Here is a 72089-nt window from a genome sequence, read left to right on the forward strand (position 1 = left end):
TGAAGACATTCCTTGCTTTTGAAATGTGTTACATTCCATGAAGCAGTATCATTTAAATGCCATTTCCTTTCCTTGTTGATTATATTTCCTTTTAAATGACTTTTCTATGATGAGGTTCATATACTGAAGCGATTTTGTTTCCTTTTGTTGATAATTTGCATGAGAAAACCTATGCAGCACTGATGTTAATTGGCTAACTCTAGTGACTGTAACTGGCTCACTCCCATCCTGTAGTTTATTACACAGCAAGTACTTTCTCCTTTTATGACGCAATGTGGAGGTATTTGTCTGAAAATGAAAAATACAAACCTATAAGAAGGCTTAGATGGTTCTGTGGTTATATTTATATCAATGCTACCTATATGTGATGCTTTTGATTTCTTTTTTTTATAAAGAATTTTTAAAAAATATTTTTATTTATTTCTAGGAGAGAGAAAGAGTGTGAGCAGGTGAGGGTCAGAGAGAGAGTGAGTCACAGACTGAAACAGGCTCCAGGCTCTGAGCTGGCAGTCAGCATAGAGCCCGACGCGGGGCTCGAACCCACAAACCGAGAGATCATGACCTAAGCGAAAGTCGGACGCTTAACCGACTAAGCCACCCAGGCGCCCCTGATGCTTTTGATTTCATATAACGATCGAAAGTATTTCGTAGGAGCCAGTACTGGTCACATTCATTTGACAACTAAAAGTGAGTTACTCATTAGGTACTTCTAAAACTGCCGAGTTTATCATTTATTAATATCATGACCCAGTTTACATACCTCATTGAAATGCAACCTCAGGCCATGCAGTCAAGATTTTTTCTCCTGAAAACTATTGGTTAATATCTCAGCTGCCCAGTTGTTTCAGTCACATTGGAATTAATACGGGTTTAGTTCAGACTTGCTACATTGGTTGCCCATGTACATTAGTCAGGTTGGATTAAAATTCAATAAAATTCTTTGTTTGACTAGAGAGTAGCAACCTTGTTGAGGACAAAGCCATGAATTGACATGTATGGAACATTTGAAGTCATTCCATTAATGCTTTAGAATTTTCTATGTAAAGTTTATGGTTTCAGTTTCTTTCTTTTTTTGTTTTAAGTAAAGTTTCATTTTTTTTATGTTTACTTATGTATTTAGAAAGAGAGAGAGAGAGAGAGAGAGAGAATCCCAAGCAAGATCCCATGTCAGTACACAGAGCCCAGTTCAGGGCTTGATCTCACAAAGTGGGATCATGACCTGAGCTGAAAACAGGAGTTAGATACTCAACCAACTGAGCCACCCACATACTTCTCAACTTATTTCAAATAAAGTTTTCTGTTCAATATAATATGTTCTGAATTTGTAACATTAGCATATGGATTTCATTTATTACTGTCCCTAAAAGATATTAATTGCTGAAAAAAATCTCAAAAAAATTGAAATAGTGTTCCTTGAAGGTTCACTTGAAATTGTCTATAGCAGTTCTAGAAAGACTTTCCTGGGGGAAATAAATGATAGCGATCTGTCACAAATTTGTAATCAAAATGTTTCAGAAGTCAGTGTAATCAATAATCCTTTAGTGCTCCCTGGAACAAAATACACTGTTCAATACCCTCTGATTCCAGAAAGTCTCCTTCTATTATTTCTATAATACCACATCTCACATGGCTAAATAATGTTATTTTACTTCAAATTTATGACTTCTTTCCTGACCATGTGTGATTGCTATTGGCAACAGTTAGTGTTGAATATTGAAAAAAGAATGACAATTAGAATCGGATAACTCTAGAATGAAATCCTAGCTCCACTAATGTCTCTGAGTAAATTTCTATCGAGTTCTGTAGGTTTTGGATTATCTAATATGCATGGATTATTTAAAGCATTAAATAATCAAGGTATTAAGGCTCATAAAACAAACACAGTAAATATTTAAACTCAATCATTTATATTTATTTATTTATTTATTTATTTACTTATGTTTGCTTATTTTGAGAGAGAGAGAGAACTACTGGGGGAGAGACAGAGAGACAAAGAGAAGAGAGAATCCCAAGCAGGCTTCACACTGTCATCACAGAGTCCAATGCAGGACTCAAACCCACGAGCTGTGAGATGGTGACCTGAGCCAAAATCAGGAGTCAGACGCTTAACCAACTGAGCTATCCAGGTGTCCCAGAATTCAATACATATTTTTAAATCCCATCATAGTTCCCTTATTCTCCTGTAATTACTATGACTGCACCACCCCTAAAAATGTCATATGGTCTAATTCTTGAATTAGACCCTTTCAATATCCACTCTGAGATCTTGCTGCCTCTATTCTTACTGCGTGGGTCAATCTTTGTAACTAAGCGGCCAGATGATTATCATAGGCAAGTTGGCCTAAGTGGGTCAATACAAAAAGTAAACATTTTGTCAAGTCTTCGGAAAAAAAAAAAAAAAAAGAACAGCATTAAAATAAATACATTCCATAGAGGAACGGAGGGACTATCTCAAATCTCAAATATTGTAATCTCTCCAGAGACTATTTTACATTACAGAAAATAGCTAGCATACCTTAACATCATCAGTTTAACAATTACTGTCTAATTTGACCATCATCCCTGTTCCTGCAATTCTGATCCTTGGCCAGAGGGGCTAGGTGTTATTTTCTCTTAGGGGATTCATTTTTCAACATTGTCAAAAAGAGCTTGACACTAACCTTAGACTTCAGATACACTCACTTATATTTCTACTGACACAAAGTTAGCTTTCTCTTAGCATGCATATATAGCCCCTAGATAGGTATTTTCCATGTAAGTTCACATCCCACAGTAAGGTTTTGTCTATACTTAAATATTAGCGATGTTTATGACCACATCATTAAGTAAACAAAAATCTTGCACTCCATTCTTCAGATTAGTATAAAGTTTTGAAAATGTTCAATTGTGCAAGTTTTTGAAAATACATTTGGTAATAATCTTGTGAACTTCACTGGGTGGGAATCAGGCTGTAAAAACTGCCATTTTTTTCACCTATGAATCCAAATTAATTTCAGAGCAGGTGATGAACAGACATAAAGAGGAAAGTCCTTCTCCATCAGCAAATGTCTCTAGATAGTCAAACATAATGAGAAATCATGTAAGTACAGCAATTAAGGCAAGTGAGTGGTTTTAATGCTTAATGACTGGTTTTATTTCTAATTGAAGCCAAGACAGAGTTATTGCTGTCGTATATGCTCCTGGATGACTTTTGACAGCTAGATTGTGCTCTCTTATTTTTCTTACAAAATCTGTAGAACATCTTAAATATGTGTTAGATGTAAAGATAAGAGAAAAAATTTGGTTGCTGATATATATAAGAATAAGGCATTTGCTTTCAATTATTATTGTCATCATTCAACTATTCCATTAATTTTTTTTAATCCAGAAAATCACACAAGTATTTAGTGTCAAATATTTTAACTTTCCTTTGATTGTGGCAAATGTTCATTTCTATTTGTCTAGACTGCGTGTTTAAGAGAGAAAGCATGTGTTTCTGCATTGAGAGTGTCACAGTGGCCTAACATTAGAGTATTGGTCTTTGTGCTTTGCTAGAGTTCTCTCTGGTTCCTTCATTAGTATCTTTGTTTTGCCTGAAGCCATAGTACATGCTGTTTACTTTACGGCCTCTTTTATAGGATCACTTTTATCCTTACAATGGAAGTCATTTGGTGATACCTATCGACTCTCAAGATTCAGCTGCCACCTACATTTGCTGTCTGGGAACAAAGGCATTTTGAATTTTACCACACCATATGGTTGTTTATGGAAATATATTATCTCTGTATCTTTTTTTTCTCAGGCATAGGTTACTCAATCTTTTCACAAATATTATGGAATGCCTTCTATGGGTCAGCAGTTGTTACAGACATTTGGCCAATGAAATGAAGACTATGCTACAATATCTTTCACTGAAGCTCATGCTTCAAGTTTGACTGGAGCAGCACTGATGCTGGGGTTACTCATATAAAATATATATTTTTTTATACTACAGTTAATTTTGTGGTTCTTTGGTGCTGGAGGTATAGCAGTGAAATAATACAGACATAAGTTTTATTGTCATAGGGTCAACATTCCACTTTGGTTTTTTATTTTTTAATGAGGACTTGGTGGAAGATAATTGGCAAATAAAAATATAGTAAAAAAAGATAATATAAGCTAATTATAAATAATATGTTGAAGAAAAACAATGGAAAAATTATCAGTAAAACAGAGAAAGACTATGTACAAAAAAAAAATAATTGGCAGGACATTTTAGGCCTTTCTCGAGAAGTAAGAAAAAACTTCATTCATGAGAAAGAGATATTCAGGAAAATGACTTAGGCAGAGAATTAGAGCCCAAGAAATAGCCAGGGAGATGGTATGGCCTGTCCATATTAAATAAGATAAAAAGTGGTATACAAAAAACTGCAACACATTTATATATTTTTTAAACTTTTAAAATACCTATCCATTATTTTGTAGAGAGAGAGAAAGAGAGAGAAGGAGAGAGCGCATAGGGGAGGGGCAGAGAGAGAGAGGAGACACAGAAGCTGAAGCAGGCTCCAGGCTCTGAGCTGCCTGACACAGCACTCGAATTCACAAACCACGAGATCATGACTTGAGCCAAAGTTGGACATTAAAATGACTGAGCCACCCAGGCACCCCTGCAACACATTTTTAAAAGATCCCTTTGGCTTTTGTGTGAAGAACTGATTAGAGGAAGCCAAGTGTGAAAGCAGGGAGGCCAGTTCAGAGGCTCTTCCACTGGTCCAGAAGACAGGGTGGTCATGGGGATAAGTGTATAAGGGTGGAAATAAAGTAGAGAAGAGATTATGATCATTTTAATGGTGAAATTAGGACCTGTTGGTAGACTGGAAGGTGTATAAGGTGTTGGAGAAAGAAAGTAACTAAGGATAGTTCCTTTGAGTGTGTGTGTGTGTGTGTGTGTAAGTGTGTGTGTGTATGTGTGTGTGTGTATTGGTGGTAGTTTCTTGAAATGGGGAATATCAGTGATAAAATATTTTAGGAATAAAGCCAATGAGTTAGTTCTGAACATATGTATTTTAAGATCCCTCTTAGATTTCTGTGGAAGTCTACATGATATGTACCATGTCTATCCGTCTTTCAGGAAAAAAATATTGCAGTGATAATGTAAAATTCACAGTTATCCACAAATAGATAGTCACTATGTAATCATTGCCCCAGGATAGATCTTAGATGAGAAAAGGAAACAAAGAATTTTCCTGAGAACTTCTTGAGAACTCTAAAAGTGAGATGTTAAATATAGAAGGCAATGTTTGTCCATAATTTGCAAATGGCTTCTTCATTAACTGCCTAGTGAACTTCAAATATATAATTGTAAAATATAATATCCATGATAACACATCCCAATCAATGTTTCTAGGATTTTACACCATATTCCACTAAACTGGATAATGCCTTATAATGGTATTCCTTTTTAACATTGCATATCTTCTGTCCACGATACTACAATACCTGGGATTTACTCCTCAAAAACCCCTTACTGAAAAACTGCCTTCTTACCTTTCAAGATCCAGGTCAAATGCAATCTTCTCATGACATTTGCATGATCGTCACCAGTTATTATAATGTTATAGTTTTGTATATAAAGTTTTGTATATAACTCTCTCTCTCTCTCTCTCTATATATATATAAGAGAATTTATCAAATGTACTTATAGCTATCTGTTTTTATTTATTTCCCTACTAAATTACAACCTGCTAAAATAAAGTGATTCTATCTTATTCACCTTCAATTCACAGAATGTAGGTTAGTACTGCTACACTATAGGTACCTTGTGTAAGAAATTATTGCGTAGATAGCAGTACCATTTTAAGTGGTTTGTGTTCTTTACAATAATCATTAGCAATGAATATATATTCTTATTATACACCAAATGATTTTATGTGTGTCAAAACTTGACTTATCACAAGGCTATTACTGTCATGTGGTTTTTCATCTCTTAAATCATAGGATTCAATTGAAATTATTAAGCTTTGATGATTTTTTAAAAATTATAACATGGCTTTGTGAAAACAATTTTCCTTATTGAACAGAATTGAATTTAAATATAACTTGGATTGATAATATGCTTTAAAACAATGAGAATGAAGATGAAGGTCACTATATACTGTGTAAATAAAACATAAGAATTCTGGGGAAGACTGATCTGAGTTAATAAGCATTTCAAGTTATATTATACTTTATACCCTATAATTGTATTATCTTCTGGAATAAATATTTTTATTGATGTCAACTGCTTATGGATACTTGATGAGTAGATAAAAATTATCAGACCAACTGGTTTTATAAAAATATGGGTTTCCAATGTGCTTTAATATCTTTGAAATTTAATGGTTTGAAAATCACTTTCCCCATTTCCATACTTGGAAAAATACTTTTGGCATAAACCATTTGATATGATTCATCATTGTAATAAGCTTAAATTAAGGAAAGAAAAAAATATAATAGTTCACCAAGTCATTATAAAATCTACAATATGTAAATTCTGATTAATATTATTCAATTAAATGGCACATAAGAAACAACAGAAGCACTATACATCCCTTACAATTATTTTATTTGCTTATTTTGCATTCCAAAGTGTCAAATAAATACATCAGTCATGGACATCTTTATTCATTGAAAATAATTAATAGTTTCCTATAATAATGTGGGAAACATGGAAATAAACATCAAACAATCCTGATGTGGATGAGGACGGGGTGAGAATGAGGATGAGGAGGATGATGATGGCGACAATGATCATGACAATGTGGGTGATGACTACCATGATAATAAAATACAACTCTCTAGTTTGAGTCTACCAGAAGCTATACAAGTATTGGATACAGGTAGATTATTTAAGAAAAAGTAAGAGTAAGGATGCAGAAATAGGTTAGAAGGAGAGATGATGAGATAAAGAGGGAGGAAGGATGATAGCAGATGTTATACTGAACTGTGGTCAACTGAGGCTCAATCCCACTGTGACCCCTGCAAGGAACTGTGTAAGAAAGATGGAGTTGCACCATAGGCTAACCTCTCTACTCTTATACTCACCCCATACCTTTTCCTCAAATCTTCCTTGAGGGTGGCACATCTTAGTAAGCTTCCTTTCATAAGGAAAAGCACAGAGGCAGGAAAGTTGAAAGTCTCAGCATCCCCATGATGTGAAACACTAGTGGAAAGATTAGGAACTCTCAACCACAAGTGGAACTGAAATATGCCATAGGTCAAAGGTATACATATTATATGCTATACTTACCTATTAAGGATGATGATGATGATCATGATGACAATGACATAAGGATTGTGGAAACTAAATGCATGGAAAGCTTAGTAACTTCGTTAAGTTTACAAAACTAGAAAACAGTGGAACAAGGATTCAACCTCTGGTCTAAATTTCCAAAACCAGTGTTTCTAGCTACAACGCTATACTTTTGTTTTGTCTTGATTTGTTTTGTTTTATTGTCTAATGAGAACAAAGACAGATAAAAAATGGCAATAGTTGAATCAACATGGCACTAACTTCTGCAGTCTTAAGACTATGTAATTAATCACTTAAAACTAAATGGGATATATGTCAATAATTATTCACCACATTGTTGTCTATGTATTTTTCTGGATTCTAGTATTTCCCAAGTATAAAAAACTTGGTACGATCATCATTATCTCCCCCAGGACTGTTGCCTGTGGAGGATTTATTTGATGTCCTAAACTTAAGCACAAGCCATACTGAGATAATTGGTAAGATAGACTTTACAGAGAAGTATATTATAATTTCTCCATTGCAACTCATAATTGCAGTATGTGGGCTAATGAGCCATTCAGAGGTTAAGTATGTGTTGTTTAAATTGACAAAACTTTTTTTTTGCATTTACATGCCTTGATACTGCCTCATTAAATGCTGAAAATCTAATTCCTCCATGTATTCTAATTTTTGTTTATATAAAGCTAGTTTCAGTAAAATATGGTATTAATAAAGGTACAAATCACTATAAAAATTGAAATCAGATACAAAAGTATTTGCAGCAGTGGAAGAGAAATATGTTTTAAGAAGGCCTTATTACAGCTAAGCTGATTTATTAAACCTTTGAAATTAGGATGGTTAACCTAGAAGGAAGCATAAAATTTCCCTTTTGCACCTTCAAGTTAAAGCCAATGCAAATCCCTGGACAATTTTAACATTTGACTCTTTTCTTTCTCTGGAGGCAATAAGGTTCCTTCCTTCCTTCTTCCTTCCTTCCTTCTTTCCTTCCTTCCCCTCTCCCTCTCTACTTGCCTCTCTTCCTCTCTTTCTTCCTTTCTCTTTACTTTTTTTTTCCATCCTTAAACACATAGTATTAGAAGAGGGATATAGAAAGTCTGGCATGAAAAAAAAGTTAAAATAAATAAAGTGGATATACTCTTCACGACACCACCAAAATGCTCACTGGTTAAAACAAAACTAGAAATAGAAACAAAAACAGTTTACTGGCTCCAAAAGTTCTAAAACTTTATTTTCTATTCTCCCCATCACAGGCTCATGATTGCAAACTTGAGAAAAGAGTGGAAGAGGGAAGGGGATGTCTGTTTTTGTTTCTTTCTCTGGAAGGAATAATATTGTGCACCCCTAATCCTTTCCCCACTTCTTTGGGGCTATAGTATTCATTGTTAAATTTTACATATTTGTTTAATCAACTGTTTATTTCTTCTTTCATCTTTCTCCATTACTATTACTTATCCATTCATGTGTTCACATGAATGAGTAAAAGCGCCACTTTTATGGCGAGATGGTGCTTTCAGCAAACTGAACAAGATATGTCCGAATTTGTGATTAAGGTGGAAGCTGCTATACACTGAACAGGATACTGTTTATCTTTCTAATAAATTTTAAAAAATGAGTCAAATTTAAATACTATGATACATGGGAAGAGTGAGAATGTCTCTCTCTCTCTCTCTCTCTTACACACACACGCACACACACACACACACACACACACACAATCTAATATTTGTTTCATGTATGTATGTATGTTAGGCCAGCATAAAGAATGAATAACTGAGCAGAAGAAGACATTTATTTGATCTTAGCCATTAAGATGCTGCATGGAGCTTCATCAGAGGCAGTGATGACAATCTCAGCCAGTGTGGTGGAATTAAGGCAGGGGAATCAAATGTATCTTTTCTTGATCTTGTGATGTCCAATAAGGACAGACAGAGTGCTTTGCTCATGGTGAGTGCTGAGTACCTATTGGATTTTAATCTATTTCAGTCTCTCCATATTATATGATGTTCATTCACTGACCACTTGTCTCATGCCTTTACATGCCAGGGTAAAAGTATTCCAACAAATATTCAACAGGTTTTAGTAATATCCCCTTGCCATCAAATGGCATGGATAGGCTAAGAATTTTCTTCTGATAATTAATGAAAAAAAAATGTTACTATGCTCTTGGATCATATTAAAAGACAAATGGAAAAATACAGTTGCCTAGTAAATAATGTCATATTTGTTAGAAAGTTTTCTGTTTATAGCTTATTTCCAAATTTTTACCCTATTTTTATAAAATTCTGTTATCTCCATCTTACTTATTTTCTACATGCCAATCGCCATGACATACACAAAAGAGACAGTGCCTATATTCAATGAGCAGCAAGTCTTTGGGGGAGATATCCACAATATTGTGGCACAAAGCTTATGCAACAAACAGAATATTATGAAGACACAGGAGGGGGGATTGTGTTGTTTTGCCTCCTTATTGTTGTCACAAGAATCTCATCAGTCTTTCAGTAAACATTTACTGAAAGCCCACAGTATTTTCAGGCATTTCGCTAAATGTTATGTGTAAAGTTTGTATGAACACCTTTCATTACAGAAGAAAATAATATTGAAGATACTGAGAGAAAAATGGTATTCAATAGAAGGAGAAATAAGTGTCAGATTGAAGAAACATGAACTAAAACAAAGATTCTGATCAGCTTGATTGGAGAAGGATCCCAAAATAGTTTTTTTTATGGACTTTAACCACATAGGGATGAATTTACAACGTTTTTTTTGTTTTTTTCATTTTTCTCATGGAAATAAATCTAAACAGTTGATTTTTTTAAAAAAAATATTTATTTATTTTTGAGAGAGAGAGAGAATGTGGGCAGGATAGGGGCAAAGAGAGAGGGAGACACAGAATCTGAAGCAGGCTCTAGGCTCTGAGCTGTCAGCACAGAGCCTGATGTGGGGCTTGAACTCATGAGCCATGAGATCATGACCCGAGCCAAAGTCGGACTCTTAACTGATTGAGCTACCTAGGTGTCCTCTAATCAGTTAATTTTCATAGAAAAAAATGACCTGAGGAATGTACAAAGTTTGCTGAATGTGGGAGAGATGGAAGATCTAGAGCCCAATTAAGAATGAATTAGGATAACTGCTTTAATTTGGATGAAATACAGGACTTGAATCTTAGGTCAGTTTGTCACAAGAAATACTGACAATTCTTCATCCCAAACACTGACAAGCTGGAATCACAGCAACATCTCAAGTCGGAGCCCAGGGAGAATGTCGTGAGTGGGATCATGGACTGAGTCAAACAGAGAGGAGAAAGTCCTCAACAGGAACCACCAGGTTTTGGGCACTGGAATTGAGGATCTAGCAAAAATGTCTCCATTTTAAACATCAGAACCAGAATGAAGATGGCTCCAAGATAATGATTAAAAAACGTAAGAATTGAGGACTCTTTAGCAAATAGCTTTTTAAATAGTAAAAGCTTAATAAAACAAAAGGTTTCAGTAAATCATTTGTTAATAAAAGCCCAGCTGAACCAAAGACAATGGGTGTGCATCTAAATATAAAGACATATTTGTATGACGGCATAAGAACATAAATTGACATAGTGAATTTGTGAATAGCAGCCCCATGCATTTCTTTATACTTTATAGATTTAGATATAGATATATCACTATGGATAGAATATTTGTGTTTCCTCAAACTTCCTATGTTGAAGCCTTAATCTCCAACATGATGGTGCTGAGGGTAGGCCATTTGGAAGATTATTAAGTTCAGATGAGGTCATGAGGATGGGGCCCCTCTGTGGGATTAATATCCTTACAAGAAGAGAAAGAGACCAGAGCTTTCTATTTCTCTCACGCACTCCCTAAGGAAAAGTCAGATGAGGACAGAAGACAGATGACTTCTGTCCAAGAATCTACTTTGATCTTGGACTTTCTAGCCTTCAAAACTGTGAGAAATGAATGTTTGTTGTTTAGGCCACCCAGTCTATGGTATTTTGAAATAACAGCCCAAACTGACAAATATAGAAGTTGGCACTGAGAAGTGAGGTGTTACTGTAACAAATACCCAAAAATGTGAAAATGGCTTCCTAGCTGGATAAGGAGTAGAGGCTTGCAGAGTCTCATGGTACGTGCTAGAAAAAACTGAGGTTGCCATGAAGGGACTGCCAATTCCAGTGAGATCTCAGAAAGAAAAGAGGGGAGCTGTGGAGAAAACTCCCATCTTCTAGAGAGAACGTGTAAATAACCATGTACAGAATGTTGGTAGAAATAGGGACCTTATGGGTGATCTTGCTGAGATCTCAGATGGACCTGAGGAACATGTTATAAAACAATGGATAAAAGTCAATCCTAACCATAAAGTGGCAAAGAGTTTGGCTTAATTGTGTATTAGTGTTTTATGGAAGAGAGATTTTGCAAGTGATGGAAATGAATATTTTACTGAGAAGAATTCTAAGCAAAGTTTTGAAGGAGGTGCTTGGTCCCCTGATTGCTTAGTATAAAATGACAGAAGAGACAAATGAACTGAAGAAGGAATTTTTCAGGAAAAAGGAACCAGAACTTAAAGACTTGGAAAAATTTCAGCCTATCCTATCACACACACACACACACACACACACACACACACACACGCACGGGGGCGGGGAGAGAGAGAAAGAGAGAGAGAGACAGAGAGAGAGAGAGAGAGAGAGAGAGAAAGTGTGCTCTTAGGAGAACACTTGGATGTGGGCTAGTAACCATCTGATAAGGAGGTTAGTATGGGTGTGAACCAGGGACTGAGTCAGCCAGTTCGTCAGGAACCTGCCAGGTTTTGAATTGAAGGGGGCAGACATTTTACGGACTGAAGGAAGACTGTGGGAAGCAGACTCAGCAGGACCTGAAGATAAACTATTCTGTTCTGCTGTAACTTGTACCATTCTTCAAGAAAAGAGAGAGTGGACCCCCAAGGTGGTTCTGAGATGATCAGGGCCACTGCCTCCGTTAAAAGGCCAAGTGGACTCTGACCGAACACTTGAGGGCTGGGCTAGCCTCACTATGAATTTCCCAGATCTGGTTTAGATGATGTTCAGTTGAGATTTGGAATTGAGATTTGGAATTGAGTTCATGCTGGAACAAGTTAAGATGGGGAGAGGGGGAGTTGGGGCAGAATGAATGTATATTGCAGGCAAAAAGGATGTAACTTGTTGGGGGAGAGTCAGGGGTAGAATGCTATGGACTGAATGTGTTCCCCCAAATTTATATGCTGAAGCCTTAATCTCTATTGTGATGGTATTTGGAGGGAGAGCCTTTGAGAAATAATTTGTTTTAGATACCATCAGGAAATTGAGTCTCCCGATGAGATAGTGTCCTTCTAAGACAAGAAAGAGACAAGAGTCCTCCTTTCCTCTCTGCCACATGAGAATACTGCAAAAAGCCATCCATAACCTGGAAGAGGGTTTTCATCAGAATCTACTCATGCCTTGATCTTGGATTTCCAAGCCTTCAGAAGCAAGAAATAAATGTCTGTCATTTAAGCCACTAAGTTAATGGTATTTTGTTACAGCAGCCCAGCCTAAGCTAAGGAATATACCTAAAATATACAGTTTGATTTGCATATCTAAAATTTTATTTAAGTGGTATAGCACTGTTCAATAGAATTTTTGCGATAATAAAAATGTTCTATATTTTCACTGTCTCGTATAGTAGCCACTAGTCACATCTGTTCCCTGAAATTTTGAAATGTGGCTAGGGAAGCCGATGAGCTAAATTTTAAATTGTATTTTCTTCAGGTTAATTATATATATTTAAATAATGAAATGTGGCTAGTGGTCAATCACCGTGAACAATACAGTTTGTATACTCTTACGAAACTTTTTCTTTTACTTTTAATATTGGGAGAAGATATACATTTATTTGTCATAGTTACAATGCCTTCCAGCTTATTATTGGTTCATGCATTGAATAGCATCACTATGACTATATTTCTTAGTAGCATGCTTATTTCATATACAAATTTGGACCAACTTTTTCATATTTGGACAATATCTGTTTTTATCTTACTATGTCCTAGAGTCAGCCTAGTATTCTTATAGTCTATGCATAGTAGTTCATAGCCTCAAGCGAAGCAAACTGTCTGGAACACTATTTTAAGATCCTCATTGATTTCTGGCAATCTGCTTACTTAAATATATAAACTCCTGCTCAAGGCTTTCAGTGGAGTTGTTACTCTGGGCTTTCCTTTGACTGGCTTGCTGGGTTGTTTATACTGTTTCTAGATACTAGGTCATCTTCCTGGTTTATGCTCTTATTTATTTATTTATTTACTTCCTTACTTCCTTACTACATGTGTCTTACTCATTTACTCTCTTAGTAAGCTGTGGGTAAATTTTATGAATATGTCAAGTGAAATAAAAGTCTTTTTTCCTTCTCCATGTTTGGTTACTATTTTGACTAATTATGACTCATGTTCCTTCATACCTTGGAAGGTGTTGCTTCATTGTTTTCACCCATCAAGCATGTTTACTGTCTCTGATGTCAGTCTGATACATATTGATTTGTTGGTAAACTTGTTTACTTTCTAGAAGCCTTTTGGATTTCTATGTAAATTTCACCTGGGGATAACCTATCTATATTCTTTCTCATTGCGTCTAATCCTTACCGGGTCCTTTCCATTTGAAGCCTTGTGTTTTTCTTCAACTCAGGAAACTTTCTTCTAACATGTAACATGTGCTTTTTAAAAATTATTTATATGTACTCTTCTGTATATTGTTTCAAAGGCATTTCTCCCTTGTTTATCTTAGTATTTTATTTTAATTTTATATTTTGAAATTTCTCAAATATTCAGCAATTATCATAAACTCATTTACTTTTAAGAATGAAGAGAGATTGACTATATTCCATATATGTCATTAGATTTTGTCAACTTTCAGAGTTCCCTTTAGGATGACAGTCTAAGATGCTGACCACTATGCTTAGATACAGAATGACAACCAGGTTTTTTTTATAGATAAGCTCAAATTAGTTTTTCTAGTCTCTCACAGAAAATTATTTGAATTATTTTTTAAGATAAACAACCTGAACTTTCCTTCAGAGTCAAGTGTTAAATTGCCAAACTGTTCTATGTTTGGGACTCTCTATTGGAAGTAGGGACTGAGATGGTCACAACTCAGTATATAGTCTTTTTACTAAATCTCCTTATGTCTTACCATGTGTTTTTTCATCTTAGAGAAGCACCAAGAGAATGAGAACAGGCATGGGTTTTTAGGCTTCAGCAAAGGAACAGAGATACATTACTCTATATACTGAGAGATCCTTCTTTAATTGAAGAAGGTACCAACAGAATTCAAGTTCAACATCCAGAGAAATGCAATTTATGATAAACAAATGCAATTTATGATTAGGCAAAAGCTAATAAGATTATCCCATTTGAAGATCATCCCATTTCCAGAGTGGTAGAGTTTGTGGGGGTAATTATTTTTGAACAGTGAAGAGACGTTTCTTATTCACCACTCTGGTGAGAAATCAAGTAGAATGAGACCCGCAAAGGCAATATAAAACTAGAGTGAGGCATTGTAGAGTCCTGTGGATAGAGTCCAGATGACCAAGAGTTAAGTAGAGAATGTTACTCTAAGAAAAAATGGCAGAGTGAATACACACATTTTCTCTCCTCCCTTCCTTAAATGCAAAAACTTACTCAAAAGCAAGGCACTGAGGACAGGAAGGAGGTTCGATATTGGCAGAGAAAGATTTAGATGGATTACTGAAGGATGAATGGCAGATATAATGACAGATATAATAGCTGAGAGTTTACAGAAGAGAAAGTTGAAGTGGTTATGTGAGCTGTTCATTTTTCATACTGAAGCATTATCATGTTATATATCTCTCAATTCCTCCCTTCTTCAGATTGACTGAGTCAATATAAACTAAGAGCAAGTGTGAGAAAGTGTTACTACTCAGTTTCATAGACTAGATGATTAATCTTACAGCAGTTGCGTGGGTTGGAAAACTTTACCTAATTTTCCCACAAGTCTATGTGCAGTAGAGGATTTGCTCCAACATCAAATTTTTAAAAATGTATACTTAATTTGTCCAACTCTGGGTCCCCCAAAACATAAGTTATATTCCCTAGGTAAAACTGTCATAGGTAATGGAAGTGTGCTATATTTCTTTCCTTTCAGAGTAAGCCAATATATTTTCTGCAAATTTGCCATATTAAGAAATCAGGTTATAAGGAGATTATTTAGAACTATCTAGATAAATATATAATAGATTTTAAAATGTGGAAAATTTCCTCTAAAGGGAAGGAAGGTAGGAAGTTTAGATTTTGTCTATGATGCAGTGCTATATTATTTGAATAATATTTCTTTGTATATAGACATGTAAAATAATGACTTTTGCAAAATAAGCATTTTTAAAACAGAGATAGTGGGTGTACATCACATATTTACAAATATGAAATTCTATCACATATGGTAGAGAAGAAATAGACCCATGGCTTGAGGGGAAGCAAGGTCAGGGCAATGTCGTTTCCAGCTGAGAAAGCCTTTCTACCTCCCCAAATGGCATATTCATGAGATTACATATGTATTGTCTATCCCTACTCATTATATTTCACTTAAGTGTGCTACAAAACACTGGGCATTTTTATAGGTATTCATAAGGGGCATGTTGTGTCATTTTCCTTCTCATCGCTTTTGACATTCTATTCATGTATTCCTAGTATGGGACAAAAATGACATGAATGCTTTGTTCCCCACGTTGGAGAATTCCTATCATATTCAAAGGAGAATAAAGCAGCCAGCAACTGGGATAGAGTCTATTGGATTCTGAAATATAAAACCTTTTTCTTATCTTCTAACAGTCTTAGGTTTTACCTTTTTTGGAACACACCTTTGTGACTTTCTTATCTGATTGGAATTCCTGATATAAACATGGTAGGCTTGATTTAATAATGCCCTCTAACCATGTCTTTCTTATACTTTTCAAGTAATTGATTTTAATTTCTTAGATGTTTTGTACGTACTGTCTTCTTTAAAAGTCTGGGGACATTAGATGTATTGGGCATTGTATACCTTACTCTCTTATTAGATGTCTGAATTGTTTGAAAAAAAGTTTTAATAATGAAAACATCATATAACAAAACTAAGTCAAAGAGACAGTATAAAGTATCTAAAAATGTAACATCACACAAATCCCATTCTGTCTAATATACTACACCTGATTCATGATATCTGAATGGTAAAGATACACTTTCTTCTCCATTTATCACTTTCAGGATATTCTCCAAATTGTTATTTTAGCTTTTTATCTTTGGTCGTCATAATCCTGGAGACTTTCTACAGCTCACAGCCCAAAGCGTACAATTTTATGTTTATAGAAACTAGATATCTGGCTATAATGATTAACCAGATATCTCCTGCTTAAATATGGTAGCTCACTGTTATAGGCTGAACTATGTCCCTACAAAATTGATATATATTGAAGCCCTAATGCCCCACTACCTCTGCATGTGACTGCATTGGATATAGAGCCTTTAAAGAGATGATTAAGTTAAATTGAAATCTTTGGGGTGGACCCTAATCTAACGGACTGGTGTCCTTACAAGAGGAAATGTGGATGCCCAGATACAGGGGAGAGACCAGTGCACAGAGAAAAGACCATGTGAGACACAATGAGAATGTGGGCATCTGCAGGCAAAGGAGAGAGACCTCAACAAGGAATCAAACTTGTTGACACCTTGATCTTAACCTTCTCATCTTCAGAACAGTGAGAAGAAAACTTCTGTTGTTTAACATACGTCTTCTGTGGTATTTTGTTATGGCAGCCCTAGGAAATAATACACTTAACCAATGGGAAATCTACATGCTCCAATTTCCTTAAAGGCCCTGTGAAGGAATATGTACAGTCCAACCTGGCCAGCATACAGTTGCCTGGCTACTAGAGATTTTCTTAGCTAAAAATTAGAAGGAATGTGGAAAGAAAAATAATGCCAAGAACAATCTTTCTCGTTTGTGGAGGAAATAGGTGTTAAGAAAACAAAAACGAGCTTTGTTACTTTTTGTAACTTTATCTTAGCTTCTGAAATAAGAGTTTTTACTTGCATTTTTTTACCGACTCTAAATAAATTCCCACATCTCATCAGGAGTTTAAGAACTGAGTAATGATCAAATATTTATTTTAAGCTACATTTCATGAGAGGTTTATTTTTCTGTCTCCTAATATAGCTCTATGCTTCAATTATAATGTAAGCTGTGGATTTTTTTTGAATTTTTAACTTTAAAAAATGAAGCAATGAAAAAAGAACAATATTCATGATCACTGAACTATTTTATTTTGCTAAAAATATACCTGTGGTGCTTCAACCAAATATGTTGTCCTGGGGGTGCTAAAGATTTAGCAAAGATCCAAGCTCAAAATTCTATTGTGATGGTAACTGAATATTATGGAAAACTTCCTGCACTCAGCAACAGCTCAGCAGGAGGGACAGCTAAATTATTTGACGGTTTATGAAAGCAGGAAAGATATTACTACTAATAATCAGGATGTGTTACCACACATATGCACACATCATAAGAAGCACAATGCAGCCAAATAAAAATTAGCAAAGAATAAGTAATAAGGTCTATTCTGCTTTCAGATATTTGTTCTGTAATTCCGTGGGTCCACTGTTGGCTTGGTTTTGAGCTAAATTCCCTCCTTTCTTCATAATCTTTTTGAAATTTCCCTGATTGTTTTTCAGAGTAAATTAATTTTTGTAGCCAGCAGCTCTTTTCAGTACCTGGAGAATTAATAATGGTGTTGGCATAGGTCAGCCTAAATTTAACCAGCTGTATGACATGAAAAACTTTTACTATTCAAGTATGCAATGTTTGTAGGTCTGATTATCTGTCCTTATGTTTGTTAATAATATTGATATAACAAGTTATATCTGCTAAAGAGACACCACAGATTATGTATCAATTCAGTTCAATTCAAGGGACATTTCTTGAGCATTGATTAAAAGCCTGGGCGCTAAAAGTACAGAAAGAATAGAGATATGTTCCTGCTTTTAAAGATTCTCAACTAAAATGGAAAACTAAGCCTATGAATGCAATGCATAATTATGCAGTATTTGTATAGTTTTAGAGAAGGGCTGAACTGATTTTTATCTTTGCTTAGTGTATATTTCTTCAGAAAAATTATAAATCTCATATTAATTAAATTGATCATGTGAATTTTAAAATATATAGAGATAAACCACTACTTTCAAGCTTCAAGTTGGTTGCAAACATTTTTATATGTAACCTATTAATAAAATACATGAAAAGAATCCTTTATAGTCTACCATACACTCCCTGTACTTTTAGAACACAGTATTCAATGAATGATTAGATTAATTAGTTCCCTATGGCCATTTTCATGCAACATGTTAGCTTTCTTTGAGTCACTGTAAGTAGACAGAATAAGCAGAAATGAATCTTAAAGACCATTAGCTAAAACTCCAATCCACCACGAGTCTCTTCTAAATTTCCCTATCAAATTGTCATCCAGCCTTTGCTCGAGAATATCCCACATCAGGAACTCTTCAAGCAGATCATTAAATTAATGAACAACTCTAACATTGGAAAGTTCCTCCCTGATTGAGCTGCAAACTGCCTCTTCTTCATTTCCAACTCCTGTTCCCAGCTCTGCTTTATAAAGCAGTTGTTCCCTGCAAATGCTAGCCCTTCCATATTTAAAGCTATCATGCCCGTTTTCCTTCCTGTAATTCACATTAGACAATCCATGCATCCTTTTCATTTTCTTTTCTTTAGTCATTCTACTACACTCCTTCCTAGTCTGGATACAGTCTAGTTTGTACTTGACATACAAAAGGCAGGACAATATACCAGTAGCAATTGGATTTACTGTGAACATCTCAGGAGTAGGGAAACATTGAAAAGAACACCATTACCCAAGCTCTCAATGACCCACAAAAAGGAAAGCCTGGGTCAAGCACATAACAAAAAGCACTCCGACAGAGCAGTTTTATGTGGAAGTTGGCATTAATTCAGAGAATCACCATTAACTCTGGAAAAAGGGGTGTTTTCTGATCCAAGGGATTGCCTTTTTGATTGGAGACTAGCTAAAGAGCTTCACATTATCAGCATTGCTGGACTCAGCTGAGAGACTTTGCCACGTTCTAGGAGACTAGCTCAGTCTTATGACCCAGATTTCCACTAAATGCCACCTAGCCACCAGTGCCATCCAAGAGACTGAAGCTTGCAGTCCTTAGTTCCCCTAGACTTGAACAAATATTCCAAATTAAGTCCAAATAAAGAGATCAATCTCCTGTGATCTGGAAATCATTTTTTCCCACTAGTTCTGCACTGACTAATTTTTAGCATTTATGTCATTCTGCTCTCTCAAATTGAGGTTTGCATACCCTTAAGAACTCTTAAGTTTATACCACTTCCACTTTACATATATAATTTTAGTACAACTGAGATTACCTAATTTAAAGTTAAATATTTCTTAAATATTCATGACTTGGATTTTAGAAATTTACCAGTTTAACTGTTTCACCAGGTTAGTATATATTTGTAGGTTTTACTCTTCCCTATATCTGTTCCATTCCTTCCACCAGATTTTATCAGGAATCTGACATTCCCCTGGCATTGAGAAATATTGTAGCCCTTGAATTACAGTGAAGCTTCTATCTATACTACTATATAATATCAATTCTATTCTATTAGAAGCTGAATTATGTGCTCCCCCCACCCCCGCAATACTCATATGTTGAAGCTGAACCACCATGTGACTGTATTTAGAGATAAGGCCTTGCACAAGGTGATTACAGTTAAGTGAGGTCATAAGGGTAGGTCCCTAATGCAATAGCCCTAGTGTCTTTAAAAGAAGAGAAAAGGATATCAGAGCTCCCTCTTCCCCCACAGCTCCTCTGAGAGTACACAGAAACGAGGCTATGTGAAGATACTGTGAAAAGGAGTCTATTGCAAACCAGAAAGAGAGGCCTCATAAGAAATCAACCTGGCTGCTACTTGATCTTGGACTTCCAGTCTTCAGAACTGTGAGAGGATGTGGGGCGCCGGGGTGGCTGAGTCGGTTAAGTGTCCGACTTCAGCTCAGGTCGTGGCCTCATAGCTCATGGGTTCAAGCCGCCTCTTGGGCTCTGTGCCTCCATCGCTGTGTCTCTTAAAAATAAATAAACATTAAAAAAAACTATGAGAAGGTAAATTTATATCATTTAAGCTGCCCATCCAATCAGTGCTATTCTGTTATGTCAGCCTGAACAGACTAACATACCTATCAAACCCACACATAGTATTTCTTATGGAACTTCTTGGAGAAGTAACCTTACAAGGTACTGTAAACAATGAAATAAATAAAGAAAAATGCAGGGGAGATATTTCATGCCCTAAGAAAACAGCAGATTTTCATAAGTATAACAAATAATGCACCAAACTTAGCAAACTGATTGCATTTCACTGACATCCCAAGTGCGCTCAAGTGACTCTCTTAAAGAGAGCTCACTATCAGATAGCATTCCTTGTGTTGCTTAGATATTATATTTGCTTAATTTAGGAGGAATATGGAACTTAAATAAAATCAGAATTAACAAAAACACTTAAATACACTTAAATAATTTTTTGCTGCAAACTGAAGAGATAATCCATATCAAACTTCCTTTTTCTCACCCTATTCAACTAGAATCACTGAAGTTTTCTACCTGCAAGCTTATGTACCTGGACCTGGCCTGGACCTAAATTATACTTAAATTCTTAGACTGGGCTAACTCCACTTACCAAAGACTTGGATACAATATGCCTGAAATCATGAACCTGGATGAGCTTTTTCCCATGAATTTTTGCCCCAGGAATATGAGAGAGAGAGAGAGAGAGAGAGAGAGAGAGAAGAGAGAGAGAGAGAGAAGGAAGGAAGGAAGGAAGGAAGGAAGGAAGGAAGGAAGGAAGGAAAAAAGAAGGGGAAGTTTGTTTTCTTTTCAGTCACAGGGCCCGAATAGACATTTTTCCAAAGACTTACACATGGCTGACAAAAGAAAAAGATGCTTAAACTCATGAAGCATCAGGGAAATACAAATCAAAAGCACAATGAAATGTCACCTTACACCTGTCAGAATGGCTAAACAACTAAAAACAAAGAATACAGAAGTGTTGATGATAATGTGAAAAAGGAACACTTGTACATTATTAGTGGGAATGCAAATTAATACGGTCACTGTGGAAAACAGTTTGGAGGTTACTCAAAAAATTAAAAATAGAAATACCAGGGTGGCTCAGTTGGTTAAGCATCTGACTCGATGTCAGCTCAGCTCTTGTTCTCAGGGTTTGTGAGTTTGAGTCCGTGTCCAACTCTGTGAGGAGTCTTGGGATTCAATCTCTCTCCTTCTCTCTCTGTCCCTCCCCCCACCACCCCTTTCTCAAAATAAACAAGTAAACTTAAAAAAACCAGAAATATCATATGATACAATAATTTCACTACTAAGCATTTACTCAAAGAAAACAAAAACACTAATTCAAAAAGATGTATGCACTCCTGGTGCACCTGGTTGGCTCATTGGTTGAGCATCTAACTCTTGATTTCAGCTCAGATCATGATCCCAGCATGCTGGGACTGAGCCCTGGAGTGGACGCTGCACTGAGTGTGGAGCCTGCTTGGAATTCTCATTCGTGCTCTCTCTCTCTCCCTCTCTCTCTTGCTCGTTGGCTCTACTCCTTTCCCCACCCACTCTCTTTAAAATAAACAAAAATTAAAATTTTTTTAAAATGAAAAAGATATATGCACTCCTATATTTATTTGTGTGGCAGTATGCAATAGCCAAGATATGGAAGCAATCTAAGTGTCCATCAATAGAGGACTAGATAAAGAATACACACACACACACACACACACACACACACACACACACACACACTGGAATATCACATAGCTATAAAAAGGATGCAATCTGCAAGAACACAGGTAGACTTAGTAAGTGCTAGGCTAAGTGAAAAAAGTCAGACTGAAACACATATATGTCATATGATTTCGCTCATATGTGGAATCTAAAAATAAATGAATAAACAGAAAGCAGAATCAGACATATAAAGAAGAGAATGGGAATCAAGGGATGGACAAACTGGGTAAAGAGTGGGAGATACAGGCTTCCAGTTATGAATGAATAAGTCACAGGAATGAAAGTCACAACATAAAGAATATAATCTATGATATTATAATAGCATTGCATGGGGACAAATGGTAACTACACTTGGGATGTGCATATCATAATGTATAAACTTGTCAAATCACTCTGTTGTACACCTAAAACTAATATAACATTGTTTGTCAGCTATTCTCAAAAAATTTAAGAAAAAAAGAAATAGATCAGCCTTCAAAGTCTAATGCAACTTCCCATGAAGAATTCTGAGCCCTCCCTTCCCCCATACCAAAAGCCTTGTTAATTTTAGTTATATTAGTTTAGAGTCAAACCATAAGGAAATGGCTAGAAAACTCCAGGGAATCCAGGAGCCTGGGCTCAATACATTACAAGTATAAAGTAAAGTAAGAAGGTTATGGATTTGTAGTTATTGGTGGTCTAGAATGAATTTCTTCTGGGTGATGGATTACCATAACAATGCATACCAGCATTTACTATTTTGATAGAGAATATCATGCTCTTATAGTTAAATTTTAAAGTAATGGCACACAATTATCCAGGGGTTACTGATATTTAGTAAACAAGGTCCAGAACATCCAATATTATCCCCAATTCATATGAATACACCAAATTGTTACACAAAAAGACTTAAGGAAATCGATATTAAAATCACCTTGTTACCTCATAAAAAGTGATCCACTTCCTGCTAAAGGCCAATAGATCTGTTTCCTGTTAGTCAAGAAAGTCTACTCCTTTCTATTAGGTTTTGAAAGATTAACTCCATTTGGTTCCCTATTATATGATCCTGACACATTCCACATAGAAATAGAAATCTTTGGCCAGTGGGCCCCTCTTTTATCATGAATCCAATGACTAAGCTTCCCACTCTAGTCAAATCAGGTGATGGGATTTTCCAGTGGTTCCACCATTCAGTTGTTAAACATGTTTCACAGGCAAACAAAGTCTCCAGGAAAACCATTCAACTGACCTGCTTCTCTAGTCACAAGAATAACTATATCTCCAGTAATGACATCATATCACCCTTCCCAGCAAACACAGATTAGTATCATCATAAATCATGATTATATCTGAGGTTCATAGAACTCTCATCTGGAAAGTCTTTCAAATGACCAGTAACGTTTTTTCTTCCTTTCATGATATCTTTTTCTGGAATTTAATTCAACTATTGTTCTTACTTCTGTCCCTTCTGTGTTTAGAAGAAAAACCTTTTGATTTTGGTCTTTGTTGCCCCGTATACAATGGCCTAACACAGTTTTCTCAAGCACTCATAAAAAATTCTCCAGGAAAGTGATAAAACAAGCCTTTATAAATTCATGTAGAGTACTCTGGCCATAATGGAATGCAATTAGAAGTAACAACAAGGAGGAATTTGAAGATTTCACAAATATGTGGAAGTTAAACAATGCACTTCTAAAAAACAATGACTCAAAAAGGAAATCATAAGAGAAATCAGAAAATAGTTTGAGATGGGTTAGAATGAAAACACAAAATATCAAAACTAAGAGAATGCAGGTAAAGTACCATTTAAAGAGAAATTAATAGTTGTAACCATTTATACTAAAGAACAAGTCTTAAATCAATTCCCCAAACTTCCACTTTACACAACTAAGAAAAAAAGGAACAAACTCTTTTAAGATTACCATGCCACTATAATGTGCAACACCATGCATGCAAAAGCAACGCACTTATTAAGAATAGATGAGAAATTAGTGAAATAGAGAATAAGAAAACAGTAGAGAAAATAAATTAAGACCAAAAATTGGTGTTTTCAAAGGTTCGACAAAGTTTATAAATCTTTAGATAGAATGAAATGAGGGACATTACCACTGACAATATTTAAATAAAAATCATAATAGCAGAATCAGACAACTGTATGCCAATCATATGCCAACAAATTAGATAACTTAAATGACATAAACTCATTTACATATATATACACACTACTGAAACTGATTCAAGAAGAATTGGAAAATCTGAGCAGAACATAAAAAATATGAACAGGCCTCAAACACATAAACAGATTGAGTTAGTAATTATTTTTAGAAAGACCATAAAAGACCGTCCAAGCCCAGATGGTTTCTTTGGTGAATTTTACCAAATCTTTGAACAAGAATTAATATTATTTCCCAAAATCTGTAAAAAATATATATGAAGGGATCATGCTTCTAACTCATTCTATATACCCAGTATGACCCATTCCAAACCAGACAAATGAACATGAAACAGATGTACAGACTGTCTGTTATGAATATGGACACAAAAACACTCAACAAAATGCTTGCAAATGAAATGGATTATATACCAAATGGGATTTATCTGAAGAATTAAAGGTTGCTTTAATATCTGAAAATCAATAATGTAATATACAATCTCAATAAAATAAAGGGAGAAGGGGTGAAGGAAAAGCATCCGACAAAATATCACAGCTCTTTATGATTGAAACACAATTGGAAATAGAAGAAAATTTCCTCAACTTACCAAAGGAAATTTATGAAAAACATACTAATACTACATTCAATAGGAAATCTTAGATGTTTTCCCTCTAAATACAGCAATAAGGACAAAGATGGCCACTCTCACCACTTCTAATCAACACTGTATTGAGGGTCATAACCAGGGCAACCAGGCAAGACAAAGTAGTAAAGGAATCCAAATTGGAAAGGAGGATGCAAATTTATCTCTGTTTTCAGATGACATGATCTTGCATATAGAAAATCCTAAGGAATCCACTATAAAACTATTTCAACTAATAAATGAATTCAATCAGATTGCATGGTACAAGCTCAATATATTAAAATCATTCTTTTGTTTTATACCATAGCAATGAATAGTCCAAAAATGAAACTAAGGAAACAATTTGATTTAAAACAGCATCAAAAAGAATTCTATAGCTAGAAGAAATTTACCCCAAAACCAGACAAAACTTGTATTCTGAACATGATTTAAATCATTGTTGAAATAAATTCAAAAATTCCTAAATTAATGGAAAGGTGTGCCATGTTCATGGATTTATTGTTAAGGTAGTAATACTCTTCCAACTGATCTACAGATGAAATGCACAGCCCATCAAAATTATTGCTGGCATTTTTTTTTTTTTTGTAGAATTCAACAAATAGGTCCTAATAATGCTAGGGACATGCAGGATGTCCTGAATAGCCAAAACAGTTTAGAAAAAGAACAAAGTTGTAAAACATGCACTTTGCTGACTTCAAACTTCATGGCAACACAACAGTATTTAAAACAGTTTGGTGCTGATATGAAAATAGAGATCAAAAGGTAGAATTGAGAGTCTAGAAATAAACCTTATATGTACTTTAAATTAATTTTTGACAAGGATATGCCACAATTCAATGGAATAAGAATAGACTTCAATGAGTGATACTGGGATATGTGGATATCCATATGCAAAAGAAGGTTGATGGACATACAAAAATTATCTCACAACATATACAAAAATAAACTTAAAATAGATACATACCCCAAGTAAAGCACAAAACAGTAAAGCTCTTAGAAGAAAACACTGGATTGATTTTTTTGTGATCTTGGGTCAGGAAAAGGCTTATTAGAGATGACACCAAAATTACCTGTAAAATAAGGGCGAAAAAGAAGTATCAAAATTAAAATTTTTGTACTTGAAAGGATACCACCAAGAAAGTCAAAGGACAACTCATGGAATGTGAAAAAAGATTTCTCCAAGGTTGAAAACAAAATAGCCAATAAAAATATGAAAAATAGTCCAACATCATTAGCCATCAGGAAAATGCAAGCCAAAGCCCAGTGAAATAATGTTTTACACCCACTAGGAGAGCTGTAATCAAAAGACATATAACAAATAAGGGTGACAATGGAGAGAACTTTCACACTTCATACATAAACGGTGGGAATGTAAGGTGGTTCAGCTGCTTTGTAACACAATTTGATAGTTCCTTGGATATCTTTAATAAAGTTCCCATATGACCCAGAAATGCTCAAGGGAAATGAAAGCACACACCATCAGAAAATGCATCATCACATAAATATCCATAGCAGCATCAATGATACTAACCAAAAAGTTAAAACAACCCCATTTCTATCAACTTATGATTAGATAAGCAAAATGTAGTATATTCTTACAATGGAATATTATGTAGCATTACAAAGGAGTGGAGTACTTCTGCATCTGAACCATAAAAACATTATACTAAAGGAAAGAAGCCAATTACAAAAGATACCACATTGTATGATACAGTTTACATGAGATGTGCAAAATAGGTAAATTTGTGAAAACAGAAAGTAGATTTGTAATTGCTGGTTGTCTAGGCATTGGGAGACTGGGGAAACAATGGGTAAAGGCTGCTAACTGGCATGGGAATCTTTTGAGGGTGATGAAATATTTAAAAATGACTGTGGCAATGGTTCATAATACTATAAATATATTAAAATCCACTGAATTCTACAGTTTAAATGGGTCAGAGGTATATATGTAAATTATATTTCTCAATAAAAGTGTTTTAGAAAATAACACAAAAGAAAATTTGTCAAATAACAGATAATATTTATGACTTTAATTGACTCAGTGAAATGTATGGTTATAACTCAACACAAGTATTAATACGTAGAGTTACCAAAGAGCAATGAAAAATATTATCAGGATAGTAGCAAGTGAGTAATTTTGAATTCTAGATATTAAAGATAATCACTTATATGGTTTTGAAGATGACAACTGTCTGGGTTTTTACGATAAAGAGTAAAACTTCCGTAATAGTGACTGGATACATGGTACTATTGGTATTGATTTGGTTTTTTGGAGAATGCTGTCCTAATATTCAAATTATACATGGTTTGGGGTGCCTGAGTGGCTGAGTCGGTAAAGCGTTTGACTTTGGGTCAGGTCACCATCTCACAGTTCGTGAGTTCGAGCCCTGCGTCGGGCTCTGTGCTGATGGATCAGAGCCTGGAGCCTGCTTCAGACTCTGTCTCCCTGCCTCTCTGCTCCTCCCCTGCTCATGCTCTGTCTCTCTCTGTCTCTCAAAAATAAACATTAAAATTTTAAAATATATATACATGATTTATTACATATATGAAACGACATTGGAATTTCTTTTAAAATTAATGGCTTAGAATAAACTTTCTGAAGTATATATTTGATTTATTGTACAGAAAAGATTTAACATAGCTGGTTTGATTGTTCTTCTTTGATTGACCTACTTATACGTTTGGTCCTTGGCTGGCTTCTGGGGACTTGAATTTCTGAGGGTTCTATCATTCCCATTCCTATAGTGTCTCACTATGGCTAAACTGTTTATACAAACATTGTGGATGATACTAAATATTTGCTTTCCTGCTGGGAGTTTGGAATGTTGGCACATACCTGGTACATGTGAGCAACCATGAGTGAAAACCCTGAGCACTGAGCCTTGGTGCGTGTCCCTGTTAATGACATTTTACACCTATTGTCACTGCTCCTTTTCATTGTCCTTGCTGGGGAAATTAAGATCGTCTTGTGTGACTTGACTGGGAGATGATCTTTGGAAGCTTATGACTGATTTCTTCTGGACCTCACCCCATGTGATTTTCTGCTTTGCTCTTTTTACTTTTTATTTTTTATTGTATTTATCATAGCCATGAGTTCAACAATACTCAACTGAGTACTGAGTCTTCTTATCAAATCATCAAATCTAGGGGTGGTCTTGATGACCCCTCAGTACAACTATACAACAGTTAAGAAACTTTGATACCTTGATTTGTACCAAGTTTAAATGATATTTTTGTTGAGCATAAACGTACTGCATGAAAATATGGCAAAAAACATATTTTTTCTCATACCACAAACATGATATAGTAGTTATTTACTAGTGCATGTGTTGTATTGTTTCTGGCTTTATACCAGTCATTTACTGATCTGATGTTTATTTTTAGAATTTTTGTTTTGACAGAGATAGCGCATTATGGCTGTACATTGATAACTTATAATTACAAACTGAGTCTGGTCTATAATGTAGTATATCTACATGAAAGTAGTTTATTTTAGGGAAAAAAAAGCAAAGTTGAATTGTGTTCATTTCCATCCCCCCCCAAAATTCTGGAAAAATAGAAAAATACCATAGTGCACTTGTTTATCTTATGTAAAATATAATATAGCCAATATTCTTTTCTTTTTTTCACTTTCTATTTATATAGAAAAAGTTTCTAGCTGATTATTAAAACTCAGAACTAATGAGATACTAATGGTATCTTTGCTCTCATTGGAGGTCAAGATAAACCAAGTGTTACACTGTTTTTGTATTTTTGTTTTTTTTTTTTCTTTTGTATTTATCTCACTATTCAGTGTGTCCGAAAAGAAAATTACTCAGCCAGACCCAACTAAGTTAACAGATGCTGCTTCTCATAGCAGAAGGTATGGGTGAAATTTTATCCAGGAAACATTATCAAGATTTTCTGTTAGTGATCATAAGCTCAGAAAATAGCTTGGGTATTTTGGTCTCCCGGAAAGTTTTCTCTTTACTACTAGGAAATGCTTTGCGATAAGTACTGGTGAAAGATAACTAAAACTAAGGGTTAAAATACAAATTAGGTATGGGGCACTTGGGAGGGCTCAGTCCATTGAGCATCAGACTGGGATCCTGGGATCTAGCCCTGCATAGACTTTGCACTGAGGATGGAACTTGCTTAAGATTCTCTCTCTTCCTCAGCCCCTCCCCCCCACTTGCACAGGCACTCTCTCTCTCTCTCAAGAAACACACACACACACACACACACACACACACACAAAATAAATTTGCTATGAAGGATGACAACATGGTTAGAATCTCCAAGACAGGCTTCTGCTAGCTTCTTTTCTACTCATGACCTTGTGGGAACTAAAGGTATGAGGTTAACATTTAATTTATTAATACATCCTGAGTTTCCTGGAAATTATATACGATGATAATTTAATACTTGTTACCTGTTCCTAACTGCCTTCTGTTCATTATCCATTTCTCTGCCCTTGGAGTTTCTTTCTTCAGAGCAATAATCCTGGAACTAGAACGATTTAAAAAGCAAGTATGTTTGTTCTGGATTAAAAAGACTGCATCCCAACATAAAGCTTGTGTTTAAATCCTCTCTCAAATTGATACGTCATTTAGTCATGTCTTCTAAGGCACACACACAATCACGTTATTCAGTACAACAGACCCTACATCATTTTCTAATATAAATTAGAGAAAATGTGAAAACATTCTACAGCTTCCCTTGGGTGAATCTGATTTGTCTGTTGCTTCTGTTCTATAGTGAGTTATTTGTGAAAATAAAATGCTATCAAGCAATCAAGGAATTTCAATAAATAAAACTAACTTAGAAAGCACACACAAAAAAGCGATGAATGCAAAATTAGCTCTTCAAACAACTTAATTGTGTGTAATAAGCACTGAAAGACTCTCATTCTTATATCCTATCTTACCTCATTTATAATCCCTACAAATATATTCTTGACACATTAATGATATAACTTATTTTTGTTTTAAACTGTTATTTTGCATATCATGATTTAATATCTGATTCAGGTGACTACTTGCAAAACATATTTTTCTTATTCATATGTGCAATGTTGTGATTTATAATAAATATATATGTGTATATATATACATATATATATTTGATCATAAATGTGCATATATGCAAATATACATTTGGTCTTCCTCCAAGGTTCCTGGCTTACAACTCCCAAACAACCTTAGAATTTCTTAAGGGAAGAGAGTGTTACAAATATCCTTTTATTATATTAATGAGGTGAGCTTTGGAAAGCACCTAAAGGTGGGGACTGGATACAAGTGGAACAAACCATGGGATCAAGGGTTCCACTCCTGTCGGAGGCCGTGCCGGCTCCAGCAGGTCCAAGGGTCCCTGAAGGGTGGACGGTGTAGGCAAGAGAGAGTGAGAGAGCCCCGAGATCCTTTCTGATCACCAGGCAGGCATCTCTGTCCTGTCAGTTTTGGTGTCTTTATTTATAGGTCAAAAGTTAACATGGCATCAGGAAATGGAATTTTTACAATGGATAGCTCTTTGTGATAAGGTGTTTTAAAATGTACAGAAACAGGTTTTACAGAAGTCTTCTTGCAGAACTGCCCCAATTATGGTGAGGTTGAGTAACTAAGAAAATAGCAAGGTGTTCACATTTTAATAACGCTAAGATTAAGTCATAGGTTTGTAGATACTCTTATCCATCCTCATCACAGCTGCCAGGGTAAGGGAAGGTGTTTGTGGAAAGTAGGCCTTAGGGAAGGGGCTGCTGTACATCACCAGTTAGCAAAGGTATATGTAGTAACTTATCTTCTGCCCTTATCTGTTCTTTCTTGCTGAGTTAGGCTCTTTGTCTCCGGGCAAGACTTGGTTTTCCAGTTATATGCTTTATTGCATTGGAGAGCCAACCATACCTTTAAAGAGTTTAGCTCATTTCCAATACATAGAATAGCCTCTTCAAGGGCATTTACCTTTGTGTCTACTTTTATGATTTCTTGAATAGCTAGGGCATGAGAGACATTTTTGGTTAGTTGATTTGCATGTTGAACTGTATGAACATCTTGGACTAACACAACAGTAGAAACAGAATTGCACATGTAAAAGTCAATCTTTTATAACTAGGGATCATTAGCCTTTTCATAGCTCAAGGGAAAGTATGGAGGGAAACAGGACCTTCTGGAGACACGATGTCTGTTCCCATAATCAAAAGAAGTTCCCACAATAAGTTCCTTCACAAGGTGCAATCATCATACCAGGGCCAGAATAAGGGGACACGTCACTCCCTATATTGATCAACAAGGTACCCTAGGGGTCAGTGCTCAAGCAGAAATAATTGATATCGGTCATCATCTGATTGGCAAGAGAGCGTGCAAACTTGCTTTAACCTCACCAGGAGTTTTCTCGACTAGCGGGCTCAGAATGGCTCCCAACGCACTCCTTGTTCTCTCTCTGGTGGGTGGGAGAAAGACTGGAGGTCGAATCAATCACCAAAGGCCAATGATTTAATCAACTAAGCCTAATGAATGAAGCCTCCACACAATCCAAAAGGACCAGGTGTGGAGAGAGAGCTTTTGTGAGGAACATGGGGAGATCTGGGGGACATTGGCACACCTGGAGGGGACAGGAAGCTTCGGACCCTTTCTCCATACTTCACCATATGCGTGTCTTCCATCTGACTGCTCCTGAGTTATATCCTTGTATATCACACTGGTAATCTAGTAAACTAAACCGGTCTCTGAGTTCCCAGAGCTGCTGTAGCAAATGAATTGAATCCAAGGAAGAGGTAGGGGGAACCTCAGATTTATAACCAGTCATTCCAGAGTCAGGGAAAAATCTGGGCTTCTGACTGGCAAATGAAGGTTGGGTGGGCCAGTTTGTAAGAAAGAAACCTTCACCTGGGGGGGGGGGTGTCTATGCTATCTTCAGGTAGATAATGTCAAAACTGATACCCTACTGGTACCCGATAATTGATTGGTTTTGTGTGGAAACACTGGGAGGTGTCAGGAATCCAAAAGAATATTATATAAAGTTGTCATACCTATGCTAAAGATCGCCGTGATCTTTCATCCTCAGACAACTATGTTTTTATATAAAGTTCATTTTGTTTCAGTTTCTAACTAAAGACTCTAGCGTTGGGAATGCTTATAATAGCAAAGTACTGAAAATGTATGTAATGGGCTTCAATTAGTAAAAGGTTATTTCTGTCACTGTAAAAGAAACCTAGAGATCATGGCTGCTTTTCACAGTATAGCTGCTGAGATTGTCGTCAGGGCACAAACAATTTTCTTTTCCAGCTACTGATTCTTCCACATGTGTTTTGATCTAATTCATGTGACCTCATAGTCAAAATATCAGCCCTGCAGCTCCAAGCATCATGATCAGGCCCCAGACAGAAAAAAAGAGGAGAAGGAATATCACCAATTATCATCTCCCCTTTTCAACTAGAAAAATAGTTTTTTCTAAAATGTCCCCAACAGGATTCCCCCTGATCTCATACACCATAGCTGGGTTCCCGTCCAAGCTACAGAGGAGTTGGGTAAATTAAAGAACAGGCAGGTGATTGAGAGTTCTGTCATTTTGGTTGGAGACACATGATACCATATTTACCATACGTGGCTCAGGCCGTGGCTTAGGCACTCAGTGAGCTCAGACAAAATTAGGGATCTGTGAGCAAGAACAGTGGGGAATAACTATCAGGCAGCAATCATACTTCCAATATGATATCCATTATTACAATCAAATTAAATTTCAATCCACACTTTGACGGAGGCAAGGTGGATACTGTACAGCAAATAGCAGGGAACCGAATCGGTGTCTACTTCCCTTACACAGAGTAAAACATTCTGTCATATGCCTGATTGTTTATCTGACCCCACTTTTAAATCCTTTGGGAAAATTTACGAAGGAAATTAATGACAAAACACAACTATTTGAGGCTATCCATCATAACATGGGAGGGAAGAGTGTTCAGAGAACAAATGGTATTCTTTTTTTTTTAACATGGATTCTTTCCTAGGACTCTTGGAATAAGAAGAAATCTTTGACTTTGAAATGTAATCAGAGTATGATATTAAAATGCCTAATTAAAAACTGATGATGGTCTTCAGCCACATTCTAAGTGTGTGTTGTTTTTCTTTTTAACAGAATAATCCCTTTTGGACAATTCCTGGCATATTGTTACAATAAGATGTGTGCCTTTTAAGATCCATATTTTAATATTCACTGGATACAATGCTTATGTTTCACTGTGGGAAAATGGATATATATGATTTTTATAGATGATTTAAAAAGACAGGACCACAAAGATGATAGAATTATTGCCACTGGAGTTTAGAGAATCTATTTGATTTTAATTTATAAACATAAGTAGAACTTTGATTATTCTTCAAGGGCAAAAATGTATCTTAGAGGCAATATTTCATTTGCATCTTTGATGCCTGCTAACATCCCAAAATATTTAAGTTGAAAGATCTGATAGTCTACAGAGGAGGATTGCCTTGCTGCCATTCTTAATGAAGTTCGGTATCTTTACATGTTACCTGCAGCAATCAGTGTACACAAAGCCTGATAAGTTGCCATGCTCTTGGCAATATTTGCACAGATTTGAGGAGAAGATATTTATATGATCTGTGCTATATTCTGTCCAGATCTTCTCCACCTCCCCTGAAAAATTTAATGTGCCCCTCAACAGTTGATCACATTGAATGAGACTCTGTCCGATGACTAAAACAACTTAATCATTTTAAAGTGATACATGACGTTCTTAACCTTCTCTTCAAAGCACAGTCAACATCATCAGTGGGATATTTAAAAGTATGTATGGGTCCCCAACAATCTTTAATGCATAGTTCTTATATATACATCTCCCCTTGCCTGTGCTGGAGCTGATCATTTGTTTTATTTGTCTCAGAGATTTGCTTGATTTAGAAGTTGGAAATATCCATCTGTAGTATCGAAAAGAGCCTATTCATAAAACGTGGAGATTTTGCCATACATTCCAGAGGAAAGTCAATGTGGCAAAGCGAAGTGCAAAATTATTTCCGTCTTGGTGTTATTTTTGAGTCATATATCTCTGCCTTTTTATGAACAGCAGGCATATTTGGAAGAATTATGCTTGAGTCATAAATCCCAATTTGCCTGGGACATGACTAATAGGTGTCTTTAACGTAGTAAGATGGTATTACTGTCTTATCTTGCAAAAAATTTTTTAACTCTCAATCACAAACAGGGCAGGTCAAGATTTAAATGACAAACATTAATGCTTGCCTCATCAGGAAATAAGTTACCATTGCATATCGTAGACCATTTTGTGTAAACACACATACAAACCCCAGCACACACACAGACACACAGACAAACACACACACACACACACACACACACACACTCTCATCTTACTGTTTTTTAGTAAGCGAAACTGCCTGTTTGATCTAAGTAAATAGATGTTATCAGAAGGAAATGCAAGGAACATATTTAGCAGATGAGTTAAAAAACAAAGATGATTGGTTGTTTTTCTGTTTCAAACATGCAGAAATATAAATTCTATTTAATTGAATAATGGTAAAAAATGCTTCCATTTCACCATAAATTTTCAGTGATATGAAGTATTTGTTTAAAATTCTTCCTCCCTATCAGCTGGTTTTCTGGAATAGGTTATAAATAATAGTACAATATAGAGGAGAAACCCGAAAATATTGAAAAGACATGAGATCACTGGGAAGGATTTATGTTAATGAATGAAACAAATGATAGCCTTATAACTACAGTCTGTTGAATATAAAACCTAAGCATGTAGTCACAGAATTGGGATTATGAATGCGGGGTCCATCAAGGCCTTGAAATTCAGTCATATTGTAGAAAAACGTTTGGAACCAGAGTGTGAATTCATAGAATATTCTGAGTGGAATGTCTTTGACTAGAGACCACTAAGGAAAAAGAAATTAAAAAAAAAACTGCAGAGATTTTGCTGGCGGAGTAAAACTCTACTGAAATGGAGCACAGAAGGAGAGAAAATTCTGAGACTTATTTTGGGTTCTCATGCCTGAGGAACAGAATTTGGAGTTTTACTTTTAAACATACATTTTTCTATTAAAGAAAGTTACCAGGTGGTTTTTTTAATTTTTATTTTGTTTGTTTGTTTGTTTGGTTTTTGTTGTTGTTATTTAGAGTCAATAAAAATTTGTTTTCCAATGTGTGTTGTTCAGTAGATACCTGGTGTGAGTTTCAGTGAAGGAGAACATGTCAATCTTAAAGTCACTCGGAATATCTACGGAGTAAAATTAAAGCGACAGATATAAATGCTGAGATTATGCTACTAGGATCTGAAAAATCATTTATTTTCTCCATTGTCTTTAGAATTTTTTCCTACTTCTCTCTTCATCCCCAAGTATCCTCCCCAACCCCAGCCACACATACACCTCTTTTGGAAGCAACAATAAGGACGAGGATATTTATTCCTGAATAAAAGCCATTAATTCAGAGGCACCTGGGTGGCTCAGTCAGTTAAGTGTCCTACTTTAGCTCAGGTCATGATCTTACAGTTCATGAGATTGAGCCCCACATCGGGCTCTGGGCTGACAGCTCAGAGTCTGGAGAGTGCTTGGGATTCTACATCTCTCTCTATCTCTTTCTGCCCCTTCCCTGCTCATGCTCTGTCTCTCCCTCTCTCCCAACAATAAACATTAATAAAAAATAAAACCACTAATTAAAATATGTTATACATCTGGCAAGTTGGAAGAATGTTTTTGTCCAGAAAAGCTTGCTAAGAATCAGGTCATTTCTTTAAATAATTGAAACAGAAAAGATTTAGAAAACAATTTTAGGGTAATTGGCCACTCATAAGCCAATTGCTTTCTTTTGAAATAAAGTCATTTAGTAAACATCAATTTTGACATAATCTAAACAACTCTGCTTCATATGCTCACTGTCCACTGTCCCTTGTTTTCCACATAGTCTTCTGTTATTTCTGTCTTTTGAAATATTTTAAAAATCTTGTCAATTCCTTTATTTGCCAGTTCAGACATGGAGCCATACCAAACTTAAACCTTCTTTTTTTTTTTTTTTTAATTTTTTTTAATGTTTTTTTTTATTTATTTCTAGGAGAGAGAGAGAGACAGCGTGAGCAGGGGAGGGTCAGAGAGAGAGGGAGTCATAGACTGAAACAGGCTCCAGGCTCTGAGCTGGCAGTCAGCACAGAGCCCGACGTGGGGCTCGAACCCACGAACCGCGAGATCATGACCTAAGCGAAAGTCGGACACTTAACCGACTAAGCCACCCAGGCGCCCCTAAACCTTCTTCATAAGAAAAAAAAATGTTAAAATTGCACTTACTCTCTATGCCTTGGCATTATTTCTCATGACCTATGCAACTACTCTGCCATGAAAATAGCTGTGAATGTACTACTACTGTTCCAATTGAATACATGCAAATAAGGAATAAACAAGATGTGTCTCAATTACATTGGATTGATTTTAACCCGAAACTTCTCTTTGGAGATTCAATAGTAATCAGTCTTTATCTTTCCATGGTAGAGTTGATTTTTGAAATTGGACAAATTTATTCTAGCCAATTTTGGATAATGAGATGTGTCATTAAGTTGGGTAATAGTATTTTCTGCCCCAAATGTAGCTTTACTATAAAGGAATGAAATGAATTTTCTTGAGTGGTTCACAAATTGATTCGATTTTCAATTCCAAATTAGGAGTCCCAAATTTGGTCTGAGCTATGGCTATCGTGAAAATAGACATGTATCCTACTCAAATGACTAATGTCAAAAACACCAAAATGCTACATTCTAATTGCCTTTGATATATTCATTATTTTATATTCTTGCCTTGCATTTTCATACAAATCCTTTAGTAGAGGGATTGATTAGTTGATCGTTCATTGCAAACGAGGACTGATTTTTCAGGCATCTGTTTTTATAAATAAAGTTTTATTGGGAAATGGTTATTTCCTTTCATTCATATATTGTGTATGGGGGCTTTTGTCCTCAATAGCAGGGCTGAGTAGTTGAGACATATGTAGTCTGTGGAACGAATTCTAAAATATTTACTATCTAAAGTTTTACAGAAAAAAGTTTGCTGATCCTTGCTTTAAAAAATACTAGGTTGTAATAATATCTTTTAGAATGATACATAAGCCAAATATTATTTTGTTATACAGTAATGCTTTTCTGAGAAAAGATTAAGATTCACGGGCTTCACTAGTGAGTTAGAGCTAGATGGCTCCTATGGGAATTCTAGCAAAGGCTCTTCCATTGGATGTACTTAGTCAATAAAGTTAAAAAAAAGAAAAGTAGCTGTCCTAGAAGGGGGAGGAGGGGTGTAAGTCTCAAGTTTCATTCATCTCCATTTATTGTCAACAAATTGATGACCTGATTAAAAGAAAATATATTTACTTGTTTTTTTTTTTTTTTTTTTGCTTGTTTTATTTTTGTTTTGTTTTCTTTTGTCATTCAAGCCATGGACTATTTGGGGTACTGCTCAACACTGGAGCACAGATTTACCTTTAGTCTAATTAATTGGAATATTTCTATGGACTTATTTGATTTATATCTTTGAACAATTAGATTATTTGAAATATGGTAAAAAAATTTGGAGGAGAGAGGAAGTCTCTCTCTCTCTCTCTCTCTCTCTCTCTCTCTCTATACATATACATATATATATATATAATCAATGTTTGTTTTTCAATTGCCTCTTCCTGAGAGCTTTAAAGAAAGCTTTAATAAAAACATATAATATAAAAAAGTCAATGTGAAGATAATCGAAGAATAAGAAAAGGCTTATGGTGAAATTAGCACATAGAAATGTATTATTTAAAATGCCAGCACAATTGTAAAAGCTAAGTGATGGACTTGGGTATGAGCTTCATAGCTATCAGTGCTATCAGCTATCAGCTATCAGCTGCAAAGAAACACAGTGATGATTTATATGATTTATACTGTCTTCATTGTGGCATGCCTATCCCTTGCACTTTAGCAATTAGAAACAATGTTTCTAAATTAATTCTAATTTAGCAATTAGAAACAATTTTCCAAAGAAACAATGTCTTTGGAAAATAAAAGAAAGAAACAATGTTTTTGAGTTGGAATTTACACCCATGAAGATTGACGAAACAATTTGTGAGGCACAATGCAAAATAAAAATTCAGGGTCAAAATTATGTGTAGAAATTATTTATTTCAAGACAGTGATAACAGTACATTATATCAGTGATGACCATTCTAAGGGCAGCGCTCTGCATGATTCAGTAAATGACACATCCATGAAGCAGACCCTGATGCCTACAACTTACTTTGAGAGAAGTTACCAGAACTCGTTATATTCATCCTAAAAATATCATCATCATTATCGTCCATCATCATCATCATCATTGATGCATATTTATTGAATGTTCATTTTGTGCAGTTACTATCCAACTCAATTCAAAGTAAATGATCATTTTATTCTCCCTCTGAGTCAATAAAGTAGGTAATATTAGTTCAATGTTATGAGGAAAGAAATCATTGCAGAACATGTCTATAGTACCATATAAGATCATATAGCATTTTTTAAATAAATGAAGCTTTCAGAAAAATTTCTCTTGGAAATAAAGAAAAGATGTTCTAGAGAATTAAACATGTTCTAGAGTTAGGACTCAACACGTTCCAGATATAAAGTTCTATGATCTTATCAACATCATGGACTGCCTGCAATGTTCTGATATATTTCCTAGGAACTGTATTGTAGATACGATGTTAGTCAGTACTCCATTAGGTATTGGCTAACAAGTGATGAATAAGACAGAGTTCCTTGGCACTTAGGATCTAAAGGAGGCTGGAGAAGTAGAATAGAAACAAATAAACAATTAACTAAGTTACATTTATGGTAACTGCTTTGAAGAAAATGAATAGAAGGCCGTGACTGTGGTTAATCTGAAGAATTTTATATAGACTGGTCAGGAAATGAATCTATGAAGAACTCCTTTTTGAAACTGAGCTCCAAAGGATGTTAATAAGCCAGCAGTGTTAACTTTCGGATAAGGGTTTCAAAGTCTGTAGAAGAGCTTGTGCAAATGCCCTGAAGTGTTCCAGAAACTGAAAGAATCCCAATGTGGCTGGATGATATAGTAAGCTACCAAATGGGACTGAATGAGATCAGAATTGTGTGCAGGGTGAAATTATGTAGTGCTGGAGGCCAAGCCGGCTCCAGCAGGTCCAGGGGTCCCTGAAGGATGGACGGTGTCGGGGAGAAAGAGTGAGAGAGCCCCGAGATTCTTTCTGATCACCAGGCAGGCATCTCTGTCCTGTCTGTTTTGGTGTCTCTATTTATAGGTTAAATGATAACATGACATCAGAAAAAGGAATTTTTACAATGGATAACTCTTTGTGATAAGATGTTTTGGAAAGTGTACAGAAGCAGGTTTTACAGAAATATTCTTGCAGAACTATTCCAATTATAGTGAGGTTAAGTAAATCTTATAACTAAAGATTTAGCAGGGTATTCTTAGTAAAAGACAGGATACATATTTGTTCTAAGTTAATAACACTAAGGTTAGGTCATAGGTTAAGTGTATAGATGGGCTAAGAGTCATTCTGTCTGGCTCTCAAATGAATGTTTTTGAGTTGGTTAATAAGTTGTTTGTGGAAACCTATTTGATGCTGAATGTGTGAACACCATGGAGGCCCTAAATGTGTCAGCCTTTTTGTTTGTGGGTAATGTTTTAGCTACTCTTATCTGTCCTCATCCCAGCCACCTGTAAGGGAGGGTGTTTGCAGAAAGTAGGCCTTGGGGAAGGGACTGCCACATATCACCAATTAGGAGAAGGTGTAAGTATTAACTTAAATTCTGCCCTTATCTGTACCTTAACTCTAAATTAGGCTCTTTGTCTTGGGGTCAGGCTCAATTGTAATTCTTGTGTTCTTAACCCCCTAAGTCTTGGATCTGCAAGGCCCATAGGAAGAGCCTTTTGACAATTATCCATTGAGCTTTCATCTAAAATCTGTCTTGCAAAGGCAGGAATATGCTTTTCCTTATGAGGTATCTGTGTTCAGAATATTGGTCTGATATGGAATATTGTGAGGCCTGGTCAATACCAGCACAACATGAGCCAGTAGTAGCAGGAGATACCAGTTTTCATTTCTCATGGCAGGAGCTGTGCAAACACTGCCATTTCCTTGCTGTGACTGCCATCCATAGAGGCCAGTGTGGCTCCTGGCATATGTAGGACCATATATGTCATGACAGGAGAGTTTTATTTCATTTCAAATGCAAAATAAAGCCATGAAAACATTTTATTTAGTGGACTGACATAATGGGAGTGCCTGGGTGGCTCAGTTGGTTGAGCTTCTGACTCCTGATACCTGATGAGGCTGTGATCTCATGGTCTATGGGTTCGAGCCCAATATTGGACTCTGTGCTGGTGGCATGGAGACTGTTTGGAATTGTCTACTCCTCCCTCCCTGACCCTCCTCTGCTCACACATGTGTGTTCTCCCTCTCTCTTTCTCTTTATCTCTCAAAAATAAACATTTTTAAATGTTGTTATACTAGGCTGACATAGTGAGATATATTTACTACATATGATTCAAGTTACTATATATTAATGAGTTTGAGTGAAGGAAAGAGTACTAAAATTAGGTAGATGTATTAGTGCATCAGGCAAGAGAGGACATTGACACAGGGGACTAGATGAGAGATGTTTAGGATATATTTGAGGAAGTTTAGGATATAAATCATGGATTTTGTGACTCAGGAGGATAGGAGAGATGGAAAGCAGCAAATGTTTCCCTCTGAGAAGAGGAAACCAGAAAGATCATTGGTTTGAAATGGAGAAGTGAAGAGGTTGACTCAGGGATCAAATATTTTTTCTTAGAACATACTCATTTGGATATTAATATGGTACTTTCAAGCATATATTAAGAAAGCAGTTGGATATGCATGTTTCATGTTCAGAGAGAAGGTTTACCCTCAGAAATACAAATTGGCTTCCTTGTGATATCCAGGACATTTAAATCCATTCAAGTGAATGGGCCCTCTGGGAAATGAAATCTAGACAGAAAAGATTCCAGCCTTTGACCAAGCCCTGAAAATATTCACTTTTCAGAATCTGATACGATGGGACATTCCGGCACACTGGATACACTAGATATGCTAGGATATGCCAACCAAATAAACGAAGAGCAAATAACCAATAAAGGAGAAAGAAGATTAAATAGAGTATGGAGTCAGAATCCAATAGGAAACATGACACTTAACTGTGGCAACTGTATTATAGAAAAAAAAAATCAGTGTTCTCTCAGCCTGCTTGTTTGTCACTGAGTCGTGTGCTCCATTGTTACGGTGCCTCAACTGCACTCCGATCTACTTCTCACAATTAATAGGCTTCACCTATCTTATGATTTATTATTTTACTTATGACTTAAATATTGATTACTTACTTCCTTAAGAACTTACCTGATTGCCATATTTTATGTGTTTTTCTGTCTCTATAATGATACCTAATCCTAAGTTTCTCTGTATATATACCCCATTTCAGAAGATCTGAGACATATAATGTGAATCTTTCAGTTTAGATTATTTAGTATACAGCAATCACAACTTTTCAAATTTCTCATACCAAGCTACCTCATTTGAAATAGGTGAAAAGCTTTTTTACTTTTTAAAAAATTTTTGAAATTTAATTTTTAAATAAAATTAAATTTTAATTTTTTAATTTAATTTTATTTATTTCTGAGAGAGAGAGAGACACCATGAGTAAGGGAGGGTCAGAGAGAAAGGAGGACACAGAATCTGAAATAGGCTCCAGGCTCTGAGCTGGCTGTCAGCACAGAGCCTGATGCGGGGCTCGAAACCACAAACCGTGAGATCGTGACCTGAGCTGAAGTTGGATGCTTTACCGACTGAGCCACACAGGCACCCTGGTGAAAAGATTTTTGATGCAAAAGGAAATATTTAAAAAACAAAAACAAAAAAACTCTTCTGAAAATGCTTCAGAAAATGGAATATGAACTATGGCTTCAGTTGTGTAAAATTTGGTTACGGGAAGATAGAGTGGTGAGGGAAGATATTCTGAACAGAGTAGTTAACGTGAATTGTGGAACAAAACAAGACAATTCCAGGGGTTTTTACTGATGATCTTTTTAAGGAGAACCTTGAGTAAGAGGAAACTGAACTTCATTTTGGCAATGAGTTCTAGATTGTGTGTCATGTGGCAATCTGAAGGTGTCCATAATTAGTCCCTTCGATTCCTTCTGGAGTCATAAAATCTTCTAAGATGCCCTCATCGGATTCAGTTCTAAGTATGAGTGCTCTCTAGTGTTCATTTTCATTATGTCTCATAAAAATTGGACATTTTAAATTTGGCCCTTGATCTCCTCCACACATTATTAACTGATCTTAACAGAGAGTGTGTAAAACCAGTATTTATATGGTAAATGTATATTGAATTTGATTTAAATTCAAACTGAATTTCATTTTAATAGAAAAACAGCTTCATTTTTTTTTCATTGAGTAAAAATGACAACAAAAAACTCATGTAGGAAATAGTCCAATTGGTCATTAGTCGATTTCCATGCCCTTTTTTTCACCCAACTTGATCTCTGTACAGGATAAAATGGAAGCACATACACTCTTTCATGCACACACATTAATATGGGAAATACAGAAATCACAACTGTCTTCATTAAATCTTAAAATTCAGAAGTCTCACTCACTCTTCATGCTGGCTTAGTCCCAAGTGTTTAGAAGAATTATCTAAGTGGTACATTGATTTGATATTTTTGGTCAAAAATGCAATCAGTGGTAAACTGGATTAGTCCAGTAGGGTAATTTAATTAAACAAATATTTGTAGTTTCTATTAACCTCATTATAGAGGCCCTGGATTCCTAGCTTTGCAGAGTTTGCCAAACCCAGGTTCTCTGACCACATATATGCAAAAGCTAATGTAGTGCTCTAGAAAAACAGAAGACACAAAGAAAGACAAGAATCTTCACACTAATAAGGCACCAACTCTATAGTAATATCTTCCCACTATTTTGACCTCACAAAATATGAAAAATCTAATTATCCTTACTACACAGATGGGAAAATTAAGGCAGAGAATGGTTAAATAGCCTGTCTTTCATAGTACTAGTGGGTAAAAGAGCTTGGATTCAGTTTCCTCACTGGTAACTACCATACTGAAACAGCAAAACACAACAGCAATTATCTAGAACCAGGTAACAGTGCAGAAGATTTTTGCTTTTTTAGAAGACAACTGTATATAACCAATAAAATGTGCAATATTAATGTTCTAAATAAAGGATTGACTTGAAATAATCATTCTGAACAAAACTAGAGATCCTAAACAAGAGAGGATTAGAATAACAAAAAAGTTATCCACAGATAAACAACTTTGATAAAATTTTGCACTGACTCATCAAAGAGGACTTACACCTACTTTTATTTCCATCGCCTTTCTCTCTCACATGCAGAATTAAATAAATGGGAGGGGGGCGGGTTCTCAGTGGTGGCTAGGAAAGCTCAGGTGAATTTTTACTGTGTGGATCATATGGCACTGTGAAGAATGGACACCGGGAATATTTACCATGTCCACTGGGAAATTTGAGTCTAGACAGCTGAAGCATGGTGATTCTATCTTAGCCTCACACTAAAATAGAAAAGGCAGTAGAGGGGTGCCTGGGTGGCTCAGTTGGTTAAACATCTGACGTTGGCTCAGGTCGTGATCTCATGCATGGTTCATGAACTCGAGCCTCACATTAGGCTCTCTGCTGTCAGTGCAGAGCCTGCTTTGGATCCTTTCTCTCTCTCCTGCCCCTCCCATCAAAAAAAAAAAAAAAAAAAGAACAGGAAAAGAAAAGAAAAGAAAAAAAAAAGAAAAGAAAAGAAAAGAGAAAAAAGGCAGTAGATTTCAGGATGTATGAGATTAGCTCTGTGTGCTGAGGTGTTCGGGATCACTTTTCACTATTCTACCCTGAAAGTACCTTCATATTTATTAGTATTCCTCAAGAGCAAAGCATCTCTGTATTTTAAAAGGCATTTAGTATCTTTAGGAAGCATTTCAGATGGATAGATGTTAGAGCCGTTTTAAATTATATCATTTTGTTTCTTTATAAATATACACTTAAGATTCTCTGTTAATGAAATGCAGCTTGATATACATAGTTTTCTTGCAAGTGTCTCTGCAAAGAACGAGGTGCATTATTATTATCTTTATACATGTCCTCTTGAATTAGGGGCCCAATGTAAGTGACATTCAAAGATGTTTTAGGAAATGCTTAAGGTGTATAGTTTATGGTTCACATAAAAATTCTAGTGATCTATTTTCTAAAAATGTTTCAAAACTATCTTCATTTTAAAAAGAGATTATCAGGGTGCCTGGTAGCTCAGTCACTTAAGCATCAGACTTCAGCTCAGGTCATGATCTTGTGGTTCATGAGTTCGAGCCCCACATCAGGCTCTGTGCTGACAGTTCAGAGCATGGAACCTACTTCAGATTCTGTGTATGTGTCTCTCTCTCTGCCCCCCACCCCCATACTCTATCTCTCCCTCAAAAATAAATAAATATTTTAAAAACTTTTAAAGATTATCAACACTTTTTCTGAATAATCCTAATGAAGAAAAAAATTTTCATAAACATGAGAACCCTGAAAATAAATACATTGGCAGGTAGTGATCCTGAGTATAAAGACAATCATAATCAACAGAGAAATGAAATATGAGAAATGATTTTTTGTTTTGTTAATTCCTTTGACTATCTTGTTTTTTCACCAGTGGCTTGTATTACTCACCTCATAAGGGAGCACAGCTGTATTGTTCCTTCTGTAAATTGTAGTATATTTCAGGGTTTATTTTAGGGTATTTTAGATCATGAAGTTTTTAACACTATAACTAAGGAACACGGAGCTGAAGCCTCCGTCTCACTCAGAGGAACACATGTTCTGTGGGTGGAATGGAGAGTGTCTCTGATTCCAGTTTTTTTCTAACAGAGAAATGAGAAACAGTACCCTCCTCTAAAGAACCCGTGTCCTGCTAGCACATCTCTGGGTGTCTCTTTCTCAATGTCACAAGAGTCAAGATCCAGAATCTACAAATTAATCGTTCTACCCCCAAATGTTCCTCAGGGTACAAGCTGCTCTTATCTTCCCTTTCCCGATTTTCTACCTCTCTGTTAAGTGCTGCTAAGGTAAGGGGTAGAGTCAATGTCCTGTCGCTCAGGGAGTGCTCACAGACCAGCGAGCGGGACAGGCGTCTCCTGGGACTGTTTTAGGAATTCACAATCTCAGTGCCCAACTCTTACCTACAGAATCAGTATCTGAATTTTAATGTGATTCCCAAGTGATTCATACTCAAATTAAAACCTGAGAAGCACTGGTGATATACCCACGGAACAAATACATACAGATGTGAACTGCGGTGCTCAAAAACCCCACTGGTGGAACCCCTGCCTGCACTTTACACCCTGACCTGATGCCCAACCTCTAATCTGCCTCTACCCTCTTCCTCAAAGTTAGCTCTCGTCCTGGCTTCAAACAATCTCTTGATATATAGTTCCTCGTGGCATATGAATCCCTTAAGCTGTGCCATTCATTGGATCCTAAATTTTTACTTAATTAGTTCCTGTTTAAGTTATTTTCCCCTTGGTAATCCTCTCTTGCTGGGTTCATCTTTGGTACCTGCCTTTCACCTCCGGATTTTTCCTGTATGTGATTGTCTCCTTTCCCCAGTGATTATAATTTGTGTTTTAATTCCCTTTACCAGCAATGATTCTGTACTATTGGACTGATCCACTTCAGAGACAAAACTTTCCACCTCTGTCCTGCCAATGTTTCACAATTTACCAGCCGTTAAGCGCCAGCTCCAATCCAGAGTTTGATACCTGACGGCAGCTGCTTCCATCAGTTAGGCCAGAGGGGCCAAAGGATATGCTGTTCTGATGTGCCAAATACAGTTTTGCAACAGCCTTTAGCAATCCTGTGACAGGAACAGAAAAAATAATTAAGAATACATAATGTTTATATTTTGCTTGGACTAGAATATGTGTATTTAGACACCAAACAAGGTATGAAACATTAACTTAAAGACTCATCAAAAACATTCATATAATTTGGCCATGCTCTAGGCTGATATTAAATCTTAAAAAATAAAAAAAATCAATCAAGCATTTCCTCATGGTTTGTATTGACTGATCATTGTAATGAAATCAGGTATTAATAGAAAGTTATATTTTCTAAAAAATCTGGGTGTCAGAAAACATCTACTAAGAAATGAATATCTTAAACCAAGGTTGGGCACCTGGGGGGGCTCAGTTGGTTGAGTGTCAGACTCTGGATTTTGGCTCAGGTCAAGATCTCACGGTTCATAAGTTTGAGTCCCACATTGGGGTGTGCTGGTAGTGTGTAGTATGTTTGGAATTCTCTCTCTCTCTCTCTCTCTGTAATTAAGTAAGTAACTCAACTTTAAATAAATAAATAAATAAATACATAAATAAATAAATAAACATTCCTAAAATATAGGAATTCAAAGTAGAATATATTTAGGGTGAAAATGTATAGAGTTTCTACCTGCCACAATACAAAAGGGAAATTCTTCAATGGTATTCTAAGAAAGCATATCTCCAAGTAAATTAACTAAAAAGCAAGGATGAGCTATGCTAATAAGTTAAGCTCTCAGTTAAAATAGGAAAAAACAACAATAAATTTGAAAGTAGAAGCAAAAAAAATGAGTTAAAGGATAAAACAGAAATCAATGCAATAAACGAACAAGCGAGAGAAGAACACTAAAATTGTTGATTGATACAATCAATTATAGTTCTTTAAATATTAATGAATGACAAAATATTAAAGAATGATGATGAGAAAAAGTCTGATAAGGGACAAAAATAAACACATATTATTACTAATATGAGCAACGATAATAATAGTGCAGAGAACAGAATGGGGCATAGTAATGATGCCGAGGGGGTTAAAAAAATAAAATTGATTTGATTTATAATTTGATTTCAATAAATATACATCAAACTAAGCAAGGAAGATAATGCCCCAAAATTGCAAAATTGAATAAAAGCAAAGGTCCCAACTTCCCCAAAGGAAGTTATTACCAGAATTACGGGAATATTCTTTATGAGATTGAAGAATAATCCTAATCTCTATTAGTCAGCTGGAACTGTCATAATGTAGTACATAATGCAGTAGAGCAGACGAGGTGTTTTAAACAATAGACATTTACTCTCTCACAGTTCTGAAGTCTGGAGGTCTGAGATCAAGGTACAAGAAGGTATGTTTCTGGTGAGCGCTCTTTCCCCAGCTTGCCTTCTTACTGGAACTTCACATGGCATTTGACAGCCGCATTTGCGTGGAGGAAAGCAAACAAGCTCTCTGGTGTCTCTTTTTATAAAGCCACCCTTATGACCCCATGTAACCTTTATTACTTCCTTAAAGATCCTATCTCCAAATACAGTCACATTGGGAAGTTAGCCCTTCAACATGTGGACTTGGGGAGGACACAATCCAGTCCATAGCACTCTTTCCCACCCCCTAAATTCATACCCTCACATGTAAAATACTTCATTCATCCCCACAGCCCCAAAGTCTTAACTCATGCTACCATCAACTCTAAAGTCTGGAGTCTAAATACCTTTTAAATCACACATGGATGACATTTGAGGTTTGATACCTTCTGAGGCAAAATTCCTCTCCAGTTGTGAACCTCTGAAACTAGACAAGTTATGTGTTTACAAAAAAAAAAATAACAATGATGAACAGGCATAGGATAGACATTCCCCTTACAAAAGGGAGAAACTGGAAGGAAAGAAGGGATAATGGATCCCAAACAAGTCCAAGACCTAGCAAAGCAAATTCCATTAGATCTTAGGGTTAGAGAAGAATCCTGTGTGGTTCAGTGTTCTGCCTTCCAGATTCAATATGGTGTCGCTGGATTGCTGTCTTCTGCCCTTGAGTTGTGCAGTATGGTCCTGCCTCTGGGGTTCACTGCACGGGCCACTTGGCTCACTGAATCTGAGGATGTGGCAGTCTAGTCCCCAGAGCCTGTGGTGGGTGTGGCAGTCTTGATGGTCTCTGAATCACCTTTGGAGTCGTTCTCCCCCTTTTTTGAAGGGTGAAGCATATTTGCTGCCAAATATCTCTACCATTTCATTCTGTTCCCTTTGATCCAAATTGGCAGAGTCTCTGTTGCTAAGGTTGAGAGTAGCAATGTTTCTGCTGGTATAAACCCATCTCTATTCCTGGCTTTTGGTGAAGTAACTAATTAAATTCCTAATTAAATTCATAGTTCATACTCACACTAATCTCCTTACCAAATGGTTGTCCAGCAACACCTTTAGTTCACACACCTGTGTAGAACAATTTTTTTTTTAGTAATTTGCAATATGAATAAGCTGTGGCTTTCTAGATCTTCAAGATCTTGTTACTGTTTGCTTAATAATTCCTTTCAATTCATCTTTCTCCTCTCATATTTTACTAATAGCAGTCAGGAAGATCCAGGCTAAACCTTCAACATCTTGCTTCATAATCTTTTCTGGTAAATATACCATCTCCTTGTTCATAAGTTCTATCATCCACAAAACACAATAACACAAATTAGCTGAGGTTTTTTGCCACATTATGAGATGGATCACCTTTTCTCCATTTTCCAATATGCTGTCCTTATTTTCATCTGAGACTTCACCACAACAGCCTATATGTAACTTCCATATTTCTACGAATATTATGTTCATAATCATTTGTGAATTCTTTAAGAAAATGGAGGCTTTCTCAACATGTCCATCCCCCAATCCCCCTTTATTTTCTGAGCTCTCATTAGAACACTGACCTTTGACATCTATATTCTACCTGCAATCATTTTACAACAAACCAGAGTTTTTATGGGCATGTACCTCAAAGCTCCTCCACCCTCTATGCCTTACTCAGTTGCAAAGCCACTTCTACATTGTTAGGCATTTGTGACAGAACGTCTATGTTCCAAAATCTGTATTAGTCAGCTCAAATTCCATAACACAATTCCAAAGACTATGTGGCTTAAACAATAGAAATTTATTTTCTCACAGTTCTGGAGGCTGAAGTTCTGAGAACCGGGTGCCAGCCAGTTACCAGTGAGAGCCCCTTTTCTGGCGTGCAGATGGCCACCTTCTTATTCCATTCTCACATGGCCTTTCCTCAGTGTGCACACATGCATGCACACACACACACACACACACACCCCTACACACACACACACCTACACACAACTCTCTGGTGTCTCTTCTTATAATAATCCTGTTGAACCAGGGCCCCACCCTAATGACCTCATTTAACTTTCGTTACTTCCTCATAGGCTCTATCTCCAAACATTAGCATACTGAGGGTTAGACCTTCAACATACAGATACTGAAGAGACACAATTCAACCTATGTTATTAACTTACACAGACTTTTTTTAAGTATAGGAAAAAAAGAGAAACTACCCACTTCATTTCATAAGGATACAATATTCATATTTTTAAAAAAACTGGAGACGGTGATTAGAAGTATATATGTTTTTTAAGGGTGTGAGAATGTTGATAATTTTGATACTAGGTAATGGGAATATGATGGTCCATTACTCTATTTAGTTTTTTTGTATATGCTTCACATTTTCTGCAATAAAACTATTAAATATGCAGAAAAGAAAAGGAGCTGAACAACAAAGGAAAATAAATATAGATCATTATCTTTGTTGTTAATTGGATTCTCCAGGAGGTGACTCTGAAGTGGTGTTTGGCCAGGAGGAGTTTTATTAGAGAATACAATCTTGGGATCAATATCTATGGGAGGGGGATTTAGCAGAGAAAGAAGATGAGCTATGATGTACATGTGAACTACACAACCAGGTGAATTGATGGGGAGCTCTGGAACTAAATATTCTATCTCAGCTATCTCGGACTGCAATGTCCTGATCTTTGGATGCCTGCTTTTACTAGTCATTGCATTTGGATTGTCCAGGAAAGCCATGACTGGACATGGCTGAAGTGGATTTGTAGTTGAGGCCATCCCGGAAGGGCCTAACAGCCAAAGGTAATCTGCTAGCATCACTCCCATCATACATTTTTTCTTGAAGGAGAATTGGGTGGTACATCTTCATTCCTACCACAGTCCTCCCCTCCGATTCTTTATTTTATAATATTTATTTATTTTTGAGAGAGACAGAGAATGAGAGGGGGACAGAGGATCTGAAGCAAGCTCTTTGCTGACAGCAGGGAGCCTGATGTGGGACTCTAACTCATAAACTGTGAGATCATGATCTGATTCAAAGTCAGATGCTTAACTAACTGAGCCACCCAGGAGCCCTCTCCCCTTTGATTCTTGAATCCACTTTTCTACATACTTTGGAGGAGCAGCTCCTACAGGATTCAAGCCTCCTTTTCCAGGGCAAGGTTGTAGATGGAAGACATTCCCCCTGCTACAGCTGATCTTGGCAGTGCAGCAAGTGCTCAGCATCTCCTTCCTCCACTCTCTAATGTAGATGGCTCTTGGTCTCAGAGGACACATCTTGTTTCTGTGTCCTACCTTCCAGACTGATGCAGACCTTAGTTCTGAAGGATTTAGCCTCATGTCATTCCCATGTCCTTCTCAAGGTGAAGTTGCTGTACAAGCCTGTTTAGCACCATGATAAAACAAGGAAGGAGTAAAAAATCCCAAGTGGATTGTCTGTTTCAAATATATTATCCCCACCACCATTTTTGAACAGCAGCTCATCCTCTTTGTGATGATCAGGATCAATGCAAGATAGGAAGACAATATTTCTTATCCTTAAATATAAGGTGCCCAAAACACCCATGAAGCAGTTGAAAGTTGAGTTTCTTATGTCTCCTGGTGGAAGTGTTTTCCCTTCTGTGGCCCACAAGCTTTAAACCCGTAGCAACCAGAATTGTGAGACAGAGAACACGCATTCTCCAAGTGGATGATGGACAGGGACACTTAAGCAGGCACACTTCTTCCATTTCTTGGTTCACGGAATAATATATTCTTTCTATGGAAGACACTGTACCTTATGAAGGATTTTATTTGATGTGTATACTGAATTCTGGAGGATGGCTCCTTGTTGTGTTAACACTTCTGATACTTTTGAGATACTGTGTCAAATGTGCTTTCAGTCTGATGTGTCAGTCACCTATTGACTGGCACCTTCTTAGCAGTTGCTATGAGTTACAGCTAATGGATCCAGTGGTGTTGGACATACTCTTATGTCTTCCTTTTCTGAAAAATGTGTTCTCTGATGTTATGTAATATAAGATCTTGTTCCAGTAGAATAAACATTAGCAAACCCACAAAGAGTATGATCCTGAAAAGAAAATCCATACATGGAAAAGCTGTTAATTCCTATCAGAGTAAACCTCTGGCCCTTACAAGGTGCAAAGTACTCAACTTGCCCACCCTATGGCCAATTAGATCTCACAAGGAATATTATCATTTCAAGATTCAGTATTTGTCTCTGCTGTTGTAAATTGATTTGTCAGGGACTCAGCACTGATATATCCATCTCACACAAAAGGTTGTTGAGGTTGGCATAATCAACTTGCCTTGGCCTTTTATTGTTTAACTCAAAAATAAGTCTTGAACCTAGTCCTCAATTTGCCTGTCTTCTCACTAGAGAAGAGATTAGAGACCATTTATACCTAGAGACTTCTTGACTTTCATATTTGCTGTTAAGTTGCTTGTTAATTATTGTAGCCTTTCATATTTTGTTTCTAGTATTGGTTCAGTGTATTCGTGTCCATCCAATACCATTGTCTTTATTGTTTTCTTTTTTGTGTGTGTGTGTGTGTGTGAGAGAGAGAGAGAGAGAGAAGGTGAGTGGGAGAAGAGAAGAGAAAGAGAAAGGGGGAGACAGAGAATCTTAAGTGGACTGCATGCCCAGTACAGAGTGTAAATCCCAGAGGCAGTGTATATTTATAAGCCACATTGGAGGGCTCTTTGACTGCATTTATTCATACATAAATTGTACTTGATTAAAAGACTGCTTTCTAGTTTATACCTTAGAGAAATATTTATACAGATAGTCTACTGGTACTGTCAAGTTGAGACCCAAAATATATTGTGAGTGACCAAGTACATTGCAGAATAATATGTATATTATGACACCATTTAAGAGAAACTAATGAAGTCAGAAGTGTATTTTTTATAAGAGCATATTGAAAAAAGATCAGCAGTAAAATGACCAGAAAAATGATAGTTTCTGAGGAATGGCATGGTTGGGATTTGGGTATTGGAATAAACAGAATTGGTTATAATTTTTAAGTCTCTGGATTCATGTTTTATTTGTATAATTAAGAGAAATAAGACAATGTCTACAACAAGGAAGAAAGATACAAGAAAACAGATCTCTTGGGATTTAAATACATGATAAATTTTAGGTCAATAATGAAAGCAATAAAATATGGAGTAAGAAATAATTTCTTTAAAAGTATAGGATAGGCTAAAGAAATTTATGCTTAAAGAGAGGGACGCAGAATTTCTAATAGGACATAAATTAGGCACGGGATCAGGAAAGGATATTTAATTGTCAAGTGTCTGAATTTAGGGATATCTCCCAAAATATATTAAGGGGAAAAAAACTTATGTAATACTCTGAGTCTATTTGGTGTCACTTAAATTAACCTATAGATAAAATGATTTTGATCTATGTATTGAAGTCTCCTACATGTATCTAAAACATTGAACATGAGTGTATGCACTGTGTTGCAAAGCTCTCTGTTGTTTCTTATTTGAACACAGAGGGGCCTACCTTCCTCGAAATGCTACAATACACATTTAAGATAAAACAAAGTCCTGTACTTCTGACATATGGGAATAAAAGACCTTTGGACAACGTGACAGAATTAAACAGAAATAAACACACAACTATATATGTAAGGGGGCTTTAGCCATTAAATTTACATGAAAAAATGAGTTATATCCTTATCTCTTTTTTTTTAATTTAAACATTTTTTTAATGTTTATTTTTGAGAGAGAGAGACAGAGCACAAGTGGGGGAGGGGTAGCGAGAGAGGGAGGCACAGGATCCAAAGCAGGCTCCAGGCTCTGAGCTGTCAGCATAGAATCAGGCAAAGGGCTGGAACTCACGAACGGCAAGATCATGACCCAAGCCGAAGTTAGACGCTTAACTGATTGAGCCACCCAGGTGCCCCTATCCTCATTTCTCTTTGGTGAACATGTATTAGTACCCTAATTTAATTTATCAATACTATATAGATTTTGTGCTAAGTGTTGACAAAAAAAAAAATTGAAGCATCCTTTCCATCATACATACTATAAATAATGATACACTCAAAATATGTGCACCAATCAATGGCTTTTCAATCGCTTCCATATCCCTTTCCTTATATCATGGCAATAAGAACTGCAATAGGAAAACAGTTTACAATGACTGATGTCACACATCACAGAAAAAAATGAGGAACTCATTACTTTAGTCCTATTGAGCAGTATGCTATCCTAACAAGTTTTTAGAATAAAAGGTAATAACCTTGTTCTTCAAATACAGGAATTGAATTTATCTTTTCTTTTATCGGAGACTGCAAGGGGCAGGATTCTCAAGAAAGGGCACTTCATTAAGCAGAAATATCAATAGGGTTGTTTGGCTGTGATGTATTAAAATTCCAGGTATGCTACCAACGGTAGAGACACCTTCCTGCCAGCCAAGGGAGTACTGTTCAAACATTAGCCATTCTTATTTTATCTTCCTAAGATGAATGCGGAGAATTTTTGTCATTGTGATTTATTCTTTTATTCTATCCCACATGGATCTTTCCTTCTCTGGACACAAAAGACGTATATAGATAGTCAGTTCCATTCCACACAATTTAACACGTATTATTCATTATCTTGTACACTGATTTTTGTTTTTGCCTAACCGTGCTCTAACTCTTTAGGGTCAGAGATTATAAATCTTTGTATCCATGTAGAAACTATGATTCTATGCTCAGTTAGTGCACAGAATAAGTATGAAGGACCACAAATTTCTTGACCTGGAAAATTTTACAAAATAAACTGTCCAACCTCCCTCATCTTCCCCATGAAAAATCTGAGACCAGTAATTTTAGGTATTTACTAAAGACTAATGAGGGTTTTTTTTTCTGACTGATTATGCTCTTATCAAAATAAAATTCAAATGAATTGTCTTTTCCTTAATAGCTGACCCAGATACTTTAAAAGATAATGTCTAAAATCATGATGTGTCAATGAAACAATGCATGAATGATACAATGAAATGATCATCTATGTCATGAAATATTTACTGAAATATCCAGAATTTTCAAGAATTAGTGATTTGAAACAAAATCCTCCAAGTAGTCCTCATTAAACAACTGTTGCTGGGATGCCTGGGTGACTCAGTCAGTTAAACGTCCGACTTTTGATTTCTGCTCAGGTCATGATTTCATGGTTTGTGAGTTTAAGACCTATGCTGATAATGTGGAGACTGCTGGGAGTCTCTCTCCCTCTCTCTCTACCCCTCTCCCACTCATGCTGTCTCTCTCTTTCAAAATAAATAAACTAAAAAAAAATTAAAAGGAAACAAAACAAAACAACTATAGCTCAAAAACATTTTTAGGATTCATCTGTATATTACTATTATTATAGAAGAATACAGTAAAACCTTGGTTTGTGAGCATAATTTGTTCTGGAAACATGCATATAATCCAAAGCATTTGTATATCAAAGTACATTTCCTCATAAGAAGTAATGGAAACTCAGATGATTTGTTCCACAACCCCAAAATATTCATATAAAATGATTACAATAACATAATATAATACAAACTAATAAAGAAAATACAAAATATAAAGAAAAATTTAAAAAAATCAACCTGAGCTTACCTTTGGAAAGCCTTTGTGGCTAGTATGAGGGACACAAGAGAGGAGGCCTACTTTGTGTATAGGACAACTTTCACTATCACTAACCCAATCACTGAATCACTGCTATCTATTGGCCCAATGGACTTTTTTCTTTTGGTCCAACTTTAACAAGGAACCTATCCAATAACCTAGAAGAAAGCAAAGCATTCCTAAGTTTACTCTTGTATAGAAAAGCACCAAAGGTGCTTTGAAGTGACAAAAAATACACTAGTGCAGTGTGGGCACCTTCCAACATTCTGAAAAATCACTGATTTCTGCCAAACACCACAGCATGAGATGGAGCATCCAAGCATGGGAGAAAACCACTCACAATCCTGGAAAGAGAGAGAGAGAGAGGAACCATTGGCTAAATTGTGATCATGTGATGTTTGGCATCATGTACTACTTGTATTGTAAGACATCACACATTTATCAAGTTAACATTTGTTAGAAATGTTTGTTTGTCTTGCAGAACATTCTCAGAACCAGTTACTCTCAAGCCAAGGTGTTGCAGTAGTTAATACACCATGTGACATTAGTTTTAGGTGTACAACATTGTGATTCAACATCTCTATAGTATATTATGCTGTTCTTACCACAAGTGTTGCTACCATTTGTCGCCATACAACACTATTGCAATACCATTGACTATATTCCCTATGCTGTGGCTTTCATTCCCATGACTTATTAATTCCATTACTAGGAGGAAGTCTGTACCTCCCACTCCCCTTCACCCATATTACCTATCCCTTCATTCCCCTTCCCTCTGGCAATCACCAATTTGTTCTCCATATTTATGGTTCTAATTGTACATTTTTTGTTTGTTCATTTCACTTTTTAGATTTTATATATACATGAAATCACATGATATTTATCTTTCTCTTTGACTCATTTTACTTAGCATGATACTTTCTAGGTCTATATATATTGACACCAATGGTAAGATTTTATCCTTTTTTAAGGATGCATAATATATAAATATTGGAAATATTTATTATATAAATATAATGGGACATAATGGAATGGAATACATATATACATTACATATACTATATATATATATATGTATAATGTGTATATATGTATATATATGATGGAATTACCTAGCTATCTATATATTAATGTAATAGTAATGAGTATTCTTTGTAATACAATTTGGTAGATAAATCCCCAATATTATTTTTTTCAACTCCATTTTGATCATATCCTCATCAATACATCAGATGTCTATGTCAGTGAGCTACTGCTGAGTAACAAAGGCACCAAAATTCAATGGAGTATAACAAATATGTTTTTTTTTTTCTCTTTTACACTTATAGGTCTTTGGGTAAGTTGGAGCATCTCAGCTTCAGACTGTAGGTCTGCAGATCAGTTGGGGGCTCAGTCTCAAGCATCAGTCCTCATCTATGTGTTACTTGTGATTAGTGGCTACTAATAGAAAAATCACATCAGGTAATTTAGACAGGCAAGGAAAACTTTCTTCAAAACCACAGCGATAGAGGAGAGAGAGTGAACTCAATTCCAAATACAACAGAGACATTTAGGGATTTATAGCCATAGGCATAATAAGGTATCAGTGGATGAAAAATTACTAAAAAAATTTGGTAGTGTACCAAGGATGAAAGGGAGAGAAACTTCATTAGATATCAAGGGTGGGTTGGGGAAGAAGGGCTTAATTTGATATCAAGAGTTAAGGGATTCTTGATCAACTGCCAAAACAATAGATCCTAAGAGCTCTCTTTTGTCTTTTTCTTTCTTTCTTTCTTTCTTTTTTTGGTATCTATATGTATGTATATATGAGATGCTGGATGTTAATTAACTAAACTTGCTGTGGTAATCATTTCACAATATTTGTAAGGTAAGTCATTATACTGTACCCTTTACAGGAAAAAAGTGATCTATGCCCTTTATATCTCAATAAAACTGGAAAAAATAGTAGACATATTACACAATATTTCCTTTTGGATAGTTTGTAGTTTAGAAAATTACCTTTTAGTTACCAGCTCATTGATGGTACCTTATATAAAATGTTATAATTTGTGTTAAAATTGGGCAAATATTCAGAAATATCATTTATAAGCTGTAAGCCTTGGGGCTTTATTTAATATGTTTCTAACAGAAAGGAGCTTCCATTTTCATCAGGCATCTGTGAGAACTAAACCCTCATGTGGTAATGTTCTATGTCTAATGATAGGGCAAATGTCCCATAGACCAGCTTTTGGTGCCATACATAGAACCTTTGACTCTGCTCTTTGTGTCATGGCACTGGTGAGTCTGCAGAGCAGATTTTTAGAATACTTCTAAAATCTACTCACACTCTGGATGCAGAGCAATAACTTCAAAATGCAAGGTGCCAAAGAAGAAAATGTGCTCCCACCATCTTTCCACAAAAAAAAAAACAGAACAAAACAAAACAAAAAACCCAAAAAACAAAAAACAAAAAAAAAAAACAAAAAAAAACCTCCTGCAAATGGGAAATCTCATTCAAATTTATGGATCCTGAGTTTGGAGGCATAACAATGATTCTGAGGTAGAAGAGGATCTGAATGGAAACTGAGCTGAGAAAGTACCTCACAAAATTAACTAAAATGCAATTGCATTTGAACCTGAGTGCTGTCCACACATTTGCCCTTCCAGTGGTAATGCAGAGTAACTGAACTAAGGCAATAGTCTTGGATTGGATTAGTTTATCCATGTAACTCAATAGCCTGAGAGAGAAGATGTCAAAGCCATTGACCCTTAGAAAACACATGGAGATTTTCACAAAGAGAAGTAGGTACAGCTTTAAATGTGAGAGTTTTGATTTAAAACACAGACACAGGATTCCTTAGAAGAATCACTGGAGCTCCATATTCCCTGAAGTGAAATTGGCAAGAGCACTGGCACGTGTGTGGCAGCCTTCGTGTCTCACATCACATCTGCAAGTGTACATTCTTGTCTCTTCCTCTGACCCTTCCTGTAGATAAGAGACTAAGTCAAGTATCAGTGAATTTTAATTTCACCTGTGACAATGGCAACTCCAATTTCTCATTTCTTTATAATTTCCTTAGACCTCTTCCCTGTTCTCTATCTTCCTTATATATAGTTTAAAAAATTCTGTTTATTTCTTTTCTTTTTGGATAAAATCAGCCGGAAAATGTCTATTCCACAAATATTTTTTGAAGTATAATAAGCCAGTCACAAAAAGGCAAGTATAATACAATATACCCTCTTTTATGCGGTACCTAGAGCAGTCAAAACCATTTAAGCAGAACGTAGCATGGTTGCTAGGGGCTGGGGCCTGGGGAAATGGGGATTTGTTGTTTAATGGTATAGAGTTTTGATATTGCAACATGAAAAAGTTTGGGAGATTGGTTGCATAAAATGTGAATATACTTAATATTACTGAACTGTACTTTTAGAAATGGTTAAGATAGTAAATTTTTTAATGTGATTTTACCATAAAAAATCATATCTTGCTTCTCCAAGTTCTTGACAGCATTGTGTGAAATGGTCACTTTCATTTCAGCTTTGGTAAGAATCAAGTCTCCTATACCACTTGATAGCAAATCTGCTGGATCTCTTCTATCCCATAAAGGCAAGGTCAAAGCATGTGCCCTTTCAGTGCATACATTCTGAAGATGTATTTCAGAGAAAAGTATTTCCACACTCTCCTAGGCTTTCTTGCTATAATCAACAGAAACGGTAATTATAATTATGAGTTGCCTGGAATTGTAATATTACCTATTTGTTTATTGTTTTAATGGTAAATTAAACATTTACCATTTGTTTTAATGGTAAATTGAAAGAGGATGGATAGTAATACTTCAAGGACCTAGTCTCCTTAAGAACAGGCTTAAAGTTATCCCTTGATAGATTTCATTTTCTCAGAAAACTTTGAAATATATTAGCACATAATATTCTGGCATTATAATAACAGACATTGAAAATGCATTCGCTTTCATTTGACACTTTTCTAATTTGGAATCACCTTTACTACTCAAGGTGTTTTTAGATTGATAACTGATTAACAAATTTAATGTTATCAGATACAGTTGTATGATGTAGATAGTGGTTGTCCTACAAGATCTGTTTTCCCCTTTCTCGTGGACACAGCCCCAGCCTTCCTTGCAATTAGGCATGCCCACCTAACTGAATTTTATCCAATACCATTTAAGTAGAGGTTAATTGTGGTCCAATTGCAAGCCCAGTGTATGGAAAATTCCCAGTACTCTCTACAATGCTCCTTCATCCATCTAACTGATAGAGTAACTGGAAGCCTCATGTTGAAGATTGCAAAGAAGAAATAACCTTTTATACTTGCAGCATTATATGTTTGGGTTTCCATTTCGCATTATGTGAAATAAAACCTTAAATAACTCAAGGTTGAAGTAAACAAGCAAAGTGACGAAAGTTCATAAAACAAGAGGCATTTAAGTATAACCTGCCCCCTCCACCCCACCTTAGATCATTGAGAAGAGGCCCATAAAACTGTGGCCTTGGTAGAATGTCTGGTCTGAACCTAAAGGCTATAGGGTTATCTAACTGATAGGGGTTAGGAAAGGCAGCATATAAAAATTAGGAGGGAGAAAGTAAGCCAATATTTTCTACCTGCTCAATTCTGTCAACTCTCAGTTCTGAGAATGGCAACTGCATGCCCCCCCCCCCGCCCCCCCGCCTCATAAATACATTTCCTTGCCTGAAGAAGTTTGTTGAAAAGTACTCTCAAGCTTAACGTCTATTAGTGGGGAAAGTAGGATTGGGCAGAGGGGAAAGTGAATTCACACAGCTTAAGTCAGAGTTGAGCACATGAAGAACTCAAGCTGGAATTATTCTTCAAAAATAAACCAAGTGAGGCAAGCAGGTCAGGCTTCTCTACACCTCCACCACCAGTCCTGGGATGTGGGCTGCCAAATACACTAGACAGTTCACTTCTGCTCAGGGTGTCTCCTAAAGAAAAAACAAAAAACAAAACTCAGTTGAGATCTGTTGACTGACCATACTTGCAGTCACTGGAAGAATAAGACATGGGTATCTTGATGCTGTACGATACCCGTTAGAGAGAGAGTTCCTGACAGCTAAGAAGTGTGTGCTAGGGTTGCACAAACTGCTAATAACCCACTTACTTATGCTTATTCCTGCCAAATATATGCCATAATCCTTATGAGTAGTTGTACTATTTAATTGTAATTTCAGTATTGAATCTAGAAAGGGCCTCAGCCAGAAGAAATAGAAATGACATCCGCAAGCTGCATTAATAAATTGCTCCTACTATTTCCTAGAATGGAATACATGAGTATGATGATCCCAAGGGAAAAATGGTCATGAAATGAGACTGTCTCGCAAGACATTGTCTAGGATAAGTCAAGTAATATCCCAAATAGTTTTCAAGTTGTTCAATAAGTATTTATTGACTGAAAAGAAAATCAGTTTGAGCTATGTGAAGAATCATTGTTCACCTCTCTGTCCTTAGATCTTACCACATTTCTTGACATAAAGCAGGCAGTCAAAATATTTATTGTGATCAAGATTCACATTTCATAGTAAAGCTTCAGATGTGTCTAAATGTATTTTTATTTTTTGCAATAAATTTGACTAATTCAGGAACCCACTATTTGTGAAATAGTTCGGTGTGGCTAAGGACTGAGAGGTGAGTATGGGTATGATTTAATCTTGCATGCTCAGGATACAAGATGTACCTATTTGATCTGATTTTTAAACTTTTTATATATTTTTAAAAGATTTTATTTTTAAGTAATCTCTGCATTCAATGTGGGGCTCAAACCCACAACCCTGAAATCAAGAGTTGCACCCCCTACTGACTGAGCCAGCCAGGCACCCCATAAACACCTATTTCAAAACAGAATTTAAAATTAGTCAATAAAGTTCAAACTTCATATCATAATCATGTATTTTATTTTAAGACCTCCTTGGGTCCTTCTCTCCAAACAGGTTTCAGTGTATAACAAGAAGCAGAAAGAACAGGGAATCAGTAGCCTATCAATGGTTAATCTATTCTCCCTGACATCCACGAAGACATCCAGTCACTGGATATTGTTATTAGCATTACAGATGTGTTGGTCTTGATAGGCACTTGGGGATATAGATACGTCTCCATCTGGATTAGTCTGTGATCCATTCCTTGGCCTGTAAAGGCAAGAGCCATACACTCAGAACCCTTTTTATCCAATCTGTTTCAAGTCTTCTCAGTTGATCTCCATTCCTGCACCACTCCTGAATATCTTTTCTACAGAATAATGGAAATAAACTTCAAAATACCTGTCCAGACACTACTGTCAAACTTAGCTGATTGTCCACTTAGTGCTTTGTTGGAGGTATAGTGAATTGACAAGGTCTTGGCCTTTTTGCTACACGTTTCATCATTCCAGTCTCCACATAGTTTGAATATTCATTAACTGCCACACTTGTGCCTCACTCGCAATACCTAGTTTAGAGTCACCTAAATATATTTCAGTATCTCGAAACTTTTCACAGCTGTACCAACAGAAGAACAGGCATATAGTAAATATTTGTTGAAAAATATTGATAAATATTCAAATTGTACTTATTTAGTTAATAAACTCCGTTTGAAATGATTATTTAACTATAAATAAGGTGAGCAAATATAGTTAAATAGCCTCAGCTCATATTTTCCGTCAAAATTTATGACGATATTATGAGACTTTGACAACTTCCCGAATATAATCAGCATACATGATTTTTATGATATTTCCTTCAAAATGGATAGGAAACACTAATATGGAGGAATATTGGTTTGAATGACTCATATTTACCCATACTGCCACCATTATTTTATTTTTCAGAGGCTATATATTTATTTCACTGTTTTGAATGTTTCTTAAGTGTCAATGCATATCTTAGGAGATTTCATTTTGGAGTAGAGACCCATGCAAATATTAAGGGTAAACCATGATGTAGACAACGAAACATCAAATACTGTGTATCAAACTAGGTTTACAGTCAACTATTATTACCTTTAACATTCCCATTTATATTCCTAAATGAGAGTAATAATTTTTTAAGTGTAGTTGTAAATATATACATTAACATTGTTTTTTCTTGGTTAGCATGTGATTGACTATAGATACATTTTTAGATTGCCTTTACTATATCATTTGTCCCCATTTAAAGGGTGTTTCCTTATTTATTTTGGATACATTACATATTGTATGCAATCTCTACATAATATAACACACAGGTGTGTACACATTTTCTTTGTGTAACTGGTTAAGTGAGGTTAAATAAGGTGAAGTAAATTCTGTAATTTTGTTTTTATTGAAAAGAATTATTTTTATAAAAAACATTAATTGATACAAATTGACCTATAAAATCAATATCATTTAAAATATGCAAAAGTAATTTTCTAGAAGTCATGTTCTTATAGTACTTTTCATCAGTTATAGCTTTTGATATATTGTGTTGGGCTTCTAAGCAGTCCCTACATTTCAGTGGCTTACTTGTTTAGTGTCATTGTTACCTTTAAATCAGTTGTAACTCTGTTCTGTGTCTACAAACCAGAAACCAGACTGAATTCACAGGCTCTATAAGGATCATGTGATGTGATTTTCATAAGGAGAGGGAAGGCCAAGGACAAAAACATGTGCTTAAATCTCCTACTTGTATGCTGAACAAATAATTGCTACTTATAGCCCATTGGCCAAAAAGAATCACATGAGCAACCGTGACATTGATAGCATGATGAGATAGCTTCTTCCTAATGGGAGCACTGAATGTCATATAGCAGTGGGCAGAGATGTGCAATCCTCTGACATCTGAGGAAAGCATGATTTGGAACAGTTTGATTATAAATAAATGAAAAAGTACACTTTCATGAATTTCTATGAAAGCCAAATAAAAATGTCTTTGCTATAAGATAACATGTATGGAATATTTCATTTTCAATGTTCGTTCTTCAAAACCTAAGGAAACTATTAAGGTATTCATATGAAACCAAAGGTCTTACAATTGACTTCACGGGGAAGCTTATTTTGAAAGCTTCTAGGTTTCTTTTAGTTCTTGAGGTCAAAAATTGAATGACCTGAGAGATATAGATTCCTTGTAGGGCTCTGGAACCCTTGCTATATGGATTTTATAAACATCAAAGATGTTAGAGAAGTTCATTTTTTCTCTTTTCTATTAGATCAAAAACATAGAACTCCTATGATTTTTGTTCCATCAAAATCCTACTGAAAAAACATAAGTTTGCCTTCTTTGCACAGAAAGCTATCCTTTGGATACATAAGGAGAAAATCTGCATTATGAGAACTCAGACATCTCTAAAAAAAATAGTATCAAAGATAGTGAAACTGGTTGCTTTTTGGGAGAGAAATCTGGATATTAGGATTCAGAGTTGAAGGGAATGCCCTTTCCTGTCTACCATTCTGTGCCGTTTCAGTAATTCCCTATCCACCTATGTTACCTGTTCAAAACATGCAAAAACAAGTTAACACCCACATTGAATTATATACTTCCAGGAACTTTTTTTAAATATATGTATCTCATCTTTCTATTCAGTTTACCTTATTTGCTTTGATAGCAGAGAATGGATATTTAGTTAGTAATCAGTTGTATTTCTTATTAAAATTCCACCAAAAATGTTTATTTTCAATTTTTAATTTCTGTTCTTTTCCTTATATCTTTTAGTATTTTTCTAAAATTATTCTATTCCGCAAGTATTTTCAAATAGCAAATAACTAATTAACACAATCTATCCTGAAATTCAAGAGATTGGAGAAGATTTTCAAAGAGGCACTTCTGAGTGAATGTAAGTAGTGTGGTAAAATGAAAAGAAAAGGTACATTCTAAAGAAGGTGATTTATTGCCAAAGTACAAGTGTAAACTGAACGTGATCAGACTTGAAAAAAATATAACTGCTATTTCATAATACACAAAGAGATTATTTGTTTTGATGCCATTCCACACATCTAAAGTAACTGGTGTACCAAATACACACAGTTATTCTTTACCACTCCCTCTATTTTTTGTAAATATGCATTTTTCCCATTCCATATAATTCCAGTTGGCTGGAAAAATTCAAGTAATAATTTTCTTTTCAAATACAGGCATCAATATGTGATTAAATAAAAATGATAATGATGTACTTTCAAGCTGAATATAATTAAGTTGATATTTGAAACTTACTGAAAGGAACAATGTGGTGTGTAGTTATCATCATTATTGTTTTTGGTCATGTATTTAAAGCCTGCCAATGGGATTTTTTCTGCAAGCCAATTTTGCTTGGGCATGAAATCTTATGATTGCTTAGTATTATTAAATTATTGTTGGTTTTATTTATACAGCAGCAGAAACTATTCTAAAATAAAAGTGCTATCTTTTGCTCTTAGTATACTGTCACTATGCAGTCAAGATTAAAATCATCAATCATCAACTTGATAATATAAAAAATGATATTTTCTCAAAATACATGTATAAATTACTGAACATCTGCTTAAGAAACCTACAATATCATAATAGATTTACCTAAAGTAAGAAAATCATGTTAGCATGTGCTATGTAAAAATATCATGGTAGCATAGTTATCACAGTTGCTTAAAGCAACAACCATTTACATAGGTCATAATTCTGTAGGTCAAAAACTTGTTCTGGGATCAGTTAGGGTGTTCCTGGTTCCTCTGGTCTGGGATAGACTCTGCTGATTGTGGTCAAGGTTGCTCATAAGTTTATAGTCTACTGGTGAATCAGTCGTGGATGGTTTGTCTAAGATGACTTAGCTGAGATGGGGTATGTCTTCCTTATATGGTCTTTGTTTACCAGAAAACCATAAACTAAAAAATATATAAATATATATATTATATATATAAACTAAATACATGCATATATTACATGGAAGAGCAGAAGAGAACAAGCTCCAATGTGCAAGTACTTTTCAAGCAATTACCTGGGTCATATTTGGTACTGACTTTTGGACATATCATGCCACTATTATCTCAGAACTTGTCACCTAACCTGCGGTAACAAAGATTTTCCCTAGTTTTCTTCTAATCTTTTTACTATTTTAGATGTTGCACTTTAAAGTATGATCCATTTTGAATTTTAAAAAAGTTGTCATATGAGGGAAATGGTAAATTCATCTTTCTGTGTGAGGATACCCAATCTCCCCAACACCATTTGTTGAAAACAGCTATCCTTTTCTCATTGAACTGGCTTTGCAACTTTGTGGAAAATCACTTGAAAGCAGAAGATGGCAAAATCTACACGCTATGAATATCTTAACACTATTTTCCCTTGTAAATATAAGCTATATCTTTCAAGAATAAATAAAGAAAATTAATGAATCAGCAGTATTTCGTCTCTCATATCCATGGTTCCTCATATGACACAGGAGTCTGGGATATATATATATAATAATTATTATATAATTATAATTTTATATAATATAATTTTATAATAATTATTATATAATTATAATTTTATATAATATGATTTATATAATAATTATATAATTTATAAAATATTATAAATTATAAAATTATTAAAATTATAAAATATTATAATAATTATAATTATAATCTATAATATATTATATATATTATATATAATCGAGCATAATTAAAAATTTAGCACTTAGTTTTTTGGCATTAATTGTTTGGTGTTGAAACCAGAAACATAATTTTCTGATAACTCATGATTCTTTTTTTTAGAGTAAACTCTACACATTGGGCTTGAACTTGAGACTCCAGGATTAAGAGTCACAAGCTCTACCGACTGAGCCAGCTGGGCACTGAAGTCATGATCTTTTGAATGTCCCTTTTGGATAAATTTAGTTTGAAGTTTCTTTTAGTTTTTTTTTTCTACTTCAGTGTTTAGATATACAGTATACTTTTATTAAAACGCCTGGGTTTTTACTATATTTCACTATGTTTGCTTCCTGCACTTACCATTCAGTAGGTTAAATTTTGTGTTGACACATTTTGCAATAAGAGCTGCAGTCCATGTGGTAATAGGAGACCAGGGTGTATTGGAGAGTGCCTTTTAAAATATTTTTGCTAAGAGCTGCTACTTATGGTTGCCAAGTGAGAGATAGTACCCATCTTAAGTCAGTCCTCTGGGAATGGAGGGTGATCTTTAATATTACAGGCGAGAAAGCTGACTCTGAACTACTGTTATAGCAGCTTAATGGTTCCCAGTGGGAGATAGTTACAGGATTTATTTCTCACATGCTGATTTGGGAAAAGTCATGCTCGCACCCATGTCAGGTGTAAAGAACTTGTTCAGAATAAGCCATTCACTGATACAGAGAATAAATCGAATGTTATACATATAAATCAACTAAAGAGAGAAATAAAATATGTTTCATTAGCTGAAATCATAGTATTCTAAACACAAGAGAAATAAACATTTACATGTGAAATCAAATGCAAGGGTTCGATCTGTAAAGAAGCTAAATAAAGCTAGGTGAAACTAGAAAATAAAATTAAAGAAAGAAAAAGGGAAGAAGATGAGGAAAGAAAGAGGAAGAAATGAAAGCAAATAGCCATGATAATCGGCAACTGTATGAATTCTACAACTATGGTAGATTGTGGTAGTCTGGTTTCCATTTTGCTCACTTCTTTCTGTATTCATTCCTTCAATAGTCCCCATCCACTCTACCTACCATGTGACATGGTATGTCCAATGATCAGATAATAGTACCATTAGCACAACCCATATTGAAAAAAAAGATAAATTTGAATTCTTCATTTCTTTTTCTCCTTTTGAGGGGGGGGGGCAGAGGGAGAGAGAGAGGTAGGTAAGGGTGGAGGGAGAGAGACTAAGAGAGAGAATCTTAAGCAGCCTCCATTTCCAGCGTGGATCTCAATGCAGGACTTGATCTCACAACCTTGAGATCACGACCTGAGTCAAAATCAGGAATCAGATTTTTAACCAGCTGAGCCACCCAGGTGACCGTAAATTGGAATTCTTCAATATTAAAAAGAAAACAAATTTTCCACATCAAAAGAAACCATTAAAAGCACTGAGATAAAATATTTACTTATTATATTTCATTTAATTTTCTGAAAATGTGGAGAAATATAACAATTATAAGACAAACTTTAATCAAAATGAGGCAAGAATTGGAATAGATATTTCAACAAAAAAATTTATGAATGGCTAATAGTCACATGAAAAGATGCTCACGTTCGACGTTATTAATCATTAGAGAAATGAAAGTGAAAACCACAATAAAATACCACTTCTTTCCACTAGATTAGCTATAATGAAAAAACACAGACAACATGAATGGCTGATGAGCATACATTGGAAACTGGGGACCTCTTATATACTGCTGGCATGAATGTGGCAGTTTCTGTTAAAAAAGTAATAAGTGTAACATATGAAAAAATGATTCCATTCCTAGGAATATTTCTAAGAGAATGAAAACATATGACCAACACAAAGACTTGTACTTGACTGCATTAATTTTAATAGTCAAAAAGTGAAAGAAAAAATCTAAATGCTTGTCAAATGGTAAATGAATAAGCAGAATATGGTACATGCAAACAATAAAATTCTATTTAGCAACATATATGGAATGGATTATGGATGCTACAACAATTATTAAGCTCAAAAGTATTATGTTAATTACAAGAAACCAAATCAAAAGATCACATATTACAGGAGTTAATTTATACTAAATGTACAGAAATTGAGAAATCTACAGAGATAAATAAGTGGTTGCTTGGGATTGGTTTGAAGGATCATATTGCATGATTTGAAAATTTTAGTAAAGATTTTATTTCTAAGTAATCTCTGCACCGAATATGGGGCTCGAACTTACAACCCTGAGATCAAGAGTAGCGTGCTGTACTAACTGAGCCAGCTAGTTGCCCCTGATTTGAATATTTTAAAATTGGATTGAGGTGATGGTACCATAACTGTACAAATCATTGTACAACTCTTTGAATTGTACATTTAAAATAAGTGGCGGGTGCCTGGGTGGCTCAGTCAGTTAAGTGTTGACTTGGGCTCAGGTCATGATCTCACTATTTGTGAGTTTGAACCCTGCATGGGGCTCTCTGCTGACAGCTCAGAGCCTGCTTCAGATTCTCTGTCTCCTTCTCTCTTTGCCCCTCCCCAGCTCGTGTGTGCTCTTTTCTCTCTCTCTCTCTCAAAAATAAAAATTTTTAAAAACACATTAAAATAAGTGGATTTTATGGTTTTAATTATAATTCAATGAAGGTAATAAAAATAAAGAATATTGGGGATTGTGAGGATTTTTTCAAAATGGAACTGACAAGGAAATGAGAACTGGTATTGGCATATGTTAGTGATTTGATATTCATAGAAAAACAAATCTTTTCTCCTCTAAAACCATCCATGGTTCATACTATCTATAATAGCAATAAGAGAGAACAAGAGAATATATTTCTTTCTTTCATAATGTCAATTTGGTATGAGTATTTTAACCTTCCCTTTTAGTCTACCATTCCACAAGCATAAAAATCTTTAGTTAAATATATGTTGATTAGGCACTTCTGGTTTCAGGGAACTTTTTATATTTTCATGCAAATGACTATATCTTTCTATTATTCCAAGTGTTGGAAGGTTGACTTTAAGCTGTAATTTCTGTTACCACTTTGCCCTTGAAACTAACCAGGCCTAGCTGGATGTGTCAACACAAAGACACATAAACTTACGGTGTTTCTTGTCTCAAGTAAGTTTTCCCAAGTTTTCCATTATAGTCTTGGAACTTTTTAAACATGCAGTATTTCTCTTTATCATTTGGAATATTTTAAATATTCAAAATTTCAAATACTTTTGAATATTTTCTATCTTTGAATATTTCTATCCATTTCACTTTATATTGTCTGAACTTTTGGCAGCCATATCTTTCTTCAATCATATAGAGCTAGCAAAATAAAACTTGCTGATACTAATGCATGAAGTTATTTAGACAGGTCTTTTTCACCCCGGACTTAAAGATTTTAAGTTAAAGATTTACTTAAAGATTTAGTTAAGCAACAATTAACAGAAGCAGTATCCTAAAATTTGTTATTTTGCAATGTATTGATATTCGGTGTCCCTTGAAACTTTGCTCTAATCATCATTTTATTGAAAATGGAATGAAATTTGTTGGCCATTTATCAGAGGCTACGTCTATCTTTGAGTGTCCTTGATAATTACGCTAATTCTAAATGGATCATATATCATGTATAGCACCTAGACATCTCAGAGAGGAGTAGGTTTGTGTATTGTCTTATTCAGCTAAAAATCCAGTATGTCCACTCTAGGGCTGAATAGAACGATGTTATATCTTTGTATTGTGTTGGTTTACTTTTATGCTTCATTTTGTTGTTGTTTCATGAGGCACAATTATCCATCTCTCCCTATTTCAAGATTTTATTATTTTCAAGAAGAGTCCTAGACTGTGGCTCGGCTCTCCTAACACAAGCCTGAGTGGATAATATTACTAAATAAGGAAAATAACCTTTACTTGCAAACTGTCTTCATATTTTTTATTTATAATTTTAACCTTATACAAGATTAGTTGTTTTGGGGTCACATCCTCAGGAGTTTCCCAGGTAAAATTTGAAACTGACTCCATACATGGAGAGCAAGGAGAGACCTAAGAACGACACGGCCACTCCGGATTGCAAGCTTGGAGGTTTAAAAAGCAAGGGAACTTACAGAAGAGGCCAGTCTCCCTTGACTACGAGAGTGGATCTTGGCACCCCTGGCTCCCCTTAAAAGCATATATAGAGGCCTTACCTGGATTTAGTCACATGTATCCTCAGATGGTTGCCACAACACATGGCTTTCTCAAGACCGTGTTCTTGAAAACATATGACCTGTGTTCTTGAATAATTGTGGGAACTGCACAGTCCACACGTTCCAAGGCCAGGAAGTTGGTGAGAAACCTCTGACTGCCCAAGCTAGCTCCCATACCAAGAAGTTATGTTCTTTCTGAACTCCTCCAACAGCTCTTTGTGGGTTTCTGCACACTGGAATCACTTTATAATTGTTTGTATTTCAGAGTCAAACTGAGTTTCAGAAGCAAATAAGTAACATATTAGGAAAAACCAAATTGATGCAGGTTTCTTCTTTGAGCTCATTCATGGATAACCTCATACACTGATACAGCCTCTTTTCATTTATTTTTGCTTTTTTTTCTTCTCTACTTGTGTATGGTTTTGTAAAAAAAATGATTTCCTCCATTCTGGTTATTCTATTTTAATGGCAGACATTTGACCTTAAAACCTAACATCATAACAAACTTTAAAATATGGTGCTTTGGGGCAGCTGGGTGGCTCAGTTAGTTAAGTGTTGGACTCTTGATCTCAGTTCAGGTCTTGAACTCGAGGTCATGAATTCAAGCCCCACATTGGGCTCCATGCTGGGCGTGAAGCCTACTTACAAAACAAAAAAGCTATTTTATTTAGGTATATTTTTAAAGAGGGAAATAGTAAAAGTAATAATAATATTGACTGTAAAAATACATATGAAAGATATTAACACTATTAAAACTAGAAACAGGATATTGATATAAAATACATTTTAGTACTATACATTAAATATGATTATATTAGTACATCCAACTTTGAATGTTTATACTTCTAAAGGATCTGATATCAGAGATATATTGTATACGACACTAACTGGGAAATAAGTAGATTTTGTTTTGAAAATGTAAATTTTGCTTTAAAATGAATTTAATATCTGTAAGGGAGCAATGTTTGTTAAACTAAGAAAATTTTCAGAACCAAGAATGTATTTATTCAATAAAAATTAGCTCTCTATATTTAAAGAAGAAACATAAAATATATTTAATTTAATTTTGAAATATTACAAATGTTTATATAAGATCAGCTTACAAAATCTGAATCTTTTAAATTTACGATAGATGTAACTTTCAGGCAGCCAAATATATAAAGGTGTCAGATATAGACAATACTCAGATTTGGAGATATATGATGTACTCCTAAACTATTAAGATAGCTTCAATTTCTAGAGTGCATATTCTCTGGTGGCAGTGAAATGTAATGTATTTATATGTTTATTTTATGATTTGCTTACACTTAATTTGTTGTTGTTAATGTTATTATTTTTACCATGAAGTTGACACCCAGGTATATAATTATATCACAGAGTGCCAAAGTATTTTTGTCACTTGAATTTTCTTTGTAAAAATTAATATTAAATTGGATACTGGAAACTCTGCTTTCCAGTAAATTAAAAAAAATAAACAACCTCCTTTTTTTAAGATTTTATTTTTAAGCAATCCTTACACTCAAGGTGGGGCTTAAACTCACAACCCTGAGATCAAGAGTCGCCTGCTCTCCTGACCCAGCCAGCCAGGCACTCCCAAAATAAGCAATTCTTAATTTTATAGTTGATATAATGTATATTGACTTAACAAATTTATTAATTTTCCATAACACAAGTCCTAAATCCTGACTAGGCTAGCTTTACAGAAGGTGCAAGCTTGAATATGTAAATCTTTCTACCTATCCATATTGTATTGATCTTTAGCATTCAGTTTAAACCAAGCTATATTTTTTGGTCTTTCCAAACAACCTCAGGACATATTACTATTGCTCATCCTTCTTGTGTTTTTCATTTCCACATACTCAGTAGTACCCATGGCTGTTCCAAAATATACCTCACCAGAATTTTTCCCATTACAGGGAGTAGAAGTTTGTAGGAAGGTGAGAATTGGGATTCTACTGATTGATGACAGCCCACAGGCTAAGGAGAAACTATTGCAGGTAAATAGATAATTCAGTTTGGGCAGGTGTCATTTTGAGATTAAAAAAAAAAAAAGTGACATTAGAGTGAGATCCACTGAGTGTGAATCATGGTCTTGAATTCAGATACCAATTGTCACTTTGATCTTGAGCAAAGGATATTCTCTGAGCCTCAGTTATATCATCCTTAAATTGGCAATGAAAATATCTTCTTACATTACTGCTGTGACATTTAAATGAGATAATGTTTAATGTCAAACGCATACATGGTCTTTAAAAATTAGTTCTTTCCATATAAGGCTGAGTCCCATGTTCATTTCTAATCAAGACAGTGAGAAAATTACTGAAGTGGATGTGATCTCTGTTAGCAACTCTGATGAAACTGAGGTGTAACGTTTTGTGACAAAGCTTTCTGCTAGTTGCATCTTTTCTTTTTCAAATGTTATGTGTATTTCTTTTTTTAATGTTTATTTTTGAGAGAGAGAGAGAGAGGGAGAGAAAGAGAGAGAACAAGAGCAGGGGAGGGGCAGAGAGATGAGACACAGAATGTGAAGTTGGCCTCAAGATCTGTGCTCAGTGCAGAGCCTCAAGCAGGGCTCGAATCCACAAACTCTGAGATCATGACCTGAGCTGAAGTCACTCAACCGACTGAGACACCCAAGTGGCCCTCAAATGTTAACATTTATTTCTGTTCCTAATG

Source organism: Hyaena hyaena, unplaced genomic scaffold (genome assembly GCF_003009895.1).
Source record: "Hyaena hyaena isolate Hyena2069 unplaced genomic scaffold, ASM300989v1 scaffold_473, whole genome shotgun sequence".
Classification (NCBI taxonomy): domain Eukaryota; kingdom Metazoa; phylum Chordata; class Mammalia; order Carnivora; family Hyaenidae; genus Hyaena; species Hyaena hyaena.